At 32.2% G+C, this 71,120-nt stretch overlaps 7 protein-coding genes across 10 annotated transcripts in view; 5 read left to right on the top strand and 2 right to left on the bottom strand.

Moving 5' to 3' along the window:
- The window catches only part of LOC124910256 (two-pore potassium channel 1-like), an 87,660-nt gene extending 76,754 nt beyond the window's left edge, over nt 1–10,906 (top strand). The window contains exons 2-3 of the mRNA XM_047450880.1: nt 9,698–10,573; nt 10,646–10,906. Of these exons, the coding sequence (XP_047306836.1) occupies nt 9,708–10,573; nt 10,646–10,754 (975 nt within the window). The 5' untranslated portion in view covers nt 9,698–9,707 and the 3' untranslated portion in view covers nt 10,755–10,906. The remainder of the gene's footprint in view (nt 1–9,697; nt 10,574–10,645) is intronic.
- Nucleotides 10,907–20,574: 9,668 nt separating this feature from the next.
- On the top strand, nt 20,575–23,129 carry LOC124945542 (cysteine synthase 2). The gene is made up of 6 exons (XM_047485996.1): nt 20,575–20,801; nt 20,886–20,960; nt 21,791–21,934; nt 22,098–22,412; nt 22,473–22,708; nt 22,799–23,129. Exons 1-6 carry the CDS (start codon nt 20,586–20,588, stop codon nt 23,025–23,027), a joined length of 1,215 nt encoding a protein of 404 aa, XP_047341952.1. The 5' UTR covers nt 20,575–20,585; the 3' UTR covers nt 23,028–23,129.
- Nucleotides 23,130–28,309: 5,180 nt separating this feature from the next.
- On the top strand, nt 28,310–35,453 carry LOC124944547 (DEK domain-containing chromatin-associated protein 4-like). Of its 2 annotated transcripts, XM_047484831.1 has the most exons (13): nt 28,310–28,438; nt 28,981–29,535; nt 29,593–29,970; nt 30,064–30,097; nt 30,222–30,301; nt 31,336–31,395; nt 31,561–31,671; nt 32,718–32,801; nt 32,912–32,992; nt 33,877–34,468; nt 34,778–34,890; nt 34,995–35,025; nt 35,103–35,453. In XM_047484831.1, exons 2-13 carry the CDS (start codon nt 28,996–28,998, stop codon nt 35,279–35,281), a joined length of 2,283 nt encoding a protein of 760 aa, XP_047340787.1. In that variant the 5' UTR covers nt 28,310–28,438; nt 28,981–28,995; the 3' UTR covers nt 35,282–35,453. The 2 variants fall into 2 exon arrangements, with proteins under 2 accessions (XP_047340787.1, XP_047340786.1); XM_047484830.1 differs by having other exon boundaries at nt 28,981–29,970.
- A 1,041-nt stretch (nt 35,454–36,494) lies between these two features.
- Nucleotides 36,495–43,668, top strand: LOC124944546 (DEK domain-containing chromatin-associated protein 4-like). Of its 3 annotated transcripts, XM_047484829.1 has the most exons (13): nt 36,495–36,631; nt 37,170–38,441; nt 38,475–39,008; nt 39,102–39,135; nt 39,257–39,336; nt 40,137–40,196; nt 40,313–40,423; nt 41,275–41,358; nt 41,455–41,535; nt 42,166–42,688; nt 42,978–43,093; nt 43,213–43,243; nt 43,327–43,668. In XM_047484829.1, exons 2-13 carry the CDS (start codon nt 37,185–37,187, stop codon nt 43,485–43,487), a joined length of 3,072 nt encoding a protein of 1,023 aa, XP_047340785.1. In that variant the 5' UTR covers nt 36,495–36,631; nt 37,170–37,184; the 3' UTR covers nt 43,488–43,668. The 3 variants fall into 3 exon arrangements, with proteins under 3 accessions (XP_047340785.1, XP_047340784.1, XP_047340783.1); XM_047484828.1 differs by having other exon boundaries at nt 37,170–39,008; nt 42,981–43,093; XM_047484827.1 differs by having other exon boundaries at nt 37,170–39,008.
- A 617-nt stretch (nt 43,669–44,285) lies between these two features.
- On the bottom strand, nt 44,286–45,592 carry LOC124944492 (fasciclin-like arabinogalactan protein 1). The gene is made up of 2 exons (XM_047484751.1): nt 45,024–45,592; nt 44,286–44,946 (listed from the first exon to the last, which is right to left on the bottom strand). The coding sequence occupies exons 1-2, from the start codon at nt 45,555–45,557 to the stop codon at nt 44,287–44,289; spliced, it is 1,194 nt and encodes a 397-aa protein (XP_047340707.1). The 5' UTR covers nt 45,558–45,592; the 3' UTR covers nt 44,286.
- A 3,528-nt stretch (nt 45,593–49,120) lies between these two features.
- On the bottom strand, nt 49,121–49,791 carry LOC124944493 (protein TIC 20-v, chloroplastic-like). The gene has a single exon (XM_047484752.1). The coding sequence runs from the start codon at nt 49,768–49,770 to the stop codon at nt 49,171–49,173; it is 600 nt and encodes a 199-aa protein (XP_047340708.1). The 5' UTR covers nt 49,771–49,791; the 3' UTR covers nt 49,121–49,170.
- A 14,277-nt stretch (nt 49,792–64,068) lies between these two features.
- Nucleotides 64,069–68,178, top strand: LOC124945551 (NAD-dependent protein deacetylase SRT1). Its single transcript, XM_047486005.1, has 14 exons — nt 64,069–64,340; nt 65,266–65,295; nt 65,366–65,458; nt 65,546–65,665; nt 65,950–66,050; nt 66,139–66,247; nt 66,340–66,419; nt 66,513–66,591; nt 66,688–66,741; nt 66,958–67,054; nt 67,144–67,226; nt 67,306–67,373; nt 67,442–67,547; nt 67,632–68,178. Exons 1-14 carry the CDS (start codon nt 64,242–64,244, stop codon nt 67,953–67,955), a joined length of 1,443 nt encoding a protein of 480 aa, XP_047341961.1. The 5' UTR covers nt 64,069–64,241; the 3' UTR covers nt 67,956–68,178.
- Nucleotides 68,179–71,120: the final 2,942 nt, after the last annotated feature.

The raw sequence follows: 71,120 nt of genomic DNA, 5'->3' as shown, positions 1-71,120 counted from the left end.
AGTTATTTTTTAAGGAGAATGTGTCTATTAATATTGGCAAAGGTTGCAATGATTGATAACTAAATAAATAAAAAATTGTATTTTTCAATTAAATGCATTTGAAAAATTGAATATGTAACTTGATTTATTTTATTTGTTAACATTAAAAATAATGAGAATAATTTAATACAGTCAAAAGATTGAAATAAAATAAAACTAAAAGACCGATTTTTCGAAACGAATTTTAAAAAACGTAATAATAATAATATTATGAATTATACACATTGGACGACTACGATAATCGAAAATTCGACGATTTCTCTTAACCAAATAGTCTACCTAAAAAATAATTGATATGATAATCCAATAGGTATGTCTAATATATTAATTGTATCACGATCAACACGAACGACACGATTAGCACGAACGAAAAGAACAACACGATCGACACAGTATCAAGGTCGCAATTTCGCTTGTTGTGGTCGCGGTTACTAGTCGCTTGTCAAATCAAGAACGTGCGCACAATCGGCACAATCAGCACGATCGACACAATCGGCACTTACGGCACGATATCGACTCTAATAACTAGGTCATTCATTCATTTGCAAAACTTGGTTGGAAGGTTATGGTTTCTAATTTACCATGTTCTCTAATAGTTAGGTTATCTAGTGTACCATATTCTGTTATTGCTCTGTTTTGTTGTGTTCTATTATTCATCAAAATGGGAAGAAAGAAAAACAATAAGAATAAGGAAGTCAGACAATTTGTGATGGAAAGTTTAAGGGAGGTATCTGAAAAAGAAATCGATAGGATTTTTGAAGAAATTATCCATGAAAAATAGGAATGCAGCAAAGATAAAGAACCAATTACTGATATAAATTCTGAAGAAAGTGCAGTAGAAAAACAGGGGGAAAATGAAAGAATATGGAAGGTTGGGTATAATGAAAGAGCAAACCTCTTTGAACTTAAAAATCAAATCACAAAGTTACTGATGCATGCAGAGAAAGGAGAGATTGTGCTCAACAAAGAGAAAATACAACAAACAATCGACCAATTGAATATATATTATCTTCAAGATTGGAACCTAATGAAAAAGGAAAATACAAAAAGATAGTAAACTGGTCAGAAACAATGAAGTAGCTAATGAAGTTCCCAAAATCAAAGACCTATACTATCAGGAGCAATTCCAACTATAAGGTAAATGAAGTCTGGAAAAAGAATACAGAAAAAAAAGTAGAAGATCATGCATACAAAAGGCAAATCTACTTGGGTGAGTTTAAAATAAAATTGGAGATTCTCAACTCTTTTTGAATTTAAATTGTCCACTGAAGTAGAGGAGAAATGCGTCAAAGAATGGGAAAATGTAGATGTTGAGAACTACATAGGAAAGAACTGTCACTGGTAAAAAAATGACCTTTACCGACAGATTTTACCGAAGGTTTTATAAAACTCTCCTAATTGATCCCGAGAGGAACAAATCTTTCGTTATTAAAAATAGATTCCGAGAGGGGTATAAAACTTTCGGGTTTACTAATTAGTACCGAAAGTTTTTTTGTAAAACTTTCGGTTTTGACCTTCCAAAAAAATCAAAATTATTCTAAGTATTGGAAGTTGGTTATTTTGCGAAGGTTATTCAAAAAACCTTTGGGTTTACCTTCCATGAAATTCTTAATTGCGAAGGTTGTCCAATAAACCTTCGGTTTTGACTCATCCCAGAAAAATGAAAAAAAATTCTAAGTTGGAGAATGATTTATTGCGAAGGTAATTTAAAAAACTTTCGGTTTTATCTTTTCCTGAAATTGTTAATTGCGAAGGTTTATCCTATAAACCTTCGGTTTTGACCCATCCTAAAAAAGACAAAAAAAAATAAAACCCGTGATTCTTATTCCCGAAGGTTTATTTGAAAACCTTCGGTTTTAAGTTAATATTTCCGAAGGTTTATTTGAAAATTTTCGGTAAATACCTTTATAAATTCAAACCCTAACTCTTCATTTTTCATTCTCCTCTCTCTTTTCTCTCTCTTCCGCACCGCAGCCGCCTCCGCCGCTTCTCATCTTCGTCTTCTCGCGTTCCAGGTTAGATTTATTTGCTTTTGTTAATTATTAGGTTAGATTTGTTTATATTATCTAGATTTAGGCCGTTAGTTTAGATTATGTGTTTGGCACTTTAATTTAGATTTGTTATTGTTTAGATTAGATTTATGTTAGTTTGTTAAATGTATATGATTTTGTTAGATTTTGTTAAATGAATGATATATTTTGGTTATTGTGTTTGATATATATATATATGAAATGCATTTAGGATGGGTGAGTCATGGATGAGTATTCGGCGTACACTAGAGAAACTGTCCCGGTCATACCAGAATTTGTTAGCACAATCAAAAACTGAGGCACGTGAGGAAGATGTGAGAAAAATGACCCTGAAAATGGAGCAAATCCGATTGAGGAATGCGGAAAGAGGCCAAATGCTTACTGAAATTAAAGCGGACAGGGCTGAAATGGCGCAAAAATTGGTGAATCTCGAACAGCAAATTGAATTGTTGAAGAGGCAGAATCAACCACCCCCTCCTCCCCCCACATCTACTAATTTCTAGATTATATTTGTTTGATTAATTATGTATTATCTTTTCTGTATGAATGATGACATTTTGGTATGACATTTAAGTGTGTTTTGCTTATCATAATTATGAATTATTATTATCCTTTGGTTTAGGTTTATTAATGTTGTTTATGAATTATTTTCCTTTATTTATTAGATTGCCCAAAAAAATAAGGTACTTGGTTTATTGGAAAACCTTAGTTTTTTTACCTAAATTCTTAGTGTTGGGTAGGTTCAAAACCGAAGGTTTATTTGAAAACCTTCGGTTTTTACCTTCATTTAAAAAAATCAGAAGGGTCAAAACCGAAGATTTCAAATGAACCTTCGGTTTTGACCCTTGTTTTAAAAAAATAGAAAAAAATTCTAAGTATGGGTAAGGGACAAAACCGAAGGTTCATTTGAAAACCTTTGGTTTTGACCCTTGTTTTAAAAAAACAGAAAAAATTCTAAGTATGGGTAAGGGTCAAAACCGAAGGTTTATTTAAAAACCTTCGGTTTTGACCCTTGTTTAAAAAAAACAGAAAAATTTATAAGTGTTGGTAAGTGTCAAAACCGAAGGTTTATTTGAAAACCTTCGGTTTTGACCATTGTTTAAAAAAACATAAAAATTATAAGTGTTGGTAAGGGTCAAAACCGAAGGTTTAAACCTTCGATTTTGACCCTTGTTTTAAAAAAATAGAAAAAATTCTAAGTATGGGTAAGGGTCAAAACCGAAGGTTCATTTGAAAACCTTCGGTTTTGACCCTTGTTTTAAAAAAACAGAAAAATTCTAAGTATGGGTAAGGGTCAAAACCGAAGGTTCATTTGAAAACCTTCGGTTTTGACCCTTGTTTTAAAAAAACATAAAAAATTATAAGTATGGGTAAAGGTCAAAACCGAAGGTTCATTTGAAAACCTTCAGTTTTGACCCTTCCAAAAAAACATTCTGTTTAAGGTTAGGACCGAGAGGTTTATTCAAAACTTTCGCAAATACCCATCAAAACCGAAAGTTATACCATTAACTTTCGGTTTTACCACTTCATAATTTGTTAAATTAATTTGTTTTTCACCTACTAATCTAGACTCCTAACTAATCTAATAAAGTGTAGGTTGTTTTTTAAAAATTAATATTGTGTTTAATGTTAAAATGTTAAAGATTGTGTTTGATTATATAAAGAAGTGTATATGTATGTTTGTGTTTGATGATCATATGAATATGTATAAAGTTTGATCATATGGAGTGTGTAATGTTTTAAGATTATCAAATGTTGTTCAAAGTCATTAGAAGGTGAAAAATCAATTAATTTAACAATTTGTAAAATGAGAATTCCAAAAGTTAATGATATAACTCTCGGAAATATCTATCAAAACCGAAAGTTCGGAAATGACCCTTATCAAAACCGAAAGTTTTATATAAAACTTTCGGAAATGACCATTATCAAAGCCGAAAGTTTTATATAAAACTTTCGGAAATGACCATTATCAAAACCGAAAGTTTTGAATAAAACTTTCGGAAATGACCTATTAAAATAAAAAAAAAACTTTCGGAAATGACCATTATCGCGCCTTCTCTTCTTCTTTCTCGATTTCCTTTCCCTCTTCTTATCTCCTCCCTTCCGCCGCCTCCCCGACAACGATGCCCAACCAGACGAAGACGTCGCCCAACCCGACGACTACAGCCACCAGACAACGCACCGTCGGTTCCGCTCCTCCGCTTAAGAAGAAAGCCGAGTTGAATCCAAAGGAAAACGCGCGGTTATTGAAGACGAACCGCCTCCGCATCCTCCTCTCCAAGACGACGCTGCCTCCGCTTGAAGAAAGTCGTCGCCGGTTATTGAAGACAACCGCCCTGCTGCTAGTCGTCGCCGCCGCCGCTGTCGCTGCCGCCCCCTGCAGGTTAATTTTTTTTTTCAATATTATTGTTAGATTTTTTAGGATTATTGATAGATTATTGTTATATTAGGTTATAAGTTTGGGATTAGGTTATTGAATTAGATTTTGAAATTGATTTTAGATTTGGTTTTGGATTTGGTTTTTGGAATGGGTTGTTGGATTTTGTTTTGTGATTAATTATGTTGAATTGTTAGATTTATTGGATTATTGAGAGATTATTGTTAGATTATGTTATAAGTTATGGATTAAGTTATTGAATTAGATTTTGAAATTGATTTTAGATTTGGTTTTGGATTTGGTTTTTGGAATGAGTTGTTGGATTTTGTTTTGGGAATTATGTTGAATTGTTAGATTTATTGGATTATTGATAGATTATTGTTAGATTAGGTTATAAGTTATGAATTAAGTTATTGAATTAGATTTTGAAATTGATTTTAGATTTGGTTTAGGGTTTGGTTTTTGGAATGAGTTGTTGGATTTTGTTTTGGGATTAATTATGTTGAATTGTTAGATTATGTTTATATTATTGTTAGATTAGTTTAGATTATGTATTGGATTATGTTATTGGATTTGGTTTTTGGAATGGGTTGTTGGATTTTGTTTATTTTAGTTTTTTATTTTGTTGGATTAAGTATTTAGATTTGGTTTTGGATTGATTATATTATTGGATTGATTTGGTATATGTTTATGTTGTTTTGTTTGATTAATAGGTTTATTATTGTTTGATTTCACCACAGTCGCTCTTCTTCGTCGCCCTTCTTCGTCGCTTTTTTCCTGCAAGGTTAGTTATTGTTGGTTTATTATATGGTTAAGTTAGTTGAATGTTAGAATATCATATTAGATTTAAGTTTGATTGTTCGGATGATTAGTTTGGTTGCTAATTTTGTAATGATAATGATCATTTAATGTATGTGTCATTTCTTTTATTATTGATATATTGGTTTGGCTGAACAGGTTTGGTTGCGAGCAAAATAATCGGCATATTTTGTAAATTTTATAGGAAAAAACCGAAAGTAATATTAAAATCTTTCGGTTTTTATTCAAATGGAAAAACCGAGAGTTATATGAAAACTTTCGGTTTTTCATTTGAAGAAAACCGAGAGTTAATTAGAAAACTTTTGGTTTTTCCCGTAGGAGTATAACCGAAAGTTTTCTAATTAACTTTCGGTTTTTCCATTTGAAGAAAACCGTGAGTTAATTGGAAAACCTTCGGTTTTTCCCTCAGGAGTAAAACCGAAAGTTTTCTAATTAACTTTCGGTTTTATAATTGAAGAAAACCGAGATTTAATTAGAAAACTCTCGATTTTACTCTTGAGGGAAAAATTGAAGGTTTTCCAATTAACTTTCAATTTTCCATTTGAAGAAAACCGAGAGTTAATTGGAAAACCTTCGGTTTTTCCCTTAGGAGTAAAACCGAGAGGTAATTGTAAAACTTTCGGTTTTTCTATCTGAGGAAAAACCGAGAATTTTTCAATTAACTTTCGGTTTTACTCTAGGGTATCTAAACCGAAAACTCTACGATATCTCTCGATAAACGCCCAATTGATTTTAACGAAAGAGTCAATACCGAGGGATGGCGAGAGTTACAAAAACCTTCGGTAATGTGTATATACCGAAAGTTATAGGGTCAAAATGAGAGTTTTTACTCTCGTTTTTTTACCCATTTTTCACTAGTGTGTGTATCTTTTCCCAAACACTAAGGAATCACTAATGAAACGATGGGAGTAGAAGGGATTGGAGAAGGTTTCTGCAAACATCCATGATCTATATTTTCTACAATTCAAAAAGGGAACGAACTTGGATGATATTCTGAAAATTTGGCATATTTATATTGGATCCAACTTTATGAAGTTAAAGAGATGGTCTGAAAAATTGAGTCTTCTAAACAAGACAAAGAAAACAACTCAAATATGGTTTAAACTTAGAAACATCCCAGCACACATGTATAATGTAGAAGCTCTAAGTCACTTTGCTAGTCTATTGGGAAACCATTATATATGGACTCAATTATAGAGGGAGGAGATCACCTTACTTTTGTTAGAATAAGCATTGAAGTGCATCCTCAAAGTACACTTCCAAAGAGCATGGTAGTTGTTGATAGGAATGGAAAGCCCATAGTCTTGGAAATCTCATATGAATGGAGGTCAAACATGTGTGTTTTCTGTAATACTTTCCAACATAATAGTACTAAATGTGCGAAAGCAATTGAGAAAGAACAGAAAATCATGAAAACCCGGAAAACCAAAAAAAAGTAGGAAAATGAAACGAAAGAATCAAGAATAGAAGAACATATTGTGGAAGTCAAGGATAGTAATATAAAAGACAAAAATGAGGAAAATGTAGAGTAAAAAAGCAAAAAGGATTCTGAGAAAGAGGAAAGCAGCGAAAGAAAGAAAGTAAAGGGAATCAAGGTGAGGAGGAAAATAAAATTTTCTGTAATGCAAAGGATTATAATGAAAATGGAAGGTGAACCTCAAGTTGTTATTGAGGAAACTCAAGAGGAAAACACACAAAATTTCAAAGATGAAATAGAGAATTCTAAAGCCGATAAAGAATATTCCAAAACCGATGTGGAGTCTGAAGCTGAAGTAGAAAATAAGAAAGACAATAATACAGAAACTCAAATTGAAGATAACAAAGAAACAATTTTTTCTATCAAATTAGTACGGGCTCGTACAAAGAGAAAATTAAAAATGAGAAACAACAATACTCATCATCATCTTCAATACAATCTCCTTTTATCGTTAGAGAAAGAGGAAAGAAAAAGGAAAAGGAAGGGAAAAAATGCATCTTAATGAAAATAGATGACATTTGAAAATCTCATACTGTGATGGTTATGTTTAAATGTAGTCTTTTCTGTTTGTAATCTCTGTTTTTTAGAATGTATGAATGTTACTAATCAATTTTTTTAAGATCTTTTGATTGTAATCTTAATCATAGTTAGGGTTTGTCTAGCTCTGATTTTTGATCCTCCCATTTTTGAAATTTTAATAAAATAATTTTAACCATTTTCAAAAAAAAAATATTAACTGATATAATGATATTTGAAAAAAATAGATTATAATTATTAAAAAAAATATGATTATAATGAGATGATTAGCGAAAATGTTATATTTAATTTTATTTAAAAAATAATATTTTATCATAATTATATTTATTTTTAAATTACAAAAATAAAAATAATTTTATTTTATTTAATATAATATAAAAGATTTGATTGAAATAGATTAAAAAATTTTAAGTAAAAAATAGATTAAAAAAATAATAATAATTTTTTTTTTTCAATTTTAGATCTAAGTTACATAAAAAAAAATATCATTTTTTATAATTAAAATAATTGGTTTTAATTTTAGATATTTTGTTTACAGCAAATAAACTCATTTATTATTATTATTATTATTTATTTTTAACAGTTGCATGCCACTATAAATAAATATATATTTTAATTATTGAAAAATTATAAAAAGATGTGATTAGAAAATCTTCAAACAAATCAATCGCAGGCAGAGCATAGCAGCAAGAACATAGTAAGTCTTCTCTCTCCTCCTTCTCTCTCTCACACACTCACACACACACAAACAAACTGTAAGAGTGTTTTCAAATGAACAATGAAGTAATGTTCAATGTTCATCATTTGATTTGAAGCTTTCTCTTACTTTTGATTCAATCTTGGATTTCTTCTTCATCATCATCACATGATTAATTTTTTGGGGTTTTTGGCATCTCTAGAAACCGAGTTCAGATTCAGTTTAAAATTGTGGGTTTTTGGCATCTCTGGATTTGGAGTTCAGATTCAGTTTGAAATTGTGGGTTTTGATTAACTTTTTTTTATTAGTGCAGCTCAAAAGATAATAGATTAAATATGTTGATGGAATTTCTTTTGAATTTTTTAAGTGTGTTGTTTTAACTCTCCATCCCTTGTTTTATAAATATTGCAACTACCCGTCTATGTATTAATTTATTTGTCTATTTGGTAGAAGAATATTATAATATTGTGTAATTTTTTTAATAAAATATACCCCTAAAAGAGCTGCATCTATCTATTGAATTTCGTTTCGTATCTACCCATACGAAAAGCATAGTTTGGATTCACTTAAACCTAACTTAAGTTCGGAAATATTAACTTGGGTAAGTTAATTTGTGTTGGATTAAATTCAAGTTTATTTCAAGTCAGATTAGATTTATCAAAATTACTTAAATTAAATATATTTAATTCAATTATCTTTTATCAATTCAATATAAACCAACTATCTTCCAATTCTAATATATTATTTTAATTTTTATTATGTTGATCTCTAATATAATAAAATAAAAAATTAAAAAATTTAAACTTATTAATAATATATTTATTAATTATAGTCTAACCATAAAAAACTAAAATATTACTATTATTATAAAACTCTTTAATGAATTAATTTGTGTATGAAAATAAGCATAATTTATCATATTTAAGGCTTTATTTAGTATAAATTATTTAAATAATTCATATTGATCTTACCTATTATTTCTTCAACAAATTTAGTAATTAAATTATTAAAATAATTTTAAACAAATCAAAATTATGTTAAACGGATAAAAACGTATAATAATATAAAAAAACATATTAAACGGAACAAAAAAACAAATTAAACTGACTGGAAATGTTAATGTTAGATGTGTCACGAGTGTATTAAACGGGTCAAAACGTGTTAACATGTCAAAATTTTATTAAACGTGTTTAACGTGCCAAAAACGTGTGAAATTAATTAAAACGGGTTACATATTTGTTAAAATTAAAAACGTATTAAGCGAGTCAAAATAGGTCAAATGAATCAAATATTAGTTAAATGAGTTAAGAACGTATTAAATAGGTCAAAATGTATTAAATTAGGTAAAATGAATCAACTAATTATTAACTGGATCAAAATTTGTTAACTGGGACAAAAACATGTTAAATATTAAACAAGTAAAAAACATAATAAATATGTTACAAACTAAAATTTAGTTTGAATTACCCAACCTTGTGATAACTAAATTTAATTTCCAGCTTTGTTTATGGAAAACGATTTGCATCCTTTTATGTTGAAGAAAAAGTAATAAGAAAACAAATATGACTGATCACAACAACAAAAAAATCAAAAAAAAAATCTATATATGACTTGTCAATTTCTTGCTTTTACACAAAGAATTCAATTATTGAAGTTATTGAAAATCATTCCTTAGTTGTGAATGAGATAATTTCAAATGTTTGGTTTATGTGAAATTTCAGGGTTTCTATAATGGCAGATGGCATAGCATTAATGCCCTTAGGATCATCATCTTCCTCAATAAAAACCCCATCTTTTCAAGGAAGAAGAATCGGGTTGTTTCGCAGAAGCAAAAGCGCTCTAAAGAAACTACAACTCCCCGTTGAAATCATAGAAAACGAAAAAAACCCATCATTTATTCGTCGAATCCATACAAGTTTTTGGAGAGTAGGATTATTCTTAACCGCCTACATGGGTGTCGGCACAATCTGTTTCTACCTACTCAGAAACCAAATGTCGGGGCGTAAAACAGATGGATTTCTCGATGCTATCTATTTCTGCGCAGTAACCATGACCACAGTCGGTTATGGTGATCTTGTGCCCAGCACTGTACTTTCAAAGCTCCTAGCATGTGCTTTAGTCTTCACAGGAATGGCTTTGGTTGGATTCATACTTAGCAATGCTGCTGATCATTTAGTTGAAAAGCAGGAAATTCTGTTAGTCAAGGCATTGCATATTAAAAAAAATGCTGGTCCAGATGTGATTGAAGCGAAATACAAATGTCTTATTGTGTTGTCTGTTTTATTGGTGATTATAGTAACCGGGACTATTTTCTTTGTGAAAGTTGAAAAGTTTGATTTAGTGGATGCGTTCTATTGTGTGTGCTCGACTATTACCACTCTTGGATATGGAGACAAGAGCTTTTCTACCAAAGGTGGCCGTGTTTTTGCGGTGTTTTGGATTTTGACCGCGACTATAGTCTTAGCTCAGCTTTTTCTTTACCTTGCTGAGATGTACACTGAGAGAAAACAAAGGAAATTGGTGAAATGGGTTCTTGAGAAAAAGATGACTAGAAGGGATTTGGAGATTGCTGATATCGACAATGATGGGGTTGTTGGGTAAGTTGTTGTTTTTCTTACTGAAATGGTTACCTTTTCGTTTGTTTGTTGATTGCTGGTGTGTTTGTACAGGCCAGCTGAATTTGCCATATATAAGTTGAAGGAGATGGGGAAGATCAGTCATGAAGATGTCCTTTTGGTGATGAAAGAGTTTAATGGTTTTGATTTTGATCAATCTTGAACATTATCCTGCTCTGACATAGCACTTGCCCAATTGACTTCTTCAAGGCATTCCTAAACAGCAAAAGATTATGAGATTTCCCTTTGAAATATTGAATGTATGTGTTAGAAACTAAAGTTATAATAATTCTAATAAATGTCTCTTTTTTATTATTTAGGAGACTCTTGGATTATCCAAGTCTCTTGAAATTATCTTTTGCATCTAAGTTTGTTTCTCTTTCTAAAGTTTAACGGTTCGATTATCGAAGTCCTGAATTTGATTTCGTTACATGGTATCAGAGTTTAGTTAAATTCATGAAGAAGGTATCGTTGTTATTCAATATGGAAAGTGGTGGTCGTGTAGCTGGACTAGGCTTGGAGTTGTTAAAACAGTCAAACTATCGGATATGGAAGACTTGTATGGAATCATACATGGTCGGGGAAGACTTGTGGGACGTCGTCATAGACGACAATGATGTAGCTCATGAGGATGTCGCTGAAAATGCAGAAGCATTGAAGAAGTGGAAGAAACTCAACGTGAATGCATAATTTGTATTGAAGAGGTCAATCTCCCACAATCTGTTCGAGCACATCATCGATTATGAATCTGCTCGTGAGATCTGGGAAACGCTTGATCGTCTTTTTAACAAGAAGAACGAGGCTCGTCTCCAGATGCTTGAAAACGAGTTGGTAGGCGCAAAACAAATCAGATATGTCTTAGAGTTCTTTCTTAAGGTAAAAAACATATGCTCAAAAATTTTCTTTACTAAACCTAGATGAGAAAATTTCAGAGGCTCAAATGAAGACATTTATTGTTCGAGGACTTCGTCCCGAGTATACGCCATTTATCACCCCGATTCAAGAATGGGCACAACAATCATCGCTTGAGGAGTTCAAAAATCTCTTGTCATCTCAAGAGTCGTTGACCGCACAACTGTGTTGAGTTATGGAGCCTACACTTATAATAAACTCTACATTGTTAATTAGAGTTTATTGGGTTTTCTTTTTTTGGTTTTGGGCTTGGGCCTGACCAAAGTTATTTAGGTTTATTACCTGAATGTTTACCCTATAAATATATGATTATTAAGGATTTACATGTGCAAACAGAATTCTAGAGAGATAAAGTGTGAGGCAAAAACTCTGTATTCCTTCTTCTTCTTCATAGTAAATCTGGTGGTGGCTGAAGTGGATGTAGCTCAATTTGAGTGAACCACTATAAATCTGTGTGTTCTTGTGTTCTTCTTTCTTGTGTTTTTACAGATTGTTTTCAAGCTGGTAGGATTTGGGAGATACAAATCCTAACAACTGGTATCAGAGCAGCTGGTCTAGATCTGAGCATTGGAAATGATGGCAAGTGAGAACAGTATAGGACATGGGATTGGAAGATTTGATGGGACAGATTATGCCTTCTAGAGAATGCAGATTGAAGATTATCTCTATGGAAAGAAGCTTCATGTTCCTTTGAGTGAGAAACCAGAGAAGATGGATGAAGCTGAATGGAAACTCCTTGATAGACAGGTTTTGGGAGTTGTCCGATTGACGCTAGCCAAGACAGTTGCTCACAATGTAGCAAAGGAGAAGACCACAATGGGTCTGATGAAATCTCTTTCTGATATGTATGAGAAACCATCTGCTAACAACAAGGTACACTTAATGAAAAGACTCTTTTACTTAAGAATGGTTGATGGTGTACTTCTGTCACTACTCATTTGAATGAATTCAATACAATTGTGAATCAATTGCTATCTGTTGAGATTGATTTTGGGGATGAAGTTAGTGCCCTGATTTTGTTAGCATCTCTACCAAATAGCTGGGAACCTATGAGGGCAGCAATTAGTAATTCAGTTGGAAATGCTAAACTGAAATTTGTTGAAGTTAGAGATCGTATTCTTGCTGAAGATGTTCGTAAAATTGATTCTGGTGAAACGTTCAAAGGTTCTGCTCTGAATGTGGAAAACAGGGGCAGAGGTAATGATAGAAATTTCAACCGAAGTAAGAGCAGATCTATGTCAAGGAGCAGGAGGAGTCAGTCCAAGTCTGGGAGGACATTTGAGTGCTAGAATTGTGGTAAACAAGGTCATCTGAAGAGGAACTGCAAAGCACCGAAGAAAAACGGTGATGATAAAAATGATGCAGCCAACGTTGTTACAGAATCTGTCACTGATGCGTTACTTCTATCTGTTGATAGCCCGATAGATTCATGGGTTTTGGACTCGGGAGCGTCTTTCCACACCACTGCTCACAAAGAATTAATGGAGAATTATGTGGCTGGAAACTGTGGGAAAGTTTATCTCGCAGATGGTGAGCCACTGGATATTGTTGGCATTGGTGACATCAAATTGAAGATGGCAAATGGTTCTGTTTGGAATATTAATAAGGTGAGACACATTCCAGGTTTAATGCGCAATTTGATCTCTGTTACACAACTTGATGAAGAAGGTCACAATTTCAATTGTGGAAATGGTGCATGGAAGGTGACTAAAGGAGCAATTGTTGTTGCTCGAGGTCACAAAACTGGAACGTTATACACGACTTCAACTTGCAGAGAAACAGTTGCTGCTGTAATTGATGACTCGAAGAACAGTGAGCTATGGCATTGCAGGTTGGGCCATATGAGCGAAAAAGGGATGAAAATTCTTTTGAAGAATGGACAGATTCCAGAACTGAAGTCTGTTGAACATCAGTTATGTGAAAACTGCATTCTTGGAAAACAAAAACTGGTGAATTTCTTAAAAACTGGGAAGAAGCTCAAGAAAGAAAGACTAGAGTTGGTACACACTGATGTGTGGGGACCTGCACTTGTTTCTTCTATTGGCGGATCATACTACTATGTGACTTTTATAGATGATTCAACAAGAAAAGTATGGGTTTACTTTATGAAGCACAAGTCTGAAGTATTTGCTATTTTCAAGAAGTGGAAGGCTTTGGTTGAAAATGAAACAAATCAGAAAGTTAAGTGCTTGAGATCCGACAACGGAGGTGAATATATCAATTCAGATTTCAAAGAGTATTGTACTGAGAATGAGATCAGTATGGTGAAGACTGTTCCCCGAACGCCTCAAGAGAATGGAGTAGCTGAAAGAATGAATCGAACATTGAACGAGCGTGCTAGAAGCATGAGATTGCATGCAGGGCTGCCTAAAACCTTCTGGGCAGAAGCTATTAATACTGCTGCCTATTTGATAAACAGGGGACCCTCTGTTTTTCTTGAATTCAGAATTCCTGAAGAAGCTTGGAGCAATAAAAAGGTAAACCTTTCTTATTTGAAAGTGTTTGGATGTTTATCATATGTTCATATTAATGAATGTGATAGGAGCAAGCTTGATCCAAAGTCTAATAAATGTTTTTTCATTGGTTATGGTGATATCGAGTTTGGTTATCGTTTCTGGGATAATCAAAATCGGAAGATCATTCGTAGCAGAAATGTTATCTTCAATGAACAGGTTCTCTACAAAGATTGTGTTGGGAAGACATCAGGTGGTGATTCCAAGTTGGAAGAGACTGGTACAGTCGATTTGAGAGAATTTTCAGCTGAATATATACCGGTTGTCGAAGAAGAACAATGTGTTGTTGAAGATGAAATCGTTGAGAACGTGGCCCCAGAGGTAAATCAGCAAACACCGGTTATACAGTTGAGAAGATCATCAAGGAATCGAAAACCAGTTGAGAGGTGGTCTCCATCTCTAAACTATATCTTGTTGACAGATAGAGGTGAACCTGAATGCTATGAGGAAGCAATACAATCTGATGAATCGGTTAAGTGGGAGTCTGCGATGAAAGATGAGATGGACTCTTTGATGTTGAATCAGACTTGGGAGCTCACTGAGCTACCAAAGGGAAAGAAAGCACTTCACAACAAATGGATCTTCAGGATTAAAGAAGAATATGATAAAACTATGAGGTACAAGGCAAGGTTGGTTGTGAAAGGATTTCAAAAGAAAGAAGGTATTGACTACAATGAGATCTTCTCTCCAGTAGTTAAGTTGATGACAATCAGAACTATTTTGAGTTTGGTTGTGAAAGAAGACCTTCATCTTCAACAAATGGATGTCAAAACTGCTTTTCTTCATGGTGATCTAGATGAAGAAATTTATATGCGACAACCAGAAGGATTTGAAATCAAAGGAAAAGATGAGCTTGTGTGCAAGCTTCAGAAGAGTCTGTATGGTTTGAAACAGGCTCCAAGGCAATGGTACAAGAAGTTTGATAGCTTCATGAAAAGTAACAATTTTTGAGGTGTGAAGCTGATCATTGCTGCTATCAAAAGGTTTGATAAATCGTACATTATTCTTCTTCTCTACGTTGATGACATGTTGATTGCTGGAGCAAGCTTGTATGAGATTAACAAGCTTAAGAAAGAGTTGTCTGAAAAGTTTGCAATGAAGGATTTGGGTGCTGCTAAACAAATCCTTGGGATGAGAATTTTCAGGGATGAAGAAGTTCTCAAGCTTTCACAAGAAGAATATGTGAAGAAAGTTCTTAGCAGGTTCAACTTGTATGATGCAAAACCAGTTACTACCCCCTTAGCTAGTCACTTCAGACTATCTAAAGATCAGTCGTCTTCAACAGAGGAGGAGAAAAATTACATGGTCACTGTTCCGTATGCCTCTGCCATTGGTTGTATTATGTATGCGATGGTTTGCACAAGACCAGACATATCACATGTAGTGGGAGTTGTTAGCAGATTCATGAGCAATCCGGGTAGACAACATTGGGAAGCAGTAAAGTGGATACTACGATACTTAAGAGGAAGTATGGGTCTCGCTTTGTGTTTTCGAAAGTCTAATATGGGTTTAGAAGGATATGTTGATGCTGACAATGGTGGTGATGTTGATAGTAGGAAGAGCACAACAGGGTACATTTATACTCTGGGAGGTACTGCAATCAGTTGGGTATCAAAATTGCAGAAGATTGTTGCTCTTTCTAGTTGTGAAGCAGAGTATGTTACTGTGACAGAAGCTGCTAAGGAGATGATGTGGTTACAACCCTTTTTGCGAGAATTGGGTCAAGACTACAAGGAAAGTGTGTTGCGATGCGACAGTCAGAGTGTCATTCATTTGGCAAAGAATCTTGTTTATCATGGCAGGACGAAGCATATACAGGTTCGTTATCATTTTATCCGGTCAGCTTTAGAAGATGGAGTATTAGCTCTTGAGAAGATTCTCGGGAGTGAGAATCCAGCTGATATGTTGACGAAAGCTGTGACAAATGAGAAACTGAAGTTGTGTGCAACTTCAGTTGATCTTCTTCGTTAAGAAACCGAATGGAAAGCCACTACCGATCGAGAGATGATGAAGTTAGTCTCCAAGTGGAAGATTGTTGAGTTATGGAGCCTACACTTATAATACACTCTACATTGTTAATTAGAGTTTATTGGGTTTTCTTTTTTTGGTTTTGGGCTTGGGCCCGACCAAAGTTATTTAGGTTTATTACCTGAATGTTTACCCTATAAATATGTGATTATTAAAGGTTTACATGTGCAGACAGAATTCTAGAGAGATAAAGTGTGAGGCAAAAACTCTGTATTCCTTCTTCTTCTTCATAGTAAATCTGGTGGTGGCTGAAGTGGATGTAGCTTAATTTGAGTGAACCACTATAAATTTGTGTGTTCTTGTGTTCTTCTTTCTTGTGTTTTTACAGATTGTTTTCAAGCTGGTAGGATTTGGGAGATACAAATCCTAACAAACTGGATGAAACGAGTATAAAGGAGGAGTTGAACAGTGCGTTGTTCGTGAAGAAATCGAGTTAGAAAAAGGGAAAGTTGAAGAAGGAAGAAATAGGTAAGGTTTTTTCAAATATTCCTAAAAATCCCCTTAAGTGTTTCAGGTGCGGCAAAACTAGACACTTCAAGAGAAATTATAGAGAAAATTTGGATTGAAATTTCGCTAGTTCAAATATGGGAGAAAAGTCTGACCAACGTGTTGAGGAGGACGGAGACAAGACTTTTCATGTCGATGTGATGATTTCGAAAAAAATAAAACAGAGGCGTCTCATGGTAAATATGAGATCGATCAAAGGTGGATCATTGATTCAGGGTGCGGACATCACGTTATTGGAGATTATTCCATGTTCTCATCAAGTCGAATTCATAATGGGGAGGTGGCATTGTCACAGTAGATAACTCAGTTCATGAAGTTAAAAATGAAGGATCGGTTGTCATTAATAGCGACAAGGGAGAACTTATTACTTTGAAGAATGTCTACCACGTTCCAGAAAGTCGGAAAAACCTTTTCTCAGTAACAAATGTTGTAGACGCTGCAAATCTTGTGTTATTCGATCCATATGATGTGAAGTTTGTAAGGAACATGAAAGAAATCAAGGTGAATGTGGTTCACATTGGAACTCTGGTAAATGATCTCTTTGTCCTTTCAGCATCAAATTGATTCATCGAAAAGGTGAACGACAAAATCACATACTTTCTATGACATGCAAAACTTGGGCATCTTAATATGACTAAGTTTAGTGTTATGTCTTAAAAGATACTTGTCGAAGGTCTACCTGAAGATCTAAGGATCGAGGACGGGCAGTGTGTGTGAAGGGTGTCAATATGGGAAGGCTCATCGACTTTCATTCGACAACTTTGTATCGAGAAGCAAGTGTCTTTTGGATTGAGTTCATATACTTGATGGGATCAACTCGGATTACCTCATACTCGGGAAATAAATATATGTTGTTGTTTTGAATGATTTTTTTCGGTTCACTTGGGTATACTTCGTGAAAGAGAAGTTTGAAGTGTTCTATAAATTTATCGAATTCAAGGAGACGGTAGAAGGAGAACAATATAGGAAAATTCGAGTACTGCTAACATATAATGATGGAGAATTTTGCTCAAAAGAGTTTGATTTTTTTTTGTAGGAAAAATGACATAAAAAGAAAGCTCTCATATTCAAAAACCCCACAATATATTGAGATTGCCGAAAGAAAGATTCGACGCCTTACAGAGACTTGTAAGTTGTGGCTGCATATGAGGAATATACCAAAACAATTATGGGAAGAAGAAATGAGTTGTGTTTCCCATGTCATCAATCGAGTTCCTATCAGCCCAAATAAGTTCAAATCTTCATTCGAGATGCTTTATGGTTTTAAGCCAAGTGGTAAGTATTTTCGAGTTTTTTGATCTACTTGCTATGTCCATATTCCAAACTCGAGGAGCAAAATGTATGGAAAGATAGTCAAGTGCGTGTTCGTCGGGTATGACGAGAGAAGGAAATGATGGCGGTGTATGGATCCATCAACTCACAAATGCATTGTGTCAAGAGATGTAGTTTTCGACGAAATCTCTTCGTACTACATCAAGGATGTTGAGGAAACTGTTCAGACTAACCTTCCCATACTCACGTCTACGGGAAGCTTCTCTAGTAGTGATAATAGTTACAGGGGGAGCTCTGACTTAGCTCAAGATATTTTATTTGATGAAAGAGCAAAAAGTGGAAGTTGACCAGGAAGTCTACATCATGAAGAATCTAGTCAATAACATAATGGGGAACCTCGACCAAAACGGAACATTGTAAGGCCCTATCGATTCAAGGATGATAATTTTGTAACAACATTCTCTTGTTTATTGGCAAACGTAATAGACGACGAGGAACCCGCTTCTTACAATGAAGCAAATAATGTAAAGGAATGAGTGGCAACAATGGAGGATGCAATGTACGCTCTCAAGAAGAATGAGACATGGGACTTCGTTCTGAAGCCTCCCGATACTCAAGCAGTCACATGTAAGTGGGTGTATCAAATCAAGTGTAAGGCTAATGGAAGCATAAATCGATATAAAGCTAGATTGATCACTCGAGGATTCTCGTAGAAGTATGGAGAAGATTATGAGGAGACATTCAATCTAGTTGCTAAGATGACGTCAATTCACATTGTATTGGCCTTAACGGCAAGTTCTCGATGGAAGTTGTGGCAATTGGACGTCAAGAATGAATTTCTCTATGAAGATTTGATCGCCCAATATATATAGAACAATCACCTGAATTCGAGAAGAATGATGATCACTAGTTGATTTATAGACTTAAGAAGACACTATATGAATTAAAGCGAGTTTTGCGTGCTTGGTATGAAAAGATTACAGAATATATTCAATTTTGTGGGTACAAAGCTTCATAATCTAACTCAAGTCTATTTATAAAGAAGCATCAATGATAGATGGTGGTGGTGATTCTATATGTGAATGACATAATCTTGACAGACAGTAACTATGATGAGGTTGCTCGGCTACAAGATGAGCTCTCGCTTCGTTTTGAGATAAATAAACTTGGTGAACTTTAAAATTTCCTTGGTCTACAAATCAAAATTTTCAAGAAAAGTTTGTTTGTATCGCAGATCAATTACGCAAAGAAGTTGGTAGATAGATTTGGTATGACAGATAAAAAAAAAGTTGTACTCATCTCGACGTAAATCTCAGACTCAGTCGAGACGAAGGAAAATGCGTCTGTATCGTGTTCTTGTGGGAAGTCTGATTTATCTAACTATAACAAGACCTAACATTGTTTATGCAGTTGGAGTGGTGAGTCGATACATGCATGGGGCAATGAAACCATACCTCGAAGGAACGAAGAAAATTATAAAGTATATTAACACCTCACTAGATATAGGTCTACTCTACGAGAAAGATGCACAAATTTTCTTATAAGGATTTACGGATGCTGACTTTGCTGGAGATCGAGACGATCGAAGGTCCACATCTGAGTTTGTTTTTCTTGGTGGAAACACTAGCATATCTTAAAATAATAGGAAGAAAGGATCAGTATCCTTGTGTACGATAGAAGCGGAATACAAAGCATCAACTCACGGAGCACAAGAGTGCATATGGCTTCATAGACTCTATGAGTATCTTCATTTCAAGTTTGATCAGTCGGTTCCTATCCATAAAGATAATTTGAATGCTATTAAATTGACTTCAAATCTTGTGTTTCACTCACCAATCTTAATCAATCTCTCTTTTACTTTCACTTCAACAAATCAACAATCAATCTCAATTGATCACGCACCTCTTATCCATCGTCAAAACTCAACGACTAACCCTAATTTTGTGACTCACACCTTTTCATTTCTCTTTATCCCATCATATGTCTCTTTATACCCTCGGCAAACCACTCACTGACCCTCATCTTATGACTCACAATTTTTCATATGTCTCTTTATTCCCTTGGTCGACAAACTACCAACCACCGACCTTCATCTCGTGACCTAACACACTATCAAATGCTCATCAAACTAACAACTAACCCCCAATTGACCCTTATCTTGTGACATATACTTTTTCATGTCTCTTTATCCCCTCAGCTGACAAACCACCCACCACCCGACATACATCTCGTAACCTCACACTTTAAAATGTTTGCCAAACCAACCACTAATTCCAACCTCACACTCGACAAATCACCTACCACCCGACCTCCATCTTGTGACCTCACACTTTCAAATGTTCGTCAAACCAACCACTAATTCTGAACTCACACTCGACAAACCATCCACCACCCGACATCCATCTCGTGACCTCACACTTTCCAATGCTTGCAAAACGAACTACTAATTTTGACCTCACACTTTCAGATTCTTTATTTAAAAGTTGCATCACTATATATTATAGTCAAGAATGCAATTTTGAAAATTTAAATTTGTATGTTTGGGGATTTAAACTCTCGTCTTAAGCATAAGATATGAAAACTTTAACCGTTAGATCACTTGAAATTGTTGAAATAATTTTATTATTTTGTATTTAATATTATTATCAATTAGTTAATATATATATATAAATAAATAAATAAATAAAATTATTTTATAATAATATAATTTTTTTAATATATATTACAATAGTGTAGCTACACAAACTAATAAGCTGCCAACAATGGCGCCTCTTAAAACCGGAGGTGTTATTGCGGCGGCCGCTCTCTCCTTCGCCATTGTAACCTACTTCTTCAGTTACCGCCGTAGATCGAATTCTTCAACTCGAGAAAACCCTAAATCGATTTGTCCAAGCAAATCCAAAAACGGGCTTATTGGAGCCATTGGCAACACCCCTTTGATCAGAATTAACAGCCTCTCCGAAGCAACTGGTTGTGAAGTACATCTCTATCTTTCATCATAGATTTCAATTCTCAGTATATATATGTATAAATCGTTTATATATTCTGTTTCCATTTCTCAGATTCTTGGAAAAGCAGAGTTTCTCAACCCAGGAGGGAGTGTAAAAGATAGGATAGCGGTGAAGATAATTGAGGAGGTAAGATTTCATACTTCTTCTTCTTCTTCTTGTAGACCCCATTGTTCTATTGCATAGTCTTTAGTCCAAAAGATTATTCATTTTCTATTTTGTTGGTTTCATGATGCATTGTATTTAGTTAAGTATACATAAGGTATGATATGTAATTTCTTATGGTTGAGCAATTACACAAGCTCTAATCTAAATCAATAGAGGATATAATAAAGTAACTACACAAGATTTAAGGAGGTTCTCTAGGAGTACTCTATTCTTTAGATCTTCAGGAAACAATGGTTCAAATAACCCTAGATTACAAATTTTATGTCTATTCTATAGATCTTCAGAAAATAATCTTCTTTGATTTGAGTTATTTAAGATTATTTCCAAATAACACACCACCCAATTAACCATCACTTCTTCAATCATATCTTTCAAATCATTAACCAAAGTATTTTTTGGATCTCGAGTTGAGTTTGAACAATAAAACATTGATAAGTTTCAATGGAAACACTTTTTTTGTCAAGCATCTTATCTGGATGTTGATTTAGATGAAATAATGTTCTGAAACATAACTTAATTAGACATGTATTCATAAATTTATAAACGTTTTCTAGTCCAACTCTAGTTCCAGCTCCAGACGGTGTTCATAAGTTTTTAAACTATTATTTATCAATGTATGGTTATTATTGTAATTGTACCTTAAAAGGGCATGTTATTTGCATATGATGATCAAAGGTTATTTAGAAATAACAGTTGGTTATTCAAATAATCCCAAATCAAACAAGGGTTATGAGTACATGAAGTTTCTTTTTCTTAATAAATGATTCGCGGTTATTCCATTTTCCATATAGGCTTTGGAGTCTGGTCAGCTGGTTCGTGGGGGAGTGGTAACAGAAGGAAGTGCTGGAAGTACTGCTATAAGTCTTGCAACCGTAGCTCCTGCCTATGGTTGCAAATGCCATGTGGTTCTCCCGGATGATGCTGCTATTGAGAAAGTATGTGCATTTCGATTGTTTTTTCTAATCTTTGTGGTGTTTGAGCATTGAAGTATGTCCATTTTGATTTGTTTTCTTTAATGGTCTTATGATTTGATATTTGTTTTCTTGAGTAAAAGGAAGGTTGTTTTCTCAAAAATTTTGAACTTCTGACTTATCTCAGTCTGAAATACTTGAAGCTCTTGGAGCAATTGTTGAACGGGTTAGACCAGTTTCGATTACACATAGAGATCACTATGTGAATGTTGCTAGAAGACGGGCATTGGAGGCAAATATAGTGTCAGAAGAGCAAAAAAATGGTCCAAATGATTGTAAAGGCGGTTTCTTTGCTGATCAATTTGAAAATCTGGCAAACTTTAGAGCACACTACGAGGGAACTGGACCTGAGATATGGGATCAGACTGGCGGAAATTTGGATGGATTTGTTGCAGCTGCTGGGACTGGAGGAACTATTGCTGGCATTTCCAAGTTTCTCAAGGTTGTATTATATTCTTTTTTCTTGTTGTTTGTTGTCGACTAATCGTCATTCTTTCAACAGGAGAAGAATTCAAGCATCAAATGCTTCTTGATTGATCCTCCCGGTTCTGGATTATTCAATAAGGTGACGAGGGGAGTGATGTACACTAGAGAGGAAGCGGAAGGGAAGAGACTGAAGAACCCTTTTGATACAATAACAGAAGGAATAGGAATTAACCGTTTAACACAGAATTTTCTAATGGCGGAACTAGATGGTGGTTTTCGTGGTACTGACAAAGAAGCGGTTGAAATGTCCAGGTGAAAAGACACCATCATGGTTCATGTTTTGTAAAGTAAAACAAAATTTTGAAAACTGATTTAACATAAGTATATCTATCTGATTATTAGGTTTCTACTAAAGAATGATGGACTTTTTGTTGGGAGTTCTTCTGCAATGAACTGCGTTGGAGCGGTTAGATTGGCGCAGTCGATTGGCCCGGGACACACCATTGTGACGATACTTTGCGATAGTGGGATGAGACACATGAGTAAGTTTCACAGTATTCAGTATTTATCTGAGCATGGTTTGATGCCTTCAGCTTCCTCTGGACTAGGATTTCTCGATAAAACATTATAATGATCATCTCTTCAAACAATGTATCCAATTCAATGAATATAGGGTCGATTCTTTACGGGTATTTCTTATTCAATACAAACTATGTAGTTTCTTTTCTTCTTCATTTTGGGAAATTGAAAGGATAGACTTTTTAGTTATTTGTAATTTAGTGTAGATTAAAGTTAATTTTTACAATATTAATCTATTTTGTAGTGGTTGATATTTCAAATCATAAAAAACATTGTCTAATATGTTGTAATGATTTCCAGCCCTATATTCAATTTCTTTTTTTTTTTTTCTTTTTTTTTTTGACTAAAACTTAATTTTATGACTTTTTTGTCACACTTATTTTTGATAATTATCTAATACCACCCACAGCAGGGTGTCAAATTTTTTCATTTAACACCCTGCCATGTCAGCTTAACACCTCTTTTAACACCAATTTTTTAACATGTCATACAGTAGCGTGTTATTCAAGGTATCAAAATTACTTTTTCACTTTCTCTCACTTCCACATCATTTAAACATATACATAATTTCATTTTTTTTAACCACAAACAATATTATTCATCACTTGATAAATCAAACATACAAATATTATTTAAAACGAAGAAGAAAACAAACACTCTAAACATTGGTAATTTTTTAAATAGTGTCCAAACATCACTTGAAAATTTCTGAAATTTTTGGTGTACAAATGACACAAACCAAATCTCTATTTATAGATCGTGAAAAATAAAAAATATTGATATAATTTTTTTTTTTATTGATCAATTATTATTAAAATGTATTTTTAAAATAAGAAAACTAAAATCAAAAAGGTAAAAGGTAAAAGGTAGATATTATCCTGCCACATGGCAGCCTCTCATTGGGTTTTGACACCCACTTTTGCTCCTGTTGCCTCCCACCCTCTTCTTTTGACATCCTGCTCGGCTGGTCTAAAAGTAAAAGTGAAAATGATTATTGAAATAGATAATATTTTATTTCATATTTAATTTTTGGTATTTTTTTATTATCAATTTTTATATTTTGTTTTGACCACCATTTTATCTGTCTCATTTTTATATATTTTTTGATATTTTTCATGTACAAATTGCACATATTTGGTATGTCAGGTTGGATCAATCAATTTATCTCAATTTTAAATAACTTTAATAAACAAACAAATTTTTATTTTTTTTTTTTGGTAAATTATGGCTTTTGGACCAGTAACACTATTATTATTTATAGTTAAATATATTTGATTAATAATTAATAGTCATAATTTAGTTAAAAGAAAATAAAAACTTAAGTTAGAAAAAAAAATCTTAATTTGAGATTGAAGGGAGAGAGTTAAAATAAATGATAGAAAAATGTCTAAGAGGAGGTGAGGATATTTTAAACAATTAGATTATTATTAACCATGCTTGTTTGTATCATTGTATAATTAAAAATTGCTAAAACGTAACAACTCCATTATTAATGCTAAAAGACAAATCATTTTCCACATTGAAAATATATAGGGTATAATGGTACATATTAAAAATTGGGTATATGGTTGAAAATTGAGTGTAATTTTGTTTTAATTAACTAAATTTCATTACATTTCAAATAAATTATTTTTCAATCACTTATAAATGAAATCATATCCATTATAAATATATCAGACAAAAACAACTAAAACAACTGAATTCATTTCAATAAATGCACATTCTTATCATTTTTTTTACTTTTTTTTAAACAAAAAAATGAGGGTAATAAGACAATAACATATTGTTGAAAGAGAAACTTCTATAATTATGATCATTTTAAAATCTTTTTATGTTGTTTTGTCATCTTCCTTTTTGTTTATTCAGGTTGCTTATTGTTTTCTTTTAATCATGTATTAAAAAATTGTCTTATAGAAAATATGCTTGATTTATATTCCAAGTTTTTCCCATTATTTTAATACTTTCTATTTTTTTAAATAAAAAACTCACTAATATCATTTCTTGATTGTTTAGTACGGGAGAATTTTTTTTATCCAATTTACTTCTTCATCAATCTGTTTTATTCTGTAGTTAGTTATAGAAGGGTGACCACATCTATTTCTGAGGTTGGTCTAACCTAACTTGATAACACGCTTATAGAGTTTTCTGACCTAAAATGTTGCGTAAAACGTCTTTCTTACTCGATCATCAGTCAATGAAGTCATTCTGGAAGTCTTTAAGAGTAACCAAGCCGTTAAGAGTGAAGACGGAAAAGGTACCATAGGGAATGAGGAATTTATTAGATCTGGCTCCAGTCCTTCGGTGAAAGAAATACAAGTAGAAAAATAGTAAAGATAACAAAAGAAGAAAAAAAATTGAGGTTCCCAAAATGGACAAGTTTAACAGAACAGGAGATCCCGATCAATTTTTTTTACTGCGAATCTTCCATTATTCTATTTTCAGAGAATCAATCATTTTCTATAATAAAAGGCCCTAACGAATACTTTGGTATTCAATCTTAATTTATATATAAAAGTCTCAAATCCATACCGAAAAATATTGAAAAAGATTAAACAAACACAAAAATGTTAAATGTACAAACATTTGACTTAATATATCAAAAGTATCAATATATATTAACTTGCTTTTATTTGTAAATGGTTGAATTGCTTGCAATATTTTTTCTATATTTAATAAAAGGTATTACAAATATTAATGTAACAGATGGATTATTTCAAATAGGGTCTTATTTATGTTTGGCCAAATTATTATTCGGACTCGCATTTGAGTCGTTTTTATTAAAATTTGAATTGTCATATTTGATTCAAACTATCACAATTTTAGTCATTTAGGCCTTATTGGGTTGTGATTATTTGAATAACCATAACCAAAATATATCACATTAATCTCACTCTTCTCTCTCACATCAGTCAATTCATTAACCAAAATACATCTATTTTAAATTATTATTTATTATTTATTATTATATATTAATACTTTTTAAATATTTTTACCAAAAAAATACCACCTCAAAATCATCATCATTTTTTTAAAAAAATGTCAACTTTTATTAAAAAGATGCGTTCAAACGTTACAAAATGGAAGTAAAAAATAAAATAAGAAATAAGAAAAACAACATAAGAATATTAAATTACAATAAGATCAAAAAATTATCATCCCGTACAAGCCCCTCTTTTTCAGATTGAAGCGAACGCGTGTAACATAAATCTTTTGAGACGCTCGTATCCATAACTTTTCTTTTCGAAAACTTTTCTATTTCTTTCTTTCCAGATTGTCCACCACATGATGAGGGGGATTGGTTTCCAATCATCCGCGATTTTATTGCTAGAACACAATTCATTTCATTTGACCCAAAAATCAGCGACTTTTGATGGTGTATCCCATTGAAATTGAAGAAGGTTCTGCAGAAGAGCCCACATGCTCTTGACAAGGTAACGATGTAGAAGAATGTGATCAATGGATTATTCACTTTTCAAACAAATGTTGCATCTGCTAGCGAGATGAAATCCTTTCTTTTTAAGTTTATTTTTTGTCAAGACTCCTCCATTAATAGATTCCTAACCAAAAAACGAGCTTTTTTATGAAATTTTTAATTTTCACACCTCTTTCCAAGGAAACCGGGATTGAGTATTTTGGAGAGACGCGTGATAAATGTAGCTAGTTTTAAAATTAGGAGAGACAGACATAGAAAACTTGCCATCAGTCTCTAGGTCAATCGAAACGTTGGTAAGAACATCTATGAGGAGACCTCGTCTCCCCTCCTCTTCGGTGGAAAGTCGTCTATATAATGGAATTCTCCAAACAATTTGGTTAGATGAGAGACGAAAACAGTCTACCACTTTAGCCTTCCTTTTATTAGAGATCACAAAAATATCCCAATAAGTGTCTGACAATTTTCGATTGGGATGTCACAGATCATTCCAAAAATCAATTTTCTTACCATTACCAACTGTAAAAATGAGAAGGGGATGGAACTTTTCCCATTTTTACAGATACGCCCCCATAGGCTTCTACCTAGAAAGAGGCATCCATTCGTTATCCCGAAGTCCGTACTTGGCGATGATTGCTTTCTTCCAGAGACTTGTGTTTTCGTTGAGGAATCTCCACCACCATTTACAAAGAAGCGAAGTGTTGAAAATGGATAAATTCTTGATTCCGAGTCCACCGTCAACAACTTCAAGCTTCGTTGTGTTCCACCTCACCAAATGAATGATTTTAGATGAGTTAGACTTATCATAAAGGAAATTTCTAATGATTGTGTCTATTCTGCTAGTCATCGATGCAGGAACAAGGAATAATGACATAATAAATGTTGGGATTGTGGCGATAGAGTTTTTAATGAGAACCAACATACCGCCTTCAGAGAAAAGTTTGCTTTTCCAAAGTGCCAACCTATTTCTCATTTTCTCGATGATAGGATTCCAAATATTCTTGCAACTGAATTTAGCGTCGAAAGGAAAGCCGAGATACTTTGATGGGAGAGAACCAATTTTGAACTCTAGAACTTTGGCCAATGAATGGATGTCATTAACATTACCGATGAAAAAAAGTTCAGACTTTTCTCTATTAATCTTCAACCCTAAGCATAACTAAAAAGGAATAAGAATCTTCCGAAGAGAATGAAAATTTTTGTTGTAGGTTTAGTAAAACAAAGAGTGTCATCAATTATTTAAATAACCCGAATCCAAACAAGGCCTTAAAGGCTTTCTCACAAACACATTAATTTAACATAGTATTTTTTAAAAGTAACGTACCACATTTGGTAAACAAAATAACCAATATTATTTTTAATTGATAAACCATGTACCAAATTATATCTCGAGATTTTTTGAAAAATAAATACAAAATTTATCTTTATTTTATTTTTTTCAAGTCTTTCCTCAAATTAAACATTTTTTAAATCATTCCAACTGTATTGGATAATTTTAAGTGCGTATTTCTCGAAAAATACTTAATTTAAAATATAAATATGTCCAAATTGGTAGACTGTATATAAAAATTAAGTCGTTATATTTTAAAAAGAAATTAAAATCAATCTCTATTCAAATTTTCTCAAATCATTTATCAAATTACACATTTTTTTAATTATTCAAACCAACTTTTTGACAAATTAAAAGTATATATATGCCGAAAAATTTATAGTTTAAATCGGATATAAACAAAGTTTAAACCGGTTAAACGAAACTATCCAAATTTAATACTCAAATAAAAATAAAAATAAAAATAAAAACAAAAACATACCCAACATGATTAAACTGTCTTTGGAATCCGCATTTCAAGTCCGGTACGAGAAAATGCATCTCCTTCAAGAATGTGTGGCCCCCACTCTTCTCTCTCTCTCACATGTTTTCACAACTTCAAAACGCGACTCAAAGGAGAGAGAGAGAAAGGAGCGAACCAGAAGACCAGGCTAGCGACTCTTGAACAGAGTTTCTAGAAGGGAATTCCCGCTCGAATTTATCTGTAAGTTTTTCTTGAAATCACTTATTTCTATCTTGAGTTTTATCTTTTGTTTCTCCCTCTCTGCTTGCCCTGCTTTCTGACGAACAAAAGATCATCTTTTGCAGCTGGGGTTATAGTTTCTGTTAAAAATTATCTTTCTTTTGTGTTAAGTTTATCATTACTTCAGAATTCCAATTTCCATTTACTTTGTTGTCTTTGTATGGCGTTGGAAATCCTATGTATGTGTGTTTTGGATCTTGCTCTAGGGCTTCTTCCATAGGTTTTCGCCTTTCTCCGTGCTTAGGTTAGTTTGGGAGATGTCAGACCTAATCGCATTCATCATGCAAGCTGTCTTCGTACTTTCGTTTTTTTTACTCATAATAGCAATTCAAGGTCGCCCAATTGCTCCTGCTCTCTTTTCCTTTTGAACCCTAATTTTGGAATTTGAGGCACAATTTGTTAAGAGAAATAATTGAATCAATGAAATTTAAAAAAATAAAAAGTATTTTTTTCCCCTTCTTTCTGTTTTCATACTTAGAGAGATGCTTTTACATTATTGACAGGATCATAAATTTGTAATGGGGGAGGAAGATAATGATCCCATGGCTGAATCTAGTGTTGTAGAGTCAACTACACCTGATACGGAGAATGGTAAAAACGATGAGATAACTGTAGAGCACAAGACGGAGGAAGAGAAAGAGCCTGTGATTGAATCTTGTGTTGTAGAGTCAAATGGTGGTTCTACACTTGAGAAAGGTGAAGATATTGCTCAAGAAACGAAAGATGGTAAAAATGATGAGATAACTGTAGAGCATAAGACGGAGGAAGAGAAAGAGCCCGTGGCTGAATCTTGTGCTGTAGAGTCAAATGGAGGTTCTACACCTGAAAAAGGTGAAGATATTGTTCAAAACGAGGATGCAGAGAAGGATGGGGGTAAAAATGATGAGATAACTGAGGATCACAAGATGGATATCGATGGGGAGAGTTTTGAGACTAAGGACAACGGGGATGAAGTGCTGGAGGGGAAAGAAGAAACAGAGCCTAAGGAAGAAGACAATATACCCGAGATAGAGATCAAGGAAGAAGAGGAAAAAGAAAAGAATGGTAATGAAGAAGAGGATGATCAAGTGGATGCAATGGAAGAGGAAAAAGAGAAGAATGTTAATAAAGAAGAGGATGATCAAGTGGATGCAATGGAAGAGGAAAAAGAGAAGAATGGTAATAAAGAAGAGGATGATCAAGTGGATGCAATGGAAGAGGATGTACAGACAAAAGACGAAGAAGAAAAAGAAGAGAGTCAGGAAGATGTTGAAGGAGACAATGAGAAAGAACCAAAAGAAGAAGAAGAGGAAGAGGAGCAGGCTGAAGAAATTAAAAAGAAGAAAGGGTCAAGAGGTAGGGGGAAAGCAAAAGATGTCGACAAAAAGACAAATAGAGAGCCTAAAACGCCTTTGCCTTTGATCAGTGAACGTCCTGTACGTGAACGGAAATCTGTAGAGAGGTTGGTTGCATCAATTGAGAAGGATTCAAATAGGGCAATCCTGATTGAAAAGGTATCTTTTCTTGATCACTGAACCCTTATGTGATATTGGCGTTTTCAAGTTTCAATAAAAAAAATATTAATTTGTATTTAAATTTGAATTCAGGGTCAAGGCACTGCACTAAAAGACATACCCAATGGTAAGTTGAGAATGTTCTGTATTGATTCACTTCTTTTGAATTCCTGTTGTTTCTCCAAGTTATTTATTTATTTTGATCGAGTTTGTGAAGTAGACATCACATTTTGAAGTGATTCATTTTGCAGTTGCCTACAAATTGACAAATAAGAAGGGCGATGACATACTAAAATTGCTTCATTCGATTCTCTTTGGAAGAAGGGGAAAGGTAAATGCAGTTCAAATTCTTCCAACAATCTGTTCTTCCTTCTTATGCAGTGTTTGTAATGTTTTTTTACTTCTATGAACACCATCCAATAATAGTGGTTTCTACAGGAATTATTTTTTTCATACATTGTCCATCATGAAGGTGCATGTTAACAGTAAACATGAAATATAGAGGAAAAACATATTACAGATAAGCAGTAATGATAATTTTAGCTGCATTACCAGCATCCATTCAAACATATATATAATCTTTCTATTTTAGTGCATAATGTAGAGGACAAAACATGATAACTGTTGGGGCTGTCCTGAATGTTTACAGTGAAATGGATTTCTGACATTCTTAATATGATTTAGGATAATCTTTTTATTTGAAAATGATAATTTCGTCAAAACATCCGTCAACGCTAAAGTCGCATTACCTATGGCAGAAATAGGGCCAAAGCGAGTACAAGTCATGACATGTGTAGTCATGAGTTTAATCAATTTTACAGGATGGGGAAGCCGAAAATGACATCATCCCTAAACAAAAACTCAAATCATCCAAAAGTCGCAAAGTAGTTCAACGGACATGACTATTAGGGTGTGCTTAATCTCATTATGTTGTTTGTTTCCTCCCCCTACTCAAAGGAGATGTGCTTGTGTTCTCTTTCGGTTTTTCCTTTTTATTCGATCTGGTGTTCTCTTGCGGTACAGAAAAGTGACTTAGGGCCCTTTAAAAGTAAACATTACTCCTCCAAAATAATGCATTATGATGATTTTGGTTTCTATTTGCTTATATAAAAGTATGCATTGAAAATGTTTTTATTTGCTTAATTCTTAACCTGTAAGTTATTTATATGGTTGGAACCACCTCAATGACTCAATGATATTGCTAATTCTCTATATGATATCCCTTAATTTGACTTTCCAGTCTTCTACAACTGCTTATTCGATTTCATTTGAATTTCTTTTCAACTTGTTTCAAGGCTGAAAATTGAGTGAAGAAATTCTGGAAGATTGTAAACAATCCTGATTATATTTATTGTTATTATGCAGGCTATTCAGATCAAAAGTAACATCTTTAAATTTTCTGGCTATGTCTGGAAAGAGAATGAGGTGAATAATGTTTTCTGCTCCTTCTACAGTGACACAGTTCCCTCTTTTCTATTACTCTCCTTCTTGAATTACATGCTAGTTAGGGAAATTTATGTCAGTCTACCATATAGAGTAAACATATCTGGATTAAAGTTGAAATACACTTCTAAATTTGGTATTATGCAGGAGAAGCAAAAGTTGAAGGTGAATGAAAAACTGGACAAGTGTACTGAGGAGAAGCTGTTGGAACTATGTGATGTTCTTGACATACCAGTTAACAAGGCTATTATTAAGAAGGTGCGATTATTAACTCATAAATCAGTTCAGAGACCTGTTTTTGTTGACCATTTTATAAAGGGTAGATATAGCGATCTTTGATAACACAACTTATCAGTTAATCTAAGTAATTAAGTGTTTATTTGAATTAAGTTCTTTCATAATTGTGACTTAAAAAATAACTTTATTATTTAGCTTAATGTGCAACATATGAATGACTTAACTCGGTAATCTACTAAGAGCATTCAAAAGACAACTTTAACCGTGAAAATTAATCCACTTTTATCATTATAAAGGTAAAATAGTCTTTCAGCACTTTTTTCAACACTAGTTCCACATTTTATAAGCACATCTAAGTACATCAAATTTAAATATTTTATTTGGTTTATTCAAAACATGTATTTTTCATATGTTTAAATTATTTGACACTTAAAAACTCACTATTTAACATTCAACAATTTTCAGTTTTCTCAAATGCACCCTAGTTAAATAGCAAGTGTATGTTGTGATTATCCATGGCATAATGGATTAGATCTCTTCTGTCATCAATAATTGAAATACTTGATGATTTGAGAACATGATTTGCATTTCATGCTCATATATTCCTAATCAAATACCAATTTAATGTGGTATGTCATATGTTCAAGACTATATAGACACTGTTTGTAACTTTGTATGATTAGAAGTCACTTTTCTAACAGTTCTAGCCCTGTTAATACAAACTTAAACATTTAAATAAAAAAAAATATGTCTTGTTGTTGTAGTGGAGTATATTTTGAATACTCATTGCTGCATAATTATGTCAAGATTTGGTATAGACACTGTTTTGTAACATTGTATAATTAGAAGTCACTTTTCACTTTTTTGGTGCTCTGTTGATATAAACTTAAACATTTTCAATAAAAAATTATAAATCTAGTTTTGTTGTTATAGTGGAGTATATTTTCGATACCTTTTTTTGTTTGTTTGTAAATTGTCATGAAAACTCTTAACATATATTTTGAATACTCATTGCTGCATAAGTTCTATTGCTAGCCTTTACCTTTTAAGTTTTGCTGTATCCACAGGAAGACATTGTGGTGAAGTTGATCGACTTTCTCGTTGCTCCTCATTCTACAACTACTGAGCTACTAGCTGAGAAGGAGGAGCAGGTTAGTCTCTGCTTCTATGACATACATTTTTCAACAAATGACACTTAATGGCAATATATATTATTATAGTCGTTCATTTTCATTCTGTTGATGCTCTATATGCTTAACAGTCGAGTAAAGGAAAAAAACACAAGAGGGCAGCCAAAGAGAGTGCTTCTGCAGACGTCAGTTCTTCAAAACATTCAGCAAAGGTATAATCTTTTTTACTAATGTTTTGAGATACATGTTATTCAAACTATTAGTACCAAAATATATTTCACAAAGATGCAATCTGTGAGATTTTATGACTGATGGAAGCATCATGCACACAGTTTGTCCTTTTTAATATTTATTTTTGGAAATGGCGGTTATAATAGTGCCAATTGAAACTTTGATTTACGTAGATCTATATGAGAAACAACCAATACATGAGAGTAACATGATGAATATGTCTCTGACTAAGGCATTGTTTGATAACACAGCTTAAGTGCTATTTGAATTAAGTTCATATGATTGTTGTTATTTAAAATTATTTTGATTCATCTCAAATTAAGTAAAACAATCTGTTTTAATTTGGTAAGTTATGAATGACTTAACTTCATAATATAGTAAGAGTGTAAAAAAGACGCCCTTTAAAATTAATCACATTATGTCATTGTAAGGGTAAAATAGTCTTGAAGTATTTTCTAGACATTAATTCCACATTTTTATCAAAGTAACTTAAGTACTTAAAATTCAGATATTTTCAATTGGTTTATGGAGCATTTTTTTTCAAATACTTAACTAATTCAACAGTTACAAATTCAGTATTCAAAATTTAGCACTTAATTAAGTTTAGTTTTTCCATACTTTTCTGTATAACAGGCAAAAAAGGTGTTCTCAAATGGTTCAACCTTCTTTGTTTCTTCAAGATCCACTTCTCAACCGCCGATTCTTTACTTAAGAAATCACCATTCACTATTAACTGCTATTTCCGCTCCACAACCTTATTACTGATTACCAATATGCTTTTCAATTTGATGACTTGTTTGATTATATACAAAGCGTTTCCGTGTGTTTTCCAACTGGCTTCTTATTCATCTGCTGTATTTTGCAGAGTGGAAGAAAGACAGAGAACGTATCTAAAGAGGGAGACAAAGATGAAGAATTAGATGAAGAGAAGGTGGTAGAGAATGAAGATGAAGAGGAAGAAGAAAATGTGAATGTTGTTGCTGAAAAAGCCAAAGACGAAGTCTCTGAACATTCTGAAAGTGAGGAAGAGGAAGAGAGCGCAGATGAAACAGAAGATGAATCTGAAGAAGACACACGTAAACGCAAACGAGGCTCCAAGAAATCCTCTGTTAAGAAAGGACTTAACGTCAAAACAAAAAAGAAGAAGGTATCATCATCAACCACCCCTAAGAAATCCACCCCACCTTCTAAAAAGACCAAAGTGGAGTTATCATCATCATCCTCTAAACGCTCCAAGGCGGATGAAAACAATGATGAAAGTCCAAAAAAGACATTCTCAAGGAGGAAGAAAGTGGAGGTAGTTTATGAAAAGCCCTCAACTCTGAAGAAGAAGAAGAAAGTAGAGGAAGTTAATGAAAAGCCCTCAACTCTGAAGAAGAAGAAGAAAGTAGAGGAAGTTAATGAAAAGCTCTCAACTCTGAAAAAGAAAGCTGCTTCTTCTTCCACAGAGAAACCTGGTATGCATTGTTCTTTCTGTTGGCTCTTCATGTTTTTTAAAATAAATAAATGACTTAACACTTACAAAATATGGTAGCAAAAAGAAAAGACAAAAGCTTCGGCTTCTACTATGTAAAATCTGAATTTGAATATTTAAGGTTGTTTCAATATAAATTCTTACCTTCGACTTCCACATTAAATATTTTCTTTGACTCTGTTTCACACTCTCATACAATTCAATATTTTCATCATTGTTCCTTTAATCAATGTTCTTTATTGTAAATTCGTGACTGCTTTACAGTATGCCTAAGGTTTATTACTATGTATAGGCAAGAAGGTAGTGAAAGGAAGAAGTAAAGCTAAAGATGAAAAACAGCCACCAAGTGATAGTGATCTCAAAGATGCAATCTGTGAGATTTTAAAGGAAGTTGACTTCAACACGGTAAGAATTATATTTGTATGGTAGTTATTTGAAAACTGATATTTGATCATAATCCCTAGCATAACCATAACAAATATGCCCAAATTTGACAATTGTTATTGCAGGCTACCTTCACTGACATTCTCAAGCAACTAGGTATGTATCATTATGTTTCCATAACTTATGAGTACAATTTTATCAATGGAAATGATGGAACCTTTGTTTTTTTACAGCTGGGCGATTCAAGATAGATCTAACCCTAAGAAAGACTTCAATAAAGCTCATGATCCAGGCCGAGCTGACCAAGCTAGCTGAAGAAGCAGAAGATGAAGACGATGATGATGATGTAAGTGACGACGATGATGATGAGAAACCCGAAAACCAACCTTCTCGCCCGGGTGTTAAGGCCTGATTAACTTTTAACAGCGATTAGCTTAGTTTTTATTTTTTACTTTGTTCATAATTTTGGTTTGTTAGGATAATTTGATCTATCTGTGTTAGGAATGTCAGTTTACTGTTTCAATAGATTTTAAAGTTTAAAAAACTTCTTTACACTGTATGTTGACATGGTAATTGTTTCCCTTTAAGCCATCCGATCAAGTTTATTTATTCATAATATTATAAGTTTATAACTCTTGAAATCTAATGTTTTATTTGAATACATTTTATTCAAATTCGATAAAAATTAAGTTGGTATATTTGTGTGGGAATAAATTCTGTATCAATAATAAGAGTTATGCTGTTTATATCAATTTGAATATATAGGGGATATTCTAGTTTTCTTAAATCTTTAGATTACAAAGAAATATGTGTAAAAAATTGAAATAATTTGAAAATAATATAAATTGTGTTTTAGTGTATTGTATCATGATTCCTACCAAAACGAGAGGGGAATATACTGAAAAAAAAAAAGAAAGTCAATTATGATTCATAAAATATTTTTTACTAAATAAGGAAGATTACACTATTATATTATATATTATGAATCATGATTTAAAAAATAATTTTAATAATAATTTAAAAGATTATCTGAATCATGATAAGAGTTAGTTTTATGTCAAATAATTTTATTTTTGTTATGAATTTTAAAATTGTAAAATTGGGTTAATTGAGTGCTTAAGATTTTTGACATTTTTTTTTCAAATCTTACCATTTAGAGTTTTTTATTGTTAAAATTATATAAAATAAATTTTTTTTTTACGGTTGTGACATTTATAAATATATACAAAATTTATATCATTAATTTAAATATAAAATTTTAACGAAGTAAAAGTTTTAATTACTAATTTTCTGAAATATAGTAGTTAAATTAAATTAGTGATATAAATTTTTTATTTATTTATAAAATTTACTTAAATAATAAGTTGTCAGTGATATTTAAAACCATAAATACAAAACCTCATCTTGAAAAATTCAATAATAGAAGTTCCAAATTATTATAATTTTGAAAGAAACAATCCAAATCCAAATTTTAATTCAATTTTTTTTTTAAATAAACCACTTTAAATGTATTAATGAATGTTGAAAGTACAGATTATTAAACCATCTCTTAAATCCGCCTTTGAAGTCCGGACCGAAATGAGAAAATATCATAATAATGTATGGCCCCCACTCTCTCTCTCTCACTTTCTACAACTTCAATTCAACGCGACTCTCAAAATAGGAAGAAGAAGAGAGAGAGAGAGAGAAAAGGAGAGAACTACCAGACCCAGACTCACTGTGAACAGAGTTTCGAGAAGGGAATTCCCGCTCGATTTTTTCAGTAAGTTTTACCCATTTCCTCTTCTGCAATTGTCTCTCAAATCACTTCATTCTCTGTTCAATTTTCTCTTTTCTTTCTATACCTCTCGTGTTTCCTTGCTTCCTGACAAGAAAAAGATCATCTTTTGCAGCTGGGTTTGTAGGTTATGTTAACAAATATCAGATATTTTCACTTGTGTGTTTTAAGTTTATCATTACTTCAGATTTCTATTTTTCATTTGCTTTGTTTTTTGTATGCAGTTGGTCTTTGTATATGGGTATTTTTTTCTATCTTGTTCTAGGGCTTCTAAAAGTTTTTGCTTGCTAACTTGGGTGCTTAGATTAGATTAATTTTGTTGTTGTTTAATTTTATACTCATAGAATGTCAAGATCGACCAACTGTTTAAGTCGTTCTCTCTGACATCCTTTAAACCCTAATTTTGGAGTTTGAGGCACAAGTTCTTAAGAGAATTCATGAGTCAACTGCATTTAAAAAAAAAGTAGGTTTTTTTTTCTTGCTTTATTTTTTTATACAAAATATGTTTTTACAATCATGACAGGATCATAAATTTGTAATGGGTGAGGAAGAGAAAGATCCCGTGGCTGAATCTAGTGTTGTAGAGTCAAATGGAGGTGCTACACTTGAGAAGGGTGAGGATATTGCTCAAGATACAAAGGGCGAAAAAAATGATGAGATAACTGTAGAGCACAAGACAGAGGAAGAAGAGAAACAGCCTGCGGCTGAATCTTGTGTTGAAGAGATAAATGGAAGTTCTATACCTGCGAAGGGTGAAGTTGTTGCTCAAGATGTTGATGCTGAGAAAGATAGTGAGATTTTGGAGACTAAGGACAATGGGGACGAAGAGCTGGAAGGGAAAGAAGAAGATAAGAAAGAAGGAATAGTGCCTAAAGAAGAAGACATAATACCCGATATAGAGATCAAGGAAGAAGAAAAAGAGAAGAATGATAATAATGAAGAGGATAATCAAGTGGATGCAATGGAAGAGGATGTGCAGACAAAAGCCGAAGAAGAAGACAAAGAGCCAAATGGAGGTTCTACACCTGAGAAAGGTGAAGATAATGCTCAAGGTACAAAGGATGCTAATAACGTTGAGATAACTGTAGAGCACAAGACGGAGGAAGAGAAAGAACTTGTGGTTGAATCTTGTGTTGCAGAATCAAATGGAGGTTCTACTACACTTGAAAAAGGTGAAGATATTGCTCAAGACGAGGAGGCGAAGAAGGATGGTGGTAAAATTGACGAGATAACTGAGGAGCACAAAAAAGTGGAAGAAGAAAAAGAGCCTGTGGCTGAATTTTGTGTTGCCGAGTCAAATGGAGATTCTACATCTGAGAAGGGTGATGATATTGTTCAAGACGAGGATGCAAAGAAGAATGTTGGTAAAAATGACGAGATAACTGAGGAGCACAAGAAAGTGGAAGAAGAGAAAGAGCCTGTGGCTGAATTTATTGCTGCGGAGTCAAATGGAGATTCTACATCTGAGAAGGGTGAAGACATTGTTCAAGACGAGGATGCAGAAAATGATGTTGATAAAAATGATGAGATAACTGAGGAGCACAAGAAAGTGGAAGAAAAGAAAGTGTCTGTGGCTGAATTTTGTGTTGCAGAGTCGAATGGAGATTCTACATCTGAGAAGGGTGAAGATATTGTTCAAGACGGGAATGCAGAGAAGGATGTTGATAAAAATGATGAGATAACTGAGGAGCACAAGAAAGTGGAAGAAGAGAAAGAGCCTGTGACTGAATTTTGTGTTGCAGAGTCAAATGGAGATTCTACATCTGAGAAGGGTGAAGATATTGTTCAAGATGAGGATGCAGAGAAGGATGTTGGTAAAACTGATGAGATAACTGAGGAACACAAGATGGATATTGATGGGGAGAGTTTGAAGACTAAGGACAATGAGGATGAAAATCTGGTGGAGAAAGAAGAAGACAGGAAAGAAGAAATAGAGCCTAAGGAAGAAGGCAGTATACTCGAGATAGAGATCAATGAAGAAGGAGAAAATGAGAAGAATGGTAATAAAGAAGAGGACAATGAAGTGGATGCAATGGAAGAGGATATACAGACAAAAGCCGGAGAAGAAGATGAGAATGAGGAAAATGTTGACAAGAAAGTAGACACATCTATTGAAAGAGACAATGAAAAAGAACCAAAAGAAGTAGAAGAAGAAGAGGAAGATAAGCAGGCTGAAGAAATTATAAAGAAGAAAGGGTCAAGAGGTAAGGGGAAAGCAAAAGATGACAACAAAAAGACAATCAAAGAGCCTAAAACACCCCTGCCTTCTTTCAATGGACGTCCTGTACGTGAACGGAAATCTGTAGAGAGGTTGGTTGCAACAATTGAGAAAGATTCAAATAGGGAAATCCTGATTGAAAAGGTATTCTTCCTTGATCACTGAACCCTTATATAATACTTTTATTCTCAAGTTTCAATAAGAAATGATTAATTTGCACTTAAATTTGAATTTCAGGGTCAAGGTACTGCACTAAAAGACATACCCAATGGTAGGTTGAGAAGGTTCTGGATTGATTCACTTCTTTTGAATTCATTTTGTTTCTCCAAGTTATTTATTTATTTGACCAAGTTTGTGAAGTAGACATCACATTTTGATGTAAATCTTTGCAGTTGCCTACAAATTGTCAAATACTAAAGGCGATGACATACTAAAATTGCTCCATACAATTCTCTTTGGAAGAAGGGGAAAGGTAACTGCAGTTGAAATTCTTTCATCATTTGTTCTTCTTTCTTATGCAGTGATTTTGATTTCTATTCAAGAGCTATGCGGCATGTGCACTTAGATTTCTTTTTGCTTATATTTGTTTTTGCTAAAATAATTGCTTATATTAGAAGTATGCATTCACCAATGTTTTCATTTGCTCAATCCTTGACCTGTAGGTTATTCATATGGACTCAATATTGAGCCTATTTGGAGACTAGTATTTTGTCACACTATGTCTCACAATCACGATCTCATTGGAAAATTGCCTAAGTTCAAACTGAATCAATATTGAGCATATTTGGAGACTAGTATTTTTTTTCGTTTGGTATAAGATTTTTCTGTATCATGATCATCTTATAATGATCCAGATTATACTATGATTTGTGCAGCTTCATTTGGTATATAAATCATTTTTTATATGGTGACCCATATTATAATGTAGTTTTTTTGCTTTGCTTGGTATAGAGATAGCTTTTCTTGATGATGATCAAAATATCTTTTGGATGATGATTAAGTTAATATTTAGATTCATGGTGTTTGTCAAACATAACAAAAGTTTTTTCCAGATCATGATCAATATGAAAAAAATTGATTCCAAAATAGCCCGACTAATTAATATGGCTAATTTCCTATATGATATCCCTTAACTTGATATTTGTGTCTTCTACAACTGCATATTTGATTATGTTTGAATTTCTTTGCTACTTGCTTCTAGGTCTGAACATTGGGTAAAAATATTCTGGAAGGCTGTAAATAACTCTGATCACATTTCTTGTTATTATGCAGGCTATTCAGATCAAAAGTAACATCCTCAAATTTTCTGGCTATGTCTGGAAAGAGAATGAGGTGAATAATGTTTTCTGCTCTCCTTCCACAGTTTCCTCTTTTCTAATACTCCTCAAATTTCATGCTACATATCTGGATTAAAGTTGAATTACCCTTTTAAACTTGTTATTATGTAGGAGAAGCAAATGTTGAAGGTGAAAGAAAAACTGGACAAGTGTGTTAAGGAGAAGTTGTTGGAACTTTGTGATGTTCTTGACCTACAAGTTAACAAGGCTACTATTAAGAAGGTTTGATTATTAACTCATAAATTAGATCAGTTCAAAGACATTCGTGTTTTTGTTGACCATTTTAATGTAGATAAGGCGATGTTCGATAATGCAACTTATCAATGATTAATTGCTTATTTGATAAGTGTGATTTAAAATAACTTAGTAATTTAGATTCAGCTCATATTAACTAATAAAATCTAGCTTAATTGGGAAACATATGAATGACTTAACTCGGTAGTTTACTAAGAGCACCAAAAGACAACTTTAACCTTGAAAATTAATCATTTTTTGTCATTATTAGGGTAAAATAGTCTTTTGAGTATTTTTTTGGACATTAGGTCCACATTTTATCAAATCACATACGTACCAAGTACATAAAAATTTAATTATTTCCGATTTATTCAACTTTTACTTTTTAGATGCTCAACTTATTCTACACTTAAAATTCATTATTTAACATTAACACTTATTTTTCAGTTTTATCTCATGCCCCTAACCCTAAGTAAATAGAAAATGTATGTTGTGATTGTTCATGGCATACTGAATTAGATCTCTTCTATCATCAATAAGTGAAATTGTTGATGATTTGAGCACTTGATTTGCATTTCATGCCGATAGAAAATTCTAATCTGAGATCGAGATCAATTCAACGTGGTAGGTCATGTGTTCAAGACATAGTATAATTTCTGTTTTGTATTACTAGAAGATTCACATTTCCATCAACTCTGTGAACACAAACTTTATCATTTAAAATGAAAAATTATAAATCCTAATCTAGTTTTGCTGTTATAGTCGAATATGTTTCATATACTCATTGCTGCATAATTTCTATCGCTATCTTTTATCTATTAGTTTTTCTGTATCCACAGGAAGACATTGTGGTGAAGTTGACCGACTTTCTCGTTGCTCCTCATTCTACAACTACTGAGCTACTAGCTGAGAAGGAGGAACAGGTTAGTCTCTGCTGCTACGACATACATTTAGAATGGCAATGAATATTTTTACAGCCTTTCATTTTCATTTTATTGATGTTATAATATTCTTAACAGTCGAGCAAAGGCAAAAAGCGCAAGAGGGCTGCCAAAGAGAGTGCTTCTGCAGACACCAGTCGTTCGAAACATTCAGCCAAGGTATTATTGTTCTACTAATGTTTTGAGTACATGTCATTCAACCTATGTGCACCAATATGTATTCCACAAATATCCAATCTGTGAAGTTTTATGACAGTATGATTTGTTCTGTATGACATATGGAAGCATCATGCGCACAGTGAGTACCACAGAACTGCTTGGAAGGTATCTTTTTTTGTGTGGAAATTCAGGTTATAATGGTCCCATTTGGACACACTCAAAATAGCTCAAGTGGTAAGAATCTTGAACTAAAGGATGAGGTTTCAGGTTCGATTCCCAAAAGCACCTTGATTGAAGTGTGTATTGTGTTATGGTGGTGGAATGATGTGCTAGTTCTTCCGGTGAAATTTTGTTTTCCTGGTCTAAAAGATGGGCCATTTGAAAACATTTTTTGTATCTGGATCTATCCAGATCTTGAGAAACAACCAATACATCATGCATATGTGTCTGTGTCTGACTAAGTTTAGTTTCCAAATGTCCAGATGAGGAGTGACCAATAACTGATAATTGAATATCAACTGCTATTTCCTCACCATAATTAATGATTAAATATGTACTTTTCAATTTAATGACTCAATAACTGATTATTGAATATCAACTGCCTTCTTATTCATCTACTGTATATTACAGAGTGGAAGAAAGACAGAGAACGGAGACGATGAATTAGATGAAGAGAAAGAGGTAGAGGATGATGATGAAGAAGAAGAAGAGGAAGAGGAAAATTTTAGTGATGTTGCTGAAAATGCCAAAGACGAAGCATCTGAACAATCTGAAAGTGAGGAGGAGGAGAGTGCAGATGAAACAGAAGACGAGTCTGAAGAAGACACTCGTAAGCGCAAACGAGGCTCCAAGAAATCCTCGGTTAAGAAAAGACCAATCGTGAAAACAAAAAGGATGAAGGTATCATCATCCACCAACCCTAAGAAATCCACCCGGCCTGCTAAAAAGACCAAAGTGGAGTTATCGTCATCATCTAAACGCTACAAGGAGGATGATAGCAGTGATGCAAGTCCTAAAAAAACATTCTCAAGGAGGAAGAAAGTGGATGTTGTTCATGAAAAGCCCTCAACTCTGAAGAAGAAAGTGGAAGTAGTTAATGAAACACCCTCAATTCTGAAGAAGAAACCTGCATCTTCTTCCATAGAGAAACCTGGTACACATTGCTCTTTCTATTGGTTTTTTATTTTTATAATATATATAAGACTTAATGTGAAGACTCTTAGCTCGGTGGTAGAGCACAGAACTCATATCTCCAAATCTCGACTTCTACTAATGTTATAATCAATATGGAGATACTTACAGCAAATGAACATTTTAGGATGTTTTAGTATTAATTCTTACTATAGGTCATTTTAGGATCATCATATAATTCATAAATCTTCCAAATCAATATTTTTATCATTGTTTACAATATGCCTAAGGTTTATTATTATTATGTGTAGGAGGCAAGAAGATAGTGAAAGGAAAAAGTAAAGCTAAGGAGGAGAAACTGTCCCCAAGTGATGGCGATCTCAAAGATGCAATCTGTGAGATTTTAAAGGAAGTTGACTTCCACACGGTAAGAAGTAATTTTAAAATCGTCTTGAAAGTAATTTTATTTTCGTAAGGTATAAGATTGTTTCATGGACAATAGAATGTATAATGATTGATATTTCATTTTGACCATTGTTACTGCAGGCTACCTTCACTGATATTCTCAAGCAACTAGGTATGTATATATGTTTCCATAGCTTATGAAATGATTACAATTTTATCAAGAATATGAAATGGAGCCTTTGTTTTTTTTTACAGATGGGAGATTTAAGACAGATCTAACCCTAAGAAAGTCTTTAATAAAGCTCATGATCCAGGATGAGTTGACCAAGCTAGCTGAAGAAGCAGAAGATGATGATGATGTAAGCGACGATGATGGAGATGGAAACCAACCTTCTGGCCAGGGTGTTAAGGTCTGATTAACTTTTATCGGCGAATAGTTTAGTTTTATTTATTTTAACTTTATATTTTTAGCCATGGTTAATGTTATCTATCTTCTTAAGGATGTTAGTTTACTGTTTCAATAGATTTTTACAAGTTTAAACATATTTACACTCTATGTTGCCATGGTTTTGTTGATGTTATTTGCTTTTGATACAATTTGGTTGTTGATAGGATTTATAGAATTTTAGTACATTGAAGGAACCCAACCTCGATACTTTCGGATTTCGATAATCTTAAATTGAAAGTCTTTGCAAGATGATTTGAATTTGATTATTATTAATTTTTAATCAGACCTCAATTCTTATCTTTTGTCTACTATAATGTTATGACACTTTTTTAGATTTCTTATGAAAGTTGAGGTATTGTCTTTTTTTTAAGCATCTTTGTGTATAAGGATAATTATAATTCGTTCTACTGTTTCGATTTTAATTGTTCTATTATGAGCGGTTTTTCTCTGATTTAACCGGTAGTTGATCGATGATGGGGCATTACACAGAATTCTAATGCCCCTTGGAATGTGTGGTATTAAAAAAAATTCGAAGTAAAATTGGGTATGCTTAGTAAATGCATTTTCTTCTATTCTTATTTGTATTTTTGTAAATTTCTTGGTTTTCATATCATTTTTTATTTTCAATTTTGTATAATTTGATGTAAGTTGTTGTGGTTTATTGATATTTAAAAAGAAGAAGCTATTGAATATGTAATAGGATTATAACAATTAACAATACAATTTAAAATAAAAAAAAAAAAAAATCATTTAAATATCTCTAGAAATTAAATCATTAAATTGAACAACCACAAACCAAAAACCCCAAAAATAAATCTTCCCCCACCAAACCTATCGGCTGAGTTACTATCAGCTGCCGCCTGATCATCGTCCGTCGACGGCGACGGCGACGGCGCCGGAGAATCCGGCGATGGAGGCGACGGAGATCTCGGCGAATCCGCCACAGGTTCCGGCGACGGCGCCGGAGTAGGCGCCAAACTAACTTTAAACAACTCCCTTGGCAACAAAACTTTATCAATCGTATAAATCGCAACCGGCTGTTCTTCAATTAGGGTTCCAGTAATCCTCGCCGTCACAACCTTCGTCTTCAACGTCACATCATTACCTTCATTCTTCACCTCAAAATCATACTTATTCGCTCCACTCGTAGCAAGCGTGTTCATCATTCCGTTACTAGATTTCAAATTATCCATCGTGAGAAACACTGACGTAGCGTGATATTCCATCAATGATTGTTGCTGATCCTTATTTAGTTTCTTATATATCGGTAAGAATTTCTTAAACGCATCATCTCCGGGACAGAAAACCGTCAATCCGACTTCAGCATTCTCGTTGAACATCTTCTCTGCATCTATTGCCGCTAGTAACGTTTCAGCGAAGATTTTGCATCCATGAGCTGACATAACCGAAGTAAGATTCATTCCTCCCTGTATAAAATGATAATCATTAGTTAACGAGTTTCAATTCATCATTCATATAACATATCAGTTATCAGAGATCTAACCGTAGTCGGCATCGGAGCTTCAGCATCAGGCGATGAGATTACATTACTGATATGAATAACAGAAATATTATACGGAATCTCCTTCAAACTCTTGACATAAACCGCATCAGTCTTTCCTCCATTATCCATCGTTCCAAACGATACTACACCTCCTTTCAGATCCGTAATGTTAACGAATCCTGACGCTCCTTGAGCCGAACCGGTAGCTTGAAACACCGTCGATGTTAAAGCCGTACCGTTCGCTAGATCGTGAAGCTTTAGGTTATCAAAGTAATCTAAAAGAACATGAAATGAGAGAACGTTCTTCATTGAATTGATCGATAAGTGTTTTCCGATTAGATTCGACATGCCGGCGTTGTTCACTACGCAGACCGTGATCGTCTCCCTTCGGTTGATTTCATCGGCGACGTGAGTAGCTGTAAGGTAACGGTTGAAGATGGAGAATTCCGGCGAGTTCTCAAGTATTTCCGTAATATTATGCGCTTGAACGGCGGCGATGAAGAACACCACGGCGGCGATCTGCCGGAGCTGCATTCTGACTAAAATACAGGTTTGATAAATAAAACTAATTATTTAATTTTTGTGAATAACTATATTTTATTTATAATATTATAAAAACTATTTATATAGACACATGTATAATATGAACTAAATTAGTAAATCTTTATATAAAGTAAAAAAATCAGAAAAATTATTAACCAAATCTATACATAAATGCAAATTTACTTTTTCTATTTTTTTATTTTAAATCACACCCAGCTGTCTTGCTTACATAAGAAATATGGACAGAATTTAATAAATAATATTATTATTTAGATTTGATTCACATTTGATTTATGAAATGAACTTTAATATATATGTATATATTACTAGGTTGTGTTGAATATAAATATTTAAAAAAATATTACAATAAAAACAGTTGTATTAAGATGTTAAAACTCTGTAAAGGAATTCTTTAGAATAGTATATTATAATAAATAAATAAAAACTTTTGTTTAGCAATTATGTAAAAATAGAAAAATATAATAATGGTAATATAACAAATTTATGTAAGAAGTAATATAGTTATAAATAAAATTTGATAAATGGATTTGTTTGCAAATAAGCACTCAATTAAATAGAGAAATAATTTGTGGATATGGTTTTTTTAGTACATTAAAACAAATCAAAATAATCAAATGTCTAGCTGTAATTAAAATTAATAATTTAATGATATTAATTATTTATTAAATTATACAAAAAAAAATGTTAATATTAGACTAGTTTCAAAAATCTCAAAAAAGAAAAATAACCAAATTAAAACAGTTGAAATTGAAGAACAAATAAATGGTTAGAACACTTTTAAAGTTTTATTTTGAATTAATATATATAATAATACTAGTTGGATAAACAAGTTTATAATAGACTCACTTTGATACAATGTCAACTAAGAGGACAATAATATCCTATATTTGTAAGTATCTGATTGTCAGATTCGGATATTTTAAATTGGGTTTGGGACCAAAGTTGAGTTTTGGGAGGGGAATGTATTCGGTCGGGGACGAGGAATGTGCGAAATCCGATGCCGACTATATTAATATTAAAATTAATTATTTTTATTAAAGTTTAATGTATGATTTTTCAAATATTTCATTATTACAAATACAGCATTTAATTTGTTCTTATTTACACTTTACTCTAACCATTGTCACAAATACACTACACTCTAACTTTAAATTTTTTATATTTCTTAAAAAATATTTCTTTATATAAATCTTGGGTTTTTGCTACCAAATATTAGGTGCCTTAGTTTCCTCCCAAAGAGAATGGGTAAAAGTGGAATATATATATTAATTTTTTTTGTACAAAGACTTTTTTTTTTTTTCTTTTATGTGAAAAGAAACAGTGATATCAGGGAGTGTTTGGGAGTACAGATCCAACCTTTAAATATTTAACTCCAACTTTTATTTTAATAATAAAATATTATTTCTTTCTCATTATTTTTTATATTTAATTTCTATTTTTTTTTTAATTTTCATTTTATTTTTTCTCAACTCTAATTTATTTTCAAAATCTAAAAAAATAAGTATATAAGTAAGTAATATTTTTATTTATATTTTAATATTATTATTTTAAAATCATTTATAAAGTTGAATTTTTTTGAGTATTCGTCGGGGATCGAGTACCCGATGAATCGGAAATAGGGATAGGAATACAGATACCTGTCGGGTTCGGGTAGTGAAATTAAAATCGGGTTCGAAGATGGGTACTTCACTCTCCGTCAGGTAAGGTACACGTTGTCATCCCTAATGCCAACTATCCAAAAATTATTGCGATATCAAATATGTTAGTTAATAAATTGTTAAATTGTTTTAAAATAAAAATAAGAAGTTTTACTAATCTGAATGTACTAATGTAAAATTTAAAGTTATAATATATTAATATTATAAATTATTAAACAACTATTTAATTGTGTTTTAATGTTTCAAAATGGTACATCAAATAGTTTAAAATGACTATTTTCAAAATTTTAAATTAAATAATTAAAGACTTAGTCCACTAAAAAAATATTAATTGTAGAAAAATAAATACTGAATATTTTGTTACATTTGTATAACCAGTTATTTTACAATATTTAAATTATTTCATATATGAAATAATTTTTCCATACATTTTATATATTTTATTCTCATTTAAACTATCTTAATAATTATTTTAAAATAATAATACTTTAATATTTAACTGTGAATTATTATTATTAAATTTGAGTTTTTATGTTATTTAGAATATTTATATTAATATATAATTATTTTAATCTATATTATTATTATTTATTAATTTTATATTAAAAATAAACTTAATTTAACAATAATTATACAAAAAAAAATTATTAAAAAAATATGATTACAACATTACGTTTCTTTTGTAAGGATTAAATTGATTAAGATAAATTTTTATTTTGTTAATATTAATATAAATTATTGAACTAACTCATAGTTTTCTTGTTTTTTTTTTAAAATTTAATATTATTTTATTTCAATTTGATTGATTATGTCACTTAATTTATTAATTAAAATATTTTATATTTTTAAAATATATTTTATATTTTTAAAAAATATTTTTATTACTATTTATTAATATTTTTGAAATATTTTTATCAAAACAAAAAAAAATATATATATATATATATTCAAAATCTCTACCCATCAAAAAAGCTAAAATAATAATGATATGGATTTAATAAGTTTTTCAATTAAAAATTTCCAAGGATTTTTTTAACATAAATGGTGATTTTCGAGTAAATTATCACTGGTTGGGATGATTTATATCCGATTATATTTTGTTGAACTATTTAGTTCAAAATAAACCGTACAACGTTTAGTTCAAAATAAACCGTACAATGTTTTTATTTTGTTTGACAAAATAAAATCAATACTATTAAGAAAACTAGCATTTAGCCTGTGCATTTGCACGAGTAATAATATAAAAACCGTGAAAAAAAATTACGGATAACATTTTTTATTTTTTTTTAACCGTTTTAAGTTTATAGGTGAGTCAACCCACAATCCGACCCAATTATCCATTTACTTAACATCATTATATATTAGTTAGTTAAAAAGTTGAACTTATATTAATATTAAAACGTCTCGCGTTTATCAAATTTGGTGTTGAATTTAAAATATAAAGTCTTTATAGCCTAGTTGGTTAAAATGTTGTACTTGTTTTGTTAGTTTGCAAGTTTGAAACATACCTCTAACATTTTTAATTTTATTTTTAACCGTTTTAAATTTAAAAACGGGTCAACCCATAATCCGACCCAAGTATCCAAATTAACCACAGCTCTCGACCCGACAATCCGGACACTTTAAAAATTAAGCATCATTATATATATATAGATATTTAAGTTAACAAATTAGATGACTATAGAAAAAAATTTATGCGCCCTATTTTTAAGATATGTGTAAAATTCCAACTAAATTATGAATGATTTTTAAATTTTAGTCACAGCTAAGTTCGACAGCCACAAAACAGGTATAACCCAAATGTTGTATTCGGATTGTCCATTCATAAATATAGTTGTTTCATAAGTTTGAAGAAACTAAACAAGATCATCTAGATAAGAACAACAGCAGATCAAATAAAGATTGAATGAAATTCCTTTTACAAATCACATAACTTGTCGATCAGCAGCTTCAGCAACAATAGGTAATCTAGGAACTTGACCAAAAGCACAAACAGACGACCCATAAATCAAACAAACCAACAAGAACAAAAACACAGTACTATCCAAACTCATCATCAAATCCAATCCCAACCCATCTTTCGGATTAAACGTCCTCTCCAAAAGATCCGGAAATATCAACAACACATCAAGAACAATAGCCTGCATAGTATTGAATCTAACATACCTGCTGAATTTAGGGTTCCTCACCACCACAAAGTATAGAGTCAGAAAAACCAAAAACCCATTAAAGGGGAAACTCTTGAACACCCTAATTGCAGGCACCAGTGGTTGGATTAAGGTTTCAATAGGTGAGAATTGGGTTATGACGTATTTTCCATACTGGATTCCGTCAAAGAAAGGGTAGAAGTAACAGACGCCGGAGATTAGACGGTCTGGTAGGTCGGCGGAGTCGCTGCCTTTGGATTTGACGGTTATTAGATTTAGGGTTTTGGGTTTTGATGGTTTTGAGATGGAAATCTTGGAGGAGAAAGATGAATAGAAGATAAGAGGTTTTGAAGGGGAGAGAAGATTGGAAATGGCCATTGTCAAATCTAAAGATGGAGAAGAGTTTTCTCATCCAACTAAAGGAGATCGTTTTCTCATCTCAGCCGTCCGATGAAAGAAGAAATGTTTTCATCATTTTTAATTTGGCCAGGGTTGATTATTCAATTTTTTTTTATTGTATATTTTGGTATGACAAAATTTAGATAGAATACAAGTAACATATAAATTTGTAATATACCAAAATTTAAATATGATATTAATATTATATCGTTTATACAGAAAAAATATTTATTTTATAATCATAAAAAAAATATCTATCGCTAAAACGACACAAAATTATAATAGGGATAAAAAATACCTTTAATAGTCAAATTTGTTTAGAGAAACAAATGAATTTGTTGCATTGAAAAAATACATAAAGAGATTAACTTCAAATTTATTTAAACTTTTTTAATCTATTTTAAAATAGAAATTAGAGCTTGGTTATTTATATTTTTGTTAATTATATTTATATATATATATTTTAAAATTTATAAATATTATTTTAGCGTATTGTAACGTAAAAAATTGACCATTTTCGATAGGAGGTTTTTATTACTCGATAGTCGTGCCTATCACTTACCTTCTCACAGAGTCACGAGGGAGACGAGAAACCAAAATTGTATACTTGACTATAGTGCATTTAAAAATATCAATTTAAACTAACTTTGACGTTGTTAGAGTTGCCAGTTATTTACTCCTCGAGAAATTAGGAAAACAAATATTTTGCGTGTTCAAACACATTTTAGAGATTTCGATATTGATTTAGTGTTTGGTTACATGTGAGAAAGAGCTATGTCGCAATGTCTCACGCGTCTGTCACATTACAGTCTGTACTTTAAACTTTTGGTCATTTAAAATATTATTATTCTACACCTTATTTATTTATCAAATCTTAAAACATCGTCTAAGAGTAAATCCAGTCTTAAACATGTGTCTAGTGTTGTGTCATTCTGTTCCTAAATCATGCGTTTATGTCATAGTCATAAATTTAAAAATAAAATGTTTGTACATATAGACGAGTAGTGAAACTCGAGAAATAATACCTACAAAAGAAATAAAAAGTTAGTTTAAAAAAATACAATCCAAACAAAATCTTATTCAAGTTTATTATTTTTATTTTTATTTTTTTTAGAAGTGATTTTGTGTTTTATATATATATTTTTATTATTTAAAACATTCTTAAAATAAAAAGAGAAGAGCAATGTTAGGAAAATACATAAAAATATATCAATTTAAAAGTTATATTTTAAATAAAAATCAAACAGTTGCTTAAGAAAAATACTTTTATATTTTTATTAGAATATTTCATCATCATTATTTTTATTACATATCATGCATTTATATACATTTTATATATATCCTACATTGGTCAATAACCATCCTTACCTATCCACACTTACGTACTAACTTTCTAGACTCATTTATCCATAAACATCATCTTTCATTATCACAACTTCCTTACTATGGAAAAATTGAATGAAATGACCCTAATAATGCATTCTTTTCGAAAAATGTCCATCGTCCCATAAATATTACGAAAATTACCACTTCCCTTGTGTTATGACGAAAATACTCCGTCACGTCACGCGACGGAACACTAATTATTTATTATAAATTTTCAATTTTTTTTCATTTTTTTATTCTCTATTCTCTCTCTTCTCCGCCTTCTCTCTAAACTCTAAGAGGTGACCAACCCTCGTGAACGACGAACGACGGACAAAACCCGTTCTAATATCATGTGATTAATTTATGTTCTTATTTCCATTATAGCTGAATTGAATATTTTTGTGTTTCATTTAACATATTCGAGACTTGATTCATGTGAGACGAGCTGGTTGCTGAATTGAATGGATTTGGCAGATGATCATATTACTACACTTTGTAAGTTGTTAGTTGGATGCAAATGATGATGAGGTTGGATGCGGTCTCACGTTGATTGACCTTGCAGTCGCGATGGTGGTCGCTTGATAGTTGGCCGCGATGGTACGCTTGTCTAGCGATGACATGCTCATCTAACGATGGTTGGTCTCATCTCGCGACGACAAGCTCATCTCGCGATGGTCAGTCTCGTCTTGAGACGACAAGCTTGTCTCGCGATGGCATGCTCGTCTCGCGATGGTCGGTCGCATCTTGCGATGGAAGGCGAAGAGGCGCACATTTATGCACGTGCCAAACTCTATTTATAAGTATGACGCGATAAAATATTTCATATTTCTTCACTCCTTCGTGTCTCATCTCTCTTTAGCCTCTGCTCATCTTCACTACTACCTGTCTCGACGACTCTTCCGGCTCGTCTTCTCGTTCCTTCATCGTCTTCATTAATAAGGTTAGTTTTAGTTTTTGGTTTAAAGTCTGTCTCGTCTCGTGATGGTTTATGTTTAGTGTTTAACCAAAGTTAGTTGCGTCTCGCGACGATTTATGTTTAGGATTTAGCCAAAGTTGGTTTTGACTATTGTATTTGTTGTTAAAGGTTTTCACCTGCATTGTTGTTGCTCCTTTTGTAGATGAAAGAAACCCCAGATTTTCTTGGTAGGATTTCTTGGAAATGTGCCCTCAGCCTTAAGAAGATAACTGACAAATACCAGTTCAAATACAAATGGATCTTATGGAGAGAGCTCTAAATAATCAATTCAAATATTTATTTAGAGCCATTGGCTTGCTGTTCTAAAAAACAATAGTCCATCAAATACTGCTTAGGAAGGTAAGGTCAAACTCGAAGGAGATGATTTTCAAGGTGAATGGGGAGGAACTGGTTTTTGGTATGAAGGAGTATGTCATGGTTACAGGCCTTAACTTCGACAGATTTCCTGTGATGAACGAAGAAGATCAATGCCGATGTTGTCCACCTTTATTGATTAAATATTTTAACAGGAAAATGATTGTAAGAATGAACGATTTTGAGTATTATTTTATGCCATACACTGATAAGGAAGATGCATGGAAGATGGGGCTAGTATGCCTGATTTGCCAGTACCTCTTTACATTTGACCCAAAGAGGATTGTACTTGTCAAAGTCCACTACATGGTGAAAGATGTGAAAGCTTTCCTCCGATTTTCATGGAGAAATGTGTCCTTTAGAGCCACCTTAAAGGGTGTTAACAAGAACATGAAACATTTCAGTTCTCTATATCTTTCCAAGAAAGAGGCGAGAGAGATTAATGATTCTTTTGCTTATAACGTTTATGGGTTTGCACTAGCATTTCAAGTATGGACATATGAGGTCATCAAAAGTTTTGTCCCTAAATTCGCCAGAAGGAAGGATCTTGATAAGCATTTACGCCCAAATATATTAGTCTATTATTCCAACAAGAAGAATACCATTTAGAAGATAAAGTCTGCCCTTCAGAGTATAGTGGTGACTAAGATTGAAGAGTCCTCCATGGAGAAGAGCTTGTATAATAGGGTTGGCTTTGAACAAATAGACAATTCTATTGATGATTTATTTGAGGGATTTACAGATGGGGGAAAGAAGATCAAGGCTAAAGATGAAGATGAAGAACCTACTCTCAAACCTGCCAATAGAAAGAGAAAGGCTGAAGATAAAGATCAAGATGAATATGTAGATACTACTCTTAAACCTTCCAAGAGGAAGAGAAAGCTTGAATATGATATAAAACCTACTATCAAACATGCTCCTAAACCTTCCAACAGGAGGAAACATGTCAAGATTCTTACTCCTCTCCGTAGTCCCATTAGTCCCCCACCGCGACGTCAATACCTGCATCACCTGTACCTGTTGTTGGATGTAAATGTGATCAGTTGAAGGAGGATGTCAAATAAATGAAAAAAGACATAATGATCATCAAATAAAATCAACACAATCACCATATTCAGTTGAAAAAGATGGTTCTTAGTATGGTCAGCTAGATGGCCAACCATGTGACCAACTAGATGACCATATTGTTAGCCAAACTAGATAAGGAGGAGGAGAAGAAGAAAAGGAAGGAACTGCATGAGAAGAAGAATAAGAAGAAGAAGAAAGAGATGAAGGAGGAGAAGAAGGATGATGAGACGAAATTTGATAAGGGCGTGTCGTCGGGAGACGCGACCGACTGTCGCGTCTCGCAACGGCACCATTGAGGTCATTTAATTGTTCATCTTCAATGATTTTGCGCGAGACGAGCACGCCGTTGTGTATCGCGACCATACCATTTGCGACTGACCAAAATGTTTTTCCATTTTAAATTAGATAGAGTTGAAGATGAAGGTTGATGATGATGAGCATGTTGATGATGAGAATGAGAATGAAAATGAGTAGATGATGAATGAGAAGGTAGATAATGAGAATGAAGATGAGGAGATGAAGATGAAGAATGAGAAGGTAGACAATGAGAAGGTTGATGAGGAGAAGGAGAATGATGAGGAGAAGAATTAGAACGTAGAAGATGAGGTGATGAAGGAGAAGGAGAATGAGAATGAGGAAAAGAATGAGAAAGTTGATGAGGAGAAGAAGAATAAGAACGTAGAAGATGAGGAGATAAATGAGAATGAGAATGAGGAGAAGAATGAGAAGGAAAATAAGGAGGAGAATAAAATGGTGCTCATCGAATTTATGCGATAGAAGGAGAAGGATCAGAAAGAAGAGAAGATGAAGCAAAAGCAAAAGCAAGAGGAAGAGGGGGATGATTTGAAAGAATTTATTACTCCTCCTAAAATAACATTTGGGCAAAAGAGAAGGATCAAAAAGCCAAAGATAGATGACTCATTCACCAACCTTTCGGGAAAACAGGTAAAGACAAATGATTCATTAAATATAAATCCCTTCTCAAATTTGAAAATCATTTACTAGTTGAATTGCAAACATGGATGAAAGATCCAAAAGAAAGAGGAGGAGGTAGGTTTCTATGTTCTAGGCTATTGTAATTCGTTTAGGACGTCAGTTATGTACACCAATGTCAACAATTAGTTGGATTGATAAATGCAATTAATTAATTTATAGCTCATTTACAGTTTGTATGGATGTTTGTTCAATGCTTGGTTAACATTAGCTGCTAGAGTCCTATGTAGATTGAGTCTAGTTATAGGAAGATGCTAAGTCTTGGCTAGCCTCATCTCTCAAAACTCTTCTCACCGGAATCTTCAAACATTGGTTGCCAGAAGAAGAACTATCGGTCAGTTCTTCGGAAGAATTCCAGGTCATCTAGTCGTTGCAGTGAAGAGTAACTGAAACTCTTGAAGAGGAGGAGAGCTCATATGTTTGTCGTGGAGCCAATGCTTCGACGAGAAACGAGTTACAGAAAGTAACTGTTGTTCGATTTCCAAATATGTAGAGGAATCATCATTCGATTCATTTGTTCTTCATTGATGTGCGTCGAAATGTCTCTATAAGGTCTTCAGTAGGTAAGCGAGCATCCGTAGTGACGTGTTCCAGTTCTCTAAGACATTGGTGAGGTCAAACGAAGTCCATCAGAAAATCATAAGTCTAGATCGGAAGACGAAGTCCGCCTCTATTCTTCGGTACTGTTGGATTCTGGTAGCATCCAAGCAGCAGTTAGACGACGATGAATACGAAGCTGATTCTGAGACGATCTCTATTAAGGATGGCAATTTGAAACCGCCCGGCAAAAACCGAACCAAATTTCCCCGTTTGGGACGGTTTTTCCCCGAAACCGAACAAGGATGGGGTGAGGATGATATTTGTGTCACCCTCCCCGATCCGCCCCGATTTCACCCTGATTCTACCCCGAATACCATAAATATAATTAAATATATTAAATCACCAATATATTTATTTATTTACTATATTTTATAAGAGTATTAAAATTATTTCTTTATAATAATATAAAATTTTAATATATTACAATATATATTATATTAAAAAATTCGTTTATATAATTTTATTATATAATTTTTATTTATTTTTTTAAATAAAAATTATTAACGGTGCCCCGTGGGATTCCCCGAAATAAAAAAAAAAACCGAATGGGGCGGGGATGGTATTAAAAAAATCCACGAAATTAAAACGGGGCGGGAATGGTAATTGCATTCCCCGCCCCGAACCGCCCCATTGTCATCCCTAATCTCTGTTGTTCAGTCTTTAGGTGAGGAATCTCTCAGAGCATCCATGGCCTCGGGAACTAGTGAAGGCAGAAGTAGACAAGGAGGAAGAAGATGGAGTCATGCAATTTTTTCTTTTTCGTTTTTTCCGATTCCTTGAAGTTTCGAGGTGCATTCAATTTGCCCTCGAATCTTTTATGTTTTTAAAATTGCCTAGAAACTTTAATTTCGAATTAATTTATTAATTCTAAATTAATTTGGCCCCTGAACTCTTTCTATTTTTTTAATTGGACCCCAGAATTTCCATTCCATTTAATTTTAACCCTAAATTTTAAAAATAAAAAATTAAATAAATTTTAATGTCCAATTTGTTTCTAGATTTTAACAAACGACACTTAAATAATGATTCAAGCGTCCAAAACAATTTTCAACATTCTTCAAATTTCTCAAAAATTCAAAAATATTATTTTCTTAAAAAACATTTATTTCTGGAATTTTTAGGGCCTATTTGGAAAACTCGAAACTTCAAGAGGCTATAACATGAGTTTCATGAGTACAAAAATCATAAAATTAAAAATCTAGCTTCTTAAAAATATTTTCGATGTTCACAAAAATTTTCAGAATTTTTAGGATTTATTTGGAAAAACGTCTATCTTCGTAGTGTAATATCTGGAGTTCAATAACTCCAAAAATTCCAAACTCGATTCCTTTGAGCCTCTAAAAATATTTTTAACCATAGTGTGAAGTTTCAGAAATTTTGAAAATCATTTTTGAAAATGACTCATTTTGACGTATTGTATTCGGAGTTTACTCAACTCTGAAATTTTCAAAAGGAAAATATTCAGGACTTTTGATAAATTTATTGTTCCTTCTTCATTTCAAAAGAATAAATTTCTAATCTTTGATCTGAATCCTCATCCTCCTCAATAATGATCATTTTCTCTCGAGAATCATGCATCATGCTCTTCTTTGCTTTAACCTTGTTTATGCTTCATGACTATTATTAGTCCCTCTTGTAAAATGGTTAAGATTTTCTCACACAAGCAAAAGAGTTCTGAACTTAAAACAAAAATGTAATAATCCTTCAAATATCAATTAGCCGATTACTTAGGAGTGAAGACTGTCTATGAAGACAGACGTATATGACATAGAGTCGTAGACCATTTCTTAATACGTAACCAAACACTGAAGTCTTAAAACAAATCTCTGATTTTCTTTTCTTTAGTTTCTTTGAGAAAAAAAACTAAAGTAGCGACTTTAAAGTCAATTAAATCGATACATCCGCGAGTGGATTGATTTAAAACATGTACGGATCAATTCAAAAGTACTATGCTAGAGAACTATATTTTACTTCCTCATCCCTTTCCACTTTTTTTACGGGATGTAGATGAATGTAAGTCAAGAGATTCTTTAACATAGCTTGTCTTAACACACGAAAAACGTTATTTTTTTAAAAATAGTGCATGGGTCGAACCTATCATAAAAATCCCTCATCTCCTACCGTGGGAGCATATGAGGAAGGTAAGGTATGGAGTCGATAATTTTTGGATCGCACAAACCGCCCTTAATGTCGAGATACTTTTTAGAGAAATGATCGAGGGAAACGAAAAAACGCGTACAAGTGGTAACATTGACTTTCTCATATTTATCACCGTCATCGAATTTTCTTTCTGTATAATTTGTATTTTTGTTCTCTCTTAGGAACGTTCAACAAAATTTCTTGATGTGCCATTTTTTTGCCCTAATAATAACACTTAGTATTAGAATTGTTACCATATTTTCTTTTGCTTATACTTTTCTCATTTGCGCCTCTATTCTTAGTCCTCCCTCTTCTTCCAGTAAGTAGGATATAAGAATGCGAAGAAGAACTTTGAGATTTTCTTCTCATATTTTTATTGAGGACGCTACTCTTCACCACCTCCATAGTACAAATACAATTTGCGGTTGAGTTAAATAGTGACGTTTTGAACATCTCTCAAAAGTCTGGCAGTGTACCAAGAATCCATAACCCTTGCACTTCATCATCAAACTTGATACCCATTCCATCTGGCTGATTAAGAATCCCCTGAAATGTATTCAAGTGATCGGACATGGTGTTTCCATCTTGGTACTTCAAGCCCATCATCTATTTGATCAGAAACAATTTATTGTTAATAGTCTTCCAAGCATATAACTCTTCAAGTTTTTTCCATAGACCCTTTACGTATATCTCTTTATTGACATGGTTGAGACCATTATCATTCACACATTGCCTAATGTAGTCACACACCTAACGATGACTCAAGGTCTATTGTTCATTAATTTTATCTTCTAGCTTTCATCAACAAACACAGGTAAATAATAATATTTGACGTAAAAAATATCTTTTATCTTCCCTTCCACACATGATAGTTAGAGCCATTAAGAATAATCATTCTACTCGTATTGCTCTCCATTATTATAAACAACACAAGGACTACAACCTGCTTTGATATCACTTATTGATAAAAAAGAACATAATGCGCTAATGATTCATTTTAGTTTTAGTGCTTTATTTATAAGCTATCAATATTCATTCAACCAAGTAGATAATGAAAAGAAAGAGACACGAGATTTAGCGTGGAAAACCCTTTAACAAGAGTAAGAATCAATGACCTTTAGGCCGCTTATACCGTTCACTATAATATCGTTTATAATGGATAATACAGAGTTCTTACAAAATAAGATTTACAATCTGAAAGATTACCTAAATCTTTAATAATTATCTAAAAAAAGAAGTGAAAGTAATTGAAGAAAAATGAGTTTTTTTTCCTTAATGTTTGTCTTCGTTTTGCTCTATATGTCTTGTTTCTCTCAAACTTGTATGTGTGACTGTAAACTTGAGGTCTATTATATAGTATAAAATATTATATAATATATCATTGTATAGGGTAGCGTTTGTTACGTGGTACAAATTATATAGAGTATATGGTGTATAGAGATATAAATTGTAACTATGTATAAATTGTATAGGGTAGTATAAGTTGTATAAATTATTGATGTTTGGTATGAATTATAAGAAATTATATAAGTTATATGTTGATTTATAATTTTGTGTTTGATAGGTAGTATAAGTTGTATAAATATGAATTTAAAATTATTATTATTTTTTATATTTACTTATATTAGAAATAATATTGTTTATTATTATAAATTATTAAACTATTATTATTTAATAATTAATAAAATTTAATTTAAATTATAAAAAATGAATTATAATATAAATTATAAATTGTATTTTTTTTTAATTTGAATATTATTAATAATTGTAATAAAATAAACTTAATATATAAAATAAAAAATATTATTTGTAATAAGTAAATATATAAAATAATAATGAATAAAATTATCGTTATAAAAATAAATATACATTCTTTAATTAAAATACGGAACTATTTGAAAATATATATATTAAAAATAATTATGTATAATAATAATATTAAAATTAAATATAATATATTATATAATAATAAGTTATATATAATATTAATAAATATATAATATTAATAAATTGTATAATTAAAAATTAAAAATTAAGTGATATAAAAAAGTATTATACATAAAGTTACTAGTTACAATTTTATACAAAATATGAGGTATAAATTATATAGAGGTATAAATTTATACCAATAGTAAAATTCGAACAAACAACATATAAAAACACTATTGGTATAGTTTATACTATACCAATAGTGTTATACTCCAACACCAACACCGTCGTAGTATAACCACATATTTTAGGTTAGCCCCCACTAAAAGCTAGCTACTTACTTAAATGGGCCTAAGAGCCCATTAAGTTATCAAACATTAATCATTATGTGTCATTTTTGTTGTCCAATTTTTGAACACTATTTACTCTTTCTTTAGTATAATTATAACACTTAAATTTTTCATTGTGTCATTTTATTAAATAATTATAGATTTGGGTTCCCATATTCAAAGTTTCATATTAACAACCTTCATTTTCAAAATAAAATCCAGTTTTATAGTATACCAAAAATTTATTTTAATTGTGTGACACTAAATTCTCGTTCTATGTTTTAGTCTATAATGAATGTTTAGTCGGATAGTAACTCTAATACCCTAAATAGTGGTAACCCAATTTGTTCTTGTTTCTTTTATAGAATTTGGAGTGAATTTTAAGAACATTTGCAATTGATGTATATATTATTTTTGTAAAATTAAGAAAATCAAGGTAGTTAAATATAGTATTATAATGATTAAACTTAATTTATTTTCATAATATCCAATTTTATAAATTAGTAAAAAACATTATTGACAAAAAATGATCAAATGGTTAGTATATGATCTAAATATAGTATAAATGAACAATATATTTTATACGAAATAATTAATAATTATATTTTGATTATATTAAAAGATCATAAAATCATTATTATTGAGGGGAGAAGCAAGACTTAAGTTTACAAACATAATTTTATAGAATTAAATAAACATAAATATAAAAAAATTTATCTAAAAAATTAAATGAATCATGATTAATTGTTACTTAAAAACCTTTTTAAGTTGGAACATAAATATATTAATGGGTTCTTGAAATTCTAGGCCACATTTTAAAATATTTATATATTACCCGCGTGTTCTTGGAAGGTTATATTTCAAAGCGATTTAATCGCTAAATCTTTAGGATTTCTGAATTTTCTTATTTATGCATTTACTCTGCTTTATTATTGTGTTATGTTCTTCAAAAATGGAAAAAAAGAAAAGTAATAAAGTTAAAGAGGTCAAAGAGTTTGTTATGTAAGGTTTCAAAGAGTTTACTAAAAAAATCATTTAAAAAAAACAAGATAAAAGTAAAGAAAAATCAAATGCTCTGGAAAATTCTGAAGAAAATAATACAGAAATGTAAGTGAAAAAGTTTCTGAAGTGTAGAAAAACAAAGAAAGAAGGAAAAAACCTAGAAGGTTGGTTACAATGTAAGAGTCAATCTGTTTGGCCTCAAAAAGCAAATCACCAAGTTCCTGATGCATTCTACAAAATGAGAGATTGTTATTAATAAGAAGAAAGTCCAGCAATAACAGTTCACCTCAATATTCATTATCTTTAGGATTGGAATTAACTGAAGAATGAATAATATGAAGAGATAGTAAATTGGTTAGTGACTATAATGAGGGAGCTGATGAAGGTCTTTAAATCGAAAACTTATATTATCAGGAGCAACTCTACCTGGAAAGTAATTAAGGTATGGAATAAAAATGCAGGAAATAAAGTTAAAGACCATACATACAAAGGGAAAATCTTCTTGGGGATATTAAAACAAAAGTGGAAGTACTCAATTCTCCTTTTGAATTTAAACTGCCCAATAAAGTGGAAGAAAACTGCATAAAAGAATGGGAAATGTGGTGGCAGAGAGTTATATTGGAAAAAATAGGGTATCATTCCCAATCACTAAAGAAACTTTAATGAAACAGTGGAAGGAAAAGGGGTTGGAGAAGATCTCTGTAAATATCCATGATCTATACTTTCATCAATTCAAGAATGAGTTGAATCTGAATGAAATTTTGGAAAATGGGCATACATATATTGAATCAAACTGCATGAAGATTTGAACCTATTAAGTAAACCTAATGAGACAACACATATATGGTTCAAACTTTGGAATATCCCTACACACATGTACAAAGCAGAAGTCATTTGTCATTTTGTAGGGTTATTGGGAAAACCATTATACATGGACCCAATACCAGAAGGAGGAGAGCATTTATTCTTTTCAAGAATTAGCATAGAGGTGAATCATCATAGCACATTCCCGAATAATATGACAGTGGTCGACATGAAAGGAAAATCTAATATCATGAGAATATTTATGAGTGGAGACCAGACATGTGTGCATTTTACAATACTTTCTAATATGCCAGCACGAAATGTGCTTAAGCTATGGAAGAAGAGAAGAAGATACTGAAAGACCGAAAAGCAAAAAAGTTAGGAAAAAAACGCAGGAGTCTAAAAGTAAAGAGCAAAATATGGAGGAAGAGAAAGAAGTAGAAATCAATGAGGACTCTGAAAATGAAGAAAGCAATGAAATTGAAGAAAAGAAGTTAAAGGGTTTCTATTGAAGAAGGGAATAAAGGTAGCGATGAAACAGGGAATGAAGAAGATGAAAGAAGTTAATTCTCAAACAAGTCAATTTGTAATTCAAGAATTTAGAGAGGAGAATACTCAGAATAATCAAGCTGAAGTATAGATTACCAAAGTTGTTGTAGAGGATACCATAGATGAAACTGAAAGAAGCAAAGATAAAAATTTTGAAACTCAAGTTGAGAACAACAATGATAAGAATCATGAAATCCTAAAAAATAATATTTTCTATCATAATAGCACGGGTTCATTCAAAGAAAGATTACACAATGAGAATAAGCAAGTTTCATCATCTTTTTCAATTCAATCTCCTTTCATCGCAAGAGGGAGAGACTAGGAAAGAAGGCCACATGACGCAGTAGACTTATATGGAAATAAACACCCTGATTGGGATAATTATGAGCTGCTATTAATTATAATATTTAGTTTGTAGCCTTTGTTGTATGATTGTATGAATGTTACTAATCAGATACTTTAGGGTTGGTTGATTCTCATCTTTTAATCATAACTAGAGTTTCTTACTTTTGAGATTTTTAATGAAATGATATTAATCGTTTTCAAAAATATATATATATATATATATATATATATATATATATATATATTATAATTCTTTCTAACTTTTAAATGTAAAAAAAAAATTCACTAATTTTGGTATGTAATAATTATAATGATAACAATATTTACGTTATTATTAATTGTTTAAAATTAATACCCTGTTCTTGGCTTTAGACGACGTGAATTGCATAAAAAACAACTAAAATTCTAGGGTGTTTGGCCTCCTTCGTGGGCTTAAGAGCCCGTTAGGTTATCGCATAGTGTACTAAATATATTTTTGATATGTTTCAACTCAATAATACATGCGATTAACTTCATGCTACACTACATATTTTGATATGATTGTGTATCTTAGGTTAGCGTCACAAACCCTAGCCACTTAAATGTGCTAAGTGTGCATTAGGTTATCGAACATCATATTAGATATATTTCATATGACTCAACTCAATAACAACGAGCAATTAATCTCAGGCGACGTCGCACGACAATCATAACTTAAATTCTACACGTGTCTTCGTTGATATGATTGTGTATTTAAGGTTTGTGTACTTAAATGGGCCAAGAGCTCGTTAGGTTATCGCATGAAGCATTTGATATATTTTATACTTACTCAATAACAACGAGCAATTGAATTACTCTGAAGCGACGTTCCTGACTTAAATTATATACCGCTGCCTTGGTATGACCGCATATCTTGGGTTACCCCGCCCAAACCCTAGCTACTTAAATGGACCTAGTAGCCCATTATGTTATCAAACGTTATATGTTTAAACATTTTTGTCGTCCAATTCTTGTACACTATTTATATGTTATTTCTCTAGTATAATTCAACTCTTAAATTTTTTCTTTGATTGTCATTTTTTTTGTTAATTAATTATAGATCTTGGTACCAAAATTCAAAGTTTGATATTAACACCCTTCATTTTCAATAAGAAAATCTCATTTTACAGTATACCAAATATTTATTTTAATTATGCAACACACTACATTCTCGTCATAAGTTATGAGTCTAAATGAATGTTTAGTCGCAAAATAACTCTAGTACCCAAAAATAGTAAACCCAATTTGTTTTTACAAAAAAAAATCAAGGTGGTTAAATATAGTATTATAAAATGTAATTTGATTAAACTTAATTTATTTTCATAATAATCAATTTTTTAAAATGAGCAAAAACATTATTGATCAAATGGTTTAGCATATGATCTAAATATAGTAAGAATGAACAATATATTTTATAAATTCCCCCCAAAAAAACAATATATTTTATATCAAATAATTAATCAATTCTATTGAAAAATTCATACAAATATTATTTTTGAGGTGAGAAGGAAGACTTAAGTTTAAAATATAATTTTATAGAATAAAATAAATATAAATATAAATAATCTTATTTAAAAAATTAAATAAATCATGATTAATTTTCGCTAAAAACATTTTAATTTGGAACGGAAATATATTATGATCTTGTTAACTTTCTAAATGGTAAAAAAAACATAATTTTCTATTATATACATGTATATATTTTTAAAAGATGGATCATAACATAAACAAAATTGCTTAAACAATATGTTTACATATAACTACAATTGACAAATGGCCGAACCAAAATTCTTCATACGAAGGAATCGAAAGGTTTTTCGGTCTTCCCTCCTACATTAGTACCAATACTCTCTTCTTTGAGGAACAAAGAAGAAAAGAGAGAAAGAGAGAGAGACCTCCCCTGCTTGCTGCTGGTCTCTTCTTCCTCACTTCTCTGATCATCCTTTGATAGATTACCCAGAAGCAAAACATCCAACATGTCTCTGGGTTATGCGGAAAAGCTCTCCTTTATAGAAGATGTCGGTAACGTTGGAATGGAAGAGTTTTTTGACAAACCTATGGTTCTTCAGGACAAAGTAAAAACCCACATTTTACTTCTTTATCGTGTTTTTCTTCTTTCTGTTTCTCATTGTTTCATCCAAAACCCGGATGATTTCTTGAAATTTATGCTTAATCCCTTGATGGGTTTACATGTTTGAGCAGTTCTTTACCTTCGGAATCATGTTATCTTCAATAAATTGTTGTTTATTCTTGTCTGCATTGAGATCTGGCTGCTTGATGTTAGCATTTGTCAGTGGGAGTTGTTGTTTTATATGTATCAGTGATTTGTAGCTCATTGAGTTTTTGTAAGAAATCAAAATCATGTTGATTGATCTCTTATTTGATTCATGGGTATTAATGCATTCTCTTCTCTATGTGACTTTTTCCTAAGTCTTAAGGTTTTGCTTGATGATGCTATCTTGTTATTTGATACATAATCCCTAGGAAATAATTTGATGTAGTGCCATGATCATTGTTTCTTCATGAATAATTTGATCAAAACCCTAAGGAATGTTGTAAGAGGCCCTAATTTTTGTTTCCTTGTTCATCACTTTTCTTTTGTCAAACTTGAAGTTGTTATTAGTTTATAGCATAATTCTTTTAAGATGTTATATAAGAATGAGTTCTTCATATAGAGATCGAATCTTAAGAACACCATGTTTTGCTTTTGGGATTTGGTTGATCTGGATGGCAATGAATAACTGTATATTCGATGATATCAGGGATGCAAATCATACTTCATGCCCTGGTCTCACAACATCTGTATCGATGAATTCTTTGTCTGATGTCTGTTGATTTATGCTTTCTTTATTTCTTGTTTTGTTTTGTCTTGTTCTTGGATGGATATTGCCTTAAATCATCAGTTTTGAAAAATTAAAAGAATATTGTACATTGAATAATTTTTTTTCCATTTCTGTAATTTAAAATCCTCTAACTGAGCTTGTCCTTCTGCATTGACAGATCGAAAAACTTGGCTTAATGATAAAAAAGGTTCGGACTTATATACTAAGACATGATCTCTTGTGTTGATTTTGCACTCATAACACATTATTCATTGCAGAGCAAACATTTGGTGGTGTTTACCGGTGCTGGAATATCAACTTCTTGTGGTATACCCGATTTTCGTGGTCCAGGTGGTATTTGGACTCTTCAGGTTGATATTTACGAACTTTGTCTCCACTTCAGAACCTCGAAAAGTATAATATTTGTTTATTTAAACCTTGTTTGCATTGATTTGCAGCGGGAAGGGAAATCTTTGCCTGAAGCTTCATTGCCATTTCATCGTGCAATGCCTGGCATGACTCACATGGCTTTAGTTGCCCTTGAGAAGGCCGGTATCCTGAAACTAGTAATTAGTCAGGTAACCTTCTTTGTGTTGTTTTTTGTAGCCTTTTGCTTCGTGTTGCTTAGAGCTCATGTTTGCTTTTGAGTTTCTTCTTGATGCTAATTCAAGTCTTAACTTGTATTCCAAGGTTTTTTGTTGAGGTTTTCACCATATTTTAATGAAATGGTTCTATCCTTTCAAAACCTACTTTGGTCCCTGAATTGACTTTATCTGTCGAAAAATCCATCGTCAATCACTTCTTCCATCAACCAAAATACTCATACTAATTTTATATCTTCCATTTTGTTACTTATGATTAGAATGTGGATGGTCTCCATCTTCGTTCTGGGATACCAAGGGAAAAACTATCGGAATTGCATGGGAACTCCTTCATGGAAAAGTGCCCTTCTTGTGAAGCTGAGTAAGATCTTTTTCTTTTCTTTTTTCTACCTATGTGTATGTTACGATTTACCCAAAGAAAACTGATCTTCCACTGAAATTTTACAAAGGTATATGCGTGACTTCGAGGTAGAAACTATCGGATTGAAGGAGACACCACGACGTTGTTCTAATGTTGGTTGTGGCGCTAGACTTAGGGACACTGTTCTTGATTGGGAGGTAATAATATTTCGGTTATGATCCCAAATATAACTTCTTTTTTATTTTAAAGATGTTATATTGGATATCCTCAACTTGATAACTGTTTCTAGGATCCATTACCCAAAAAGGAAATTGACCTTGCTGAAAAACATTGCAAAATGGCTGATGTTGTGTTATGCCTTGGGACAAGGTAACCTTTTGCAATGATTAATTGCATGTTTTGCTTCATGTTAATCTTTTTTTTTTTTATCGCTCTATAATCATGAATAGCTTCTGTTTATAGTTTGCAGATCAAACCTGCATGCGATTTGCCCCTCAAATGTCTTCGAGGTGGAGGGAAGATTGTAATTGTGAATCTTCAGGTATCTTGACCCCCCCTTTTATGCTTTCAAGTTTTCTGATATCCTTTTCTTGTAATACAAGTTTCGCGTTTCTCATCTCTTTCATTGATCATATAGAAAACTCCAAAGGACAACAAAGCAAACATACTTATCCATGGATTGGTAGATAAGGTACTTCCCTTATCTGATATTGAAACACTTTCTGGATCTAGATGAGAAACTGTTGATAAATTTCTTCGGAAACAATCTCATTGGATGTGGATGAAGATGAGATCACAACAATTTCTCATTTGAATCCGGATTCAGATCCAGGAAGTGTCTCCAAATGGGGCTCAAGATGCTAGTTTTTTTCAACAAAATAGGCTTTATTGATTGAATTGAGAACAGGTTCTTGCAGGTATCTTGGAACCACTCAATTTACGGATTCCTCCATTTGTTAGAATTGATCTTCTGCAGATTACTATCACTTATGCCGTGAGTTCAGGTAAAACGCCGTTTTTTTTTGTTTTTTTATTGTTTCAGATCAGTATTAACCAAGTCCAGGTATTTTTTTTCTTTCATTTTCACTAATAGATAAAAGACATATCAACTGGACTCTGAGGATCACCAGTGTACATGGAAACCGAGCTCCATTGCCATATGCAAAGTCGGTTGAGGTGAAATATTTGGACGAAAACTCATTTGCATATGTTCCTAGTTACATTGTCTATTATGACCCATGTTTCTGTTTTCAAGGTTTCATTCATGGAAGGACAAAACATGAAAGACGCGATTCTTGATAAACAACCATTCTTCATTAAAAGGTAAGGGGACAAAACAAAAATTATAGCAATCCTTTAATATAAACATACGACATGTTTTTATTCTTCAGGAGAACAATAAGGAAAACACAACTTTTCGACATTCTGATCAAACTCAACCTCATTGATGGATGTGGGTCTCCCTTCACCAAGATTACTGTTCCTGTAAATTTTAAGGTGATTATTTGTTTTTTGGTCCTTTTTTCTTGTTCCATCTGTAATGTTCTTATTTGAAAATGGAGTTAAATTTTGGACCTGCAGGTTCTTTCGGAAGATCTCCAATGCGACAAAGATGCCATCTTTGAGGAAATGAAGGAAAGTGCCATCAAAGGTCAATGCTGTGGACAGAATGCGGTTATTGAGAGGAGAAGAAGCTGCGTACCACTGAAAAGTGAGACAACAATCCATGCGGTTGTAACAAATGTAGTTTTTCATGACAAAAGTTCCTTCTCGAATGGAGCATCTTCTTCGTTGTTGAGTAACGAAATGGGAATGGGGAAGATGGAAATGGACAACTGGAGTGGTGGAAAGAAACGTAAGTCGCGCAGCAAGCGAAGAGATACAGAAGGCGAAAGTAAAGAGTGAAAACATAGAGCATAGCCTAGGCTGTGAATATCAATAGACTTTTGTTCATGATGGGTATTGAGTGAATTTTGGGTTTTTTCTTTTTTTGCACTCAGTTTCTAAAAGAAAGTCAATGGTTGGGATTTGGTATTTAATAGTTTTGGGTATGCAGCATTTTAAGGCTTCATTTAGTGGGGATCATATGATATTTTGATAACTAAAGATACAATTTTTTTTGTTCTGATTTGAATTAGAAGAAATTATATTTTGAAATTGATTTACTGTCACATACAATGTTTTGTTTGCTAGTTTCTCTTTTGGATGCATAAAGTGTTTCATGACTTTGAGTACTTTGTTTGTAGAATCCAGACATTAATAAATTTATTTTAAAATAATTTTATATGAAGTTTTTAATTCAAATATTCATTTATATTATATAATGTTTCATATTTTAATTATTTAACTTACTATAGTGTTGAAGAGGAAATGTATAATTATAATTATTTTATATAAATTATATATTTTATATTTATTATCTATAATTTTGAATATAAAGTATTTGTCTATACACTATCTATATGGAAAAAAAGTCAAAAATTTACAAAAGTTTGTGCATTATCACCTAAAATATTTTAAGAACAAAATTAATGAATAGCGAATCCGATGCTTTAATTAGGGGTGTTCAATATTTGGTCTGAACCGAATATCCAACCGAATTCGAATTTCATTTTCGGTTTTTAAATCGAATTTCAAACCAATTTGAATTCAAATACGGTTTTCGAATTGGTTTTCGAGTTTATGTTTCAACTCGAAAACCAAACCGAAAACCGAATTCATTTATTATTATTTATTCTTCCAAACTTAACTTTAAGAAAAAATTTAAAATAATCAAACTAGAATATTTTGAATTCAAGATTAAATAATAAAAAAAAAAATAAAGAAAAATATTAGTGGTTTAGTAGTAAAATAGTACCCTACCACCTGCCTCGGTACAGACCTGGGTTCAATTTCCGGCTGGTGCAATTATTTTGAGTTTATGAGTTTATGAAGGGAAGAAAATTGAATTCGAAATTCGAACCGAATATCAAATTCGGTTTGGTTTAATTAAAAATTCGAATAAACCGAATTGAGGAACTTGAATAACCCGAAAACGAACCGATGCACAACCCTAGCTCTAATTATCTTTAAATTGTACAAAATTACATATTTTTATTATTTTCTAAATATAAATAACAAAGTTTGACCTCACACTAATGTTTTATATTTATTACCTATACAATTCTTGATATCACAACAAAAAATACAAAAATTTGACTGTCAGACTAATATATATATATATATATATATATATATATATATATATATATATATATATTTTAAATCACATCACTCACCCTCTTTACTTTCATTTAATTAACATTGTTGAATTTTAAAATTAATGAAAAATGAACTTCAGATATTTTATTAGTATAAATAAGTCAAATGAAATAATATGCACTCTAAATAATAATTTAAAATTAATATATATATATATAAATATATATTTAAAAACTATTAATTATTTATAGTTAATATATTTTTAATGCTTCATAGTTGATCTACTTTTTCTAAATATTTCAGCTTAAATATATAACTAATTTTAAATTAACAAATTTACCTGTTAAAAATATATTTCATATAAATAATAATAATAATAATAATAATAAATCATAAATTAAAGTGAACTCTTCAGTGGATACGAGATTTCATAAAACATTTTTTTTAAACATAAAAATTTAACATATCCAATTTATAATAATATTAATAATTTAAAATAATATTTTAAAAATTTTAATTTAAAATAATTAAAAGGAAAGGTTAAAGTTAAATTAAAATTAATTATTTTGATAATTAAATTCTAATTAGAAAATTAATTAAAAGTCAAAAATAATTTGGGACTAAAATATTGTATTTATTTTACCCAAATTAAATTTAAAAAGGGGTTAAAATAATTTAATTATAAATTTAGACATATTTATAACTTAAAATAATTAAATATATCCAAAAGTAAAATAAATGAACATAATTTTTATTATATTGTCAAAAATATTTTTGTGTATTAATTTGGTAACGAAAAAGGTAAGAAAGAGTTAAAAAATTGATTTCAAATAACTTTTTAATAAAAACAAAAACTGATAATCTAGTGTAGTTGAAACCAGAGAAATAAGATATAGCCGAAAACTGGGCCATTAGATGAGCATTGGAAACTCATCCAACGACCCAGACACGCCCGTGTAGCCAGCTGTAACAAAGACAATGCGCGCCCGGGCTGCAACAGAGTAAGAGACGTCAGTTAGCTAGGATGCTAACGGAACGCCCAAGCGACCAATAGAACACAACGACGCATTTCATTTAAATGAAATGACGCCGTTTTGAGCATCTTTTTCGCCGAGACTGGACGAACGCCGGAAAAACGCGATGGATGCCGACGACCTTCTAGAAGTTTTATCTCCGCCATTACTCATCCTTATCCCTCCATACTTGGTCAACGTGCACGTATCTCCATCGCCTTCATTTCCCCTAGGATAAGAATTCAAACCCTACCCTAAAACTAGGCCTGCGAGGACAAAACAGAAACGAAAAAGAAGAATTTCAGAAGCCAAATTCAATATGAATTTGACTTCGAAACCGACCTAACTTGAGTATAAATACTCCACATGTCTTCTTCTTTCAATCCATCGAACATAATCCAATAATCATGACCTTCTTAAAGATTTTCATTGGAACTCCGGCGACTGGTTTTTAAAGAAATTATTCCGGTGATCTAAACTTTGATCTAGAGGTTTGGAAAGCTTCCTTCTGATCATAAGAGTGTTCTCCAATCACAAGTAAGCTTTCAGACCTTATGTAATTCAAATTATGATTCAAAGTTGAATTTTTTCAAGTTCGATCAGATTGATCTTATTTAGGGTTCAATTTTGTAATTTCTATAGTTGAAATCAATCCTTAGATGATGTCCAAGCTTTCTGTTGGACCGAGCCCTCTAAGACCGAGGACCGAGAGGTAGGATCGAGAATCCTCGGTCTTGACCGAGACTTAGGACCGACAAAATTGACCTAGGACCGAGACCAAGGACCGATGTTCTTGAGATATGACCGAGACCAAGGATCGATGTTATTGAGATAGGACCGAACCCTAGGACCGGTG

The sequence above is a fragment of the Impatiens glandulifera genome, chromosome 7, assembly GCF_907164915.1.
Source record: "Impatiens glandulifera chromosome 7, dImpGla2.1, whole genome shotgun sequence".
In the NCBI taxonomy this organism is placed as follows: domain Eukaryota; kingdom Viridiplantae; phylum Streptophyta; class Magnoliopsida; order Ericales; family Balsaminaceae; genus Impatiens; species Impatiens glandulifera.
The sequence above is the reverse complement of the archived record's forward strand: the minus strand, read 5'-3'. Positions and strand labels throughout refer to the sequence as shown.

Bases quoted from the DNA above. Each gene is read 5' to 3' on its own strand.
- LOC124945551 (XM_047486005.1), top strand. From the start codon at position 64,242: ATGTCTCTGGGTTATGCGGAAAAGCTCTCCTTTATAGAAGATGTCGGT. The intron at 65,666-65,949 runs GTAACCTTCTTT...ACTTATGATTAG, and splicing joins TGAAACTAGTAATTAGTCAG to AATGTGGATGGTCTCCATCT. The intron at 67,548-67,631 runs GTGATTATTTGT...TTGGACCTGCAG, and splicing joins CTGTTCCTGTAAATTTTAAG to GTTCTTTCGGAAGATCTCCA.
- LOC124944493 (XM_047484752.1), bottom strand. From the start codon at position 49,770: ATGGCCATTTCCAATCTTCTCTCCCCTTCAAAACCTCTTATCTTCTAT.
- LOC124944547 (XM_047484830.1), top strand. From the start codon at position 28,996: ATGGGGGAGGAAGATAATGATCCCATGGCTGAATCTAGTGTTGTAGAG. The intron at 29,971-30,063 runs GTATCTTTTCTT...ATTTGAATTCAG, and splicing joins GGGCAATCCTGATTGAAAAG to GGTCAAGGCACTGCACTAAA. The intron at 31,672-32,717 runs GTGCGATTATTA...CTGTATCCACAG, and splicing joins ACAAGGCTATTATTAAGAAG to GAAGACATTGTGGTGAAGTT.
- LOC124945542 (XM_047485996.1), top strand. From the start codon at position 20,586: ATGGCGCCTCTTAAAACCGGAGGTGTTATTGCGGCGGCCGCTCTCTCC. The intron at 20,802-20,885 runs GTACATCTCTAT...TCCATTTCTCAG, and splicing joins CCGAAGCAACTGGTTGTGAA to ATTCTTGGAAAAGCAGAGTT. The intron at 20,961-21,790 runs GTAAGATTTCAT...TTTTCCATATAG, and splicing joins CGGTGAAGATAATTGAGGAG to GCTTTGGAGTCTGGTCAGCT.
- LOC124944546 (XM_047484827.1), top strand. From the start codon at position 37,185: ATGGGTGAGGAAGAGAAAGATCCCGTGGCTGAATCTAGTGTTGTAGAG. The intron at 39,009-39,101 runs GTATTCTTCCTT...TTTGAATTTCAG, and splicing joins GGGAAATCCTGATTGAAAAG to GGTCAAGGTACTGCACTAAA. The intron at 42,689-42,977 runs GTACACATTGCT...TATTATGTGTAG, and splicing joins TTCTTCCATAGAGAAACCTG to GAGGCAAGAAGATAGTGAAA.
- LOC124944492 (XM_047484751.1), bottom strand. From the start codon at position 45,557: ATGCAGCTCCGGCAGATCGCCGCCGTGGTGTTCTTCATCGCCGCCGTT. The intron at 44,947-45,023 runs GTTAGATCTCTG...CATTTTATACAG, and splicing joins AAGCTCCGATGCCGACTACG to GGAGGAATGAATCTTACTTC.